This window comes from Anomaloglossus baeobatrachus, chromosome 9, assembly GCF_048569485.1.
Source record: "Anomaloglossus baeobatrachus isolate aAnoBae1 chromosome 9, aAnoBae1.hap1, whole genome shotgun sequence".
Lineage (NCBI taxonomy): Eukaryota > Metazoa > Chordata > Amphibia > Anura > Aromobatidae > Anomaloglossus > Anomaloglossus baeobatrachus.
In genome coordinates, this window is record NC_134361.1 from 116721424 (window position 1) to 116793512 (window position 72089).

At 43.4% G+C, this 72089-nt stretch overlaps 1 protein-coding gene across 2 annotated transcripts; it reads left to right on the forward strand.

Annotated features, from left to right (window-relative positions):
* Positions 1-44758: 44758 nt before the first annotated feature.
* Positions 44759-50853, forward strand: LOC142250558 (cis-aconitate decarboxylase-like). 2 transcript variants are annotated; one of them, XR_012725211.1, is made up of 7 exons: positions 44759-44843; positions 47094-47148; positions 47364-47551; positions 47839-47943; positions 48434-48639; positions 48746-50146; positions 50204-50853. XR_012725211.1 is itself a non-coding variant. In XM_075322737.1 (6 exons), the coding sequence occupies exons 1-6, from the start codon at positions 44823-44825 to the stop codon at positions 49665-49667; spliced, it is 1497 nt and encodes a 498-aa protein (XP_075178852.1). In that variant the 5' UTR covers positions 44759-44822; the 3' UTR covers positions 49668-50853. The 2 variants fall into 2 exon arrangements, 1 of the variants encoding a protein (XP_075178852.1); XM_075322737.1 differs by having other exon boundaries at positions 48746-50853.
* The last annotated feature ends 21236 nt before the right edge of the window (positions 50854-72089 follow it).

The following is a 72089-nucleotide window of genomic DNA, read 5'->3' on the forward strand; positions in this document are numbered from 1 at the left end:
TATAATACAGGTGTATATAGGGGTGTAGTATAATACTACACCCCTATATACACCTGTATTATACTACCCTCCTATATACACCTGTATTATACTACACCACTACACCCCTATATACACCTGTATTATACTACACCCCTATATACACCTGTATTATACTACACCCCTACACCCCTATATACACCTGTATTATACTACACCCCTATATACACCTGTATAATACAGGTGTATATAGGGGTGTAGTGCTGTAGTATATTACAGGTGTAGTATATAGGGGTGTAGTGCTGTAGTATAATACAGGTGTAGTATATAGGAGTGTAGTATAATACAGGTGTAGTATATAGTGGTGTAGTATAATACAGGAGTAGTATATAGTGGTGTAGTATAATACAGGTGTATATAGGGGTGTAGTGCTGTAGTATAATACAGGTGTCGTATATAGTGGTGTAGTATAATACAGGTGTATATAGGGGTGTAGTGCTGTAGTATAATACAGGTGTAGTATATAGTGGTGTAGTATAATACAGGTGTATATAGGAGTGTAGTATAATACAGGTGTATATAGTGGTGTAGTATAATACAAGTGTAGTATATAGGGGTGTAGTGATGTAGGTTATCACAGGTGTAGTATATAGTGATGTAGTGGTGCAGTTTATTACAGGTGTAGTATATAGTGATGTAGTATATTACAGGTGTATATAGGGGTGTAGTGATGTAGTATATAGTGGTATAATATATAGAGGTGTAGTTTATTACAGGTGTAGTGTATAGGGATGTATATTACAGGAGTAGTATGTGGTGGGTGTAGTGATGTAGTATATGTGGATTGTGTGTGTATGTATGCATACATTGTGTGTATGTGTATGTGTATATATATTATATACACACACAGCATATATGCGTGTGTGTGTGTGTGTGTATATATATATATATATATATATACATATATATATATATATATACATATATATATGTAGAACTGAGTTAATTATATTAGTCCGGCCCTCTAAAACCATCCCAACTTCTCATGCGGCCCCATGGGAAAATTAATTGCCCACCCCTGCTCTAGATTGTGAGCCCCAATGGGGACAGTGTTGTCAATGTATGTAAAGCGCTGTGGAATTAATAGCGCTATATAAATGAATAAAATTATTATTATTATTATAGTCCAATAATGAGCCCCTTTGTGTATCTGTAACAGGAGCTAATTTGTTCTTCAGAAGTAGCAGTCGGCCCCCTTACCTCCTCGGCCCCCTTACATCAATGGTAATTTGCCCATGGTGAGATACCTAGAATTCTCTAAGAATGAAGAAAGGCATGTCACATTCTAGATTTTAGTTGTCAGAAGTTTTCTTAATAAACACAATAGAATATGAAGGGGCAGAGAAATACGACCATACACAACACAATTAATAAATATTCTCTTCTCTGCCATATTTACGTACAGTAACAGTGACTGATAATCAAATAATTAAACGTGATAAAACCTGTGGCCCGTTGTTGGTCTCATTCACACGTCAGTTTTTCATGTACGTGTGCTATCTGTGTTTTGGACTTTGGGACTGTTCATTCAGACGCCATCCATGAGATGTCTTTTTTTCACTGACTGATTGAAGCTGGAGAAACTTTTTATGAGAGAAAAAAACTAAAGGCACGCTGATGGCATTCTGAAGAAACTCGGTCCGTCTTTCTTGTATGTAAAACCTGATGTCTGAATGAGGCCTTAGGCTCGTAGTATTGGCCTAAAGAACAGTGAAACATCTTTATTAGTGAAGCCTTTCTTAGTGAGTGCACTTTGAACAGCTGCTCTTCCTAATTCTCTCAATGTTTAGTGAAAAACTAAGAGAAGCAGGAAAAAAGTCTAGTTGTCACATGATCTTAAGTATGAAAATCACATATGAGTGAAATGGTCATGTGATAACTGCTGCAACCAGCAAGCAGAGTTGAATCCTGACATTGAGTATATTACATGCCATTATGATTGGGCATGCTACAGTGCTTCACTTTATAACAACTAAAGGAGTTGTCTAGGTTTATGATGAAAGTCGACAGCCTTCTGAATTCTCACAGCGCATGCACTGCACACTTTTAGGATTCTCCCTTGCCAATGGCAAAAAGTGGATGGTCATGTGAGTGCAAGTATACAATTTATATACATATGGCCGCTTTCTGACTAGAACTTTCTGCCGTCACTCAATTCATTTTCATTGAGTCAGGCCACACATGTCTTGTCCGCACGTGACTGCATGTATGCAATTGCATGCTTGCGGTTGTGTGACCTCCCACACTCACTGCTTGCACTAGAGAATCCTGACCGTACAGCGCACGTGCTGTGAAAATTCAGAAGTCTATAGACTGTCTGCAGACTCATCATAATCTTGGACAGTCCCTTTAATGCCTCGAACAAAAATAAAAACCTAGCAACCCTTACCTCTTCAAAAGGCCCAACACTTTATTAACATGGCTATGTATCACTTAATATTACAACTTATGGATTGTTATATGTGTACAAGATCAGAACTAATAACAGCACAAAAATACATCACCAGAACCACCAACAGTAAAGAAATTCATCATCAGAACCATCAGCATTACAGAAATACATCATCAGAACCAAAAGCAGTACATAAATGTATCATCAGAACCACCAGCAGTACAGAAATTCATCACCAGAACCACCAGCAGAACAGTAACACAACCCTCATCACTAGAAGTACAAAAATTCATCATCAGAATCACTAGTAATAAAAAAGATACATAATTAGAACTCACATGTTGCATCACTTTGCTTTACACTGCACATTTCTCTTCAATATAGTCTGTGGCTCTAAATAAGCTGAGAGGAGCTCAGAAAAAGACAGATAAAATGTCACATGGCATTTGGATCAAAAAGTGCTCAGTGTCATGGTGGTATCTGTTGCTTTTCACACCACAGACTCTGACACTCCTCACTGTGGTTGTTCTGTGGCTTCTGAGTTGCACAGACCCAGGCATTGACCAGCTGTATGCTCATTAGTGATGGGCCTGACAGAAGTTAATCTCTCCTAGCCTGCTGTTTACTTCTAGGATCACATGTTATGAGAAACCTCTCACAGCTTCTCCATGTCTTTTTAAGATGGTGGAAACTTACTTTCTGTACCAATAATAGCTTTATGCAATACCAGTCCATGTGCTATTGTGATCCAGCTGCTGGTGAGCTACTGAGTGCTGTTTAGTGTATTGTGGGAATTCTCTTGTCGACTGTTTACTCCCTGCCTGCTCTTTATTTCCTCCTAATCACATATTGTCTAATACCTCTGTCTATGATTGCTGTGAGCTACAGTTTTGGTTTCCCCATTTGTCTATTTGTATGGCATTAACGTCTTCTGTCTTGGCCCTCCTTTGGGGTAGGGGAGAGGAGCTATTAGAGCAGGCCTGGCCAGGAGTAGGGCTAGGTTGGCAGTCCAGACCTCTTCACCATCAGATGTACCTCTGGGATAAGGTACAGCTAGGACCCCCCTAGCCTGAGTGCCAGTCTAGGAGCCCCAGTCCCTAGTTATCCCCTTATACGTACTTCATGATGTAAAAATAGTTACAAACTTTCCTGTTAACTGTGAGAACGAGCTCACTGACTGATTGTAGGGTATAGTACAGGAGTCCAATGTAGTCCAGTAATGCGCCACTTTATGTATCTGTAACAGGAGTTAATTTCTTCTTTAGAAGTAGAAGTAAGCCCCCTTACCTTGCCGGCCTTGCTGAACCAATGGTATTTTGCCCATGGTGATATACCTAGATTTAGCTTACAATGTAGAAAGGCATGTGACATTCTAAATATCAGTTGTCAGAAGTTTTCTTTCTGTGACAATACACAGGTGTGATGATACCGGATGTTACATAATGCAGAGCACAGAATTACATCACTGCTATATTGTTACACTTGCATATAAAAATGTTAGCCTATAGAAGAACGAAGTACCGAAACATCTGAAAGCTACAAAGGCACCAAAATACTGAAAGAAAAAATATATGCTAGCTGCCTGATACCGCAATGCAAATCTATACAGTTTTTTCAAAATATAGGTTTTATTAGAAAACTGATTATCACCAATTTATCACCAACAAAAGCAACATATACACATAATAAACACAATAAAATATGGAGGGGCAGAGAAATAAGACCATAGGGAACACAATTAATAAATATTCTCTTCTCTGCCATATTTACAAAAACAATTTACAGTAACATTGACTGATCATCAAATAATCAAACGTGATAAAACCTGTGGCTCGTTAAGAGCTCATTCACATGTCAGGTTTTTCATGTGCGAGTGCTATCTGAGTTTTTGACAGTCTTTGACACTGTACACGTCAGATTTTTTTCTCGGACAGAGTGGTCGATAAGAAATCATATCTGATATACAGTACAGACCAAAGGTTTGACACATCTTCTCATTCAAAGAGTTTTCTTTATTTTCATGACTCTGAAAATTGTAGATTCACATTGAAGGCATCAAAACTATGAATTAACACATGTGGAATGAAATACCGTATTTTTCGGATTATAAGACACACTTTTCCTCCCAAAAATATGGGAGGAAAATGAGGGGTGCATCTTAAAATCCGAATATAGCTTTACCTGGGGGGCCTGCCTGGTGCGTTTGGGCGGCCGAGTGCCTGTAGCTGCGTGCGGGTGGCAGGCGAGTGCCTGTGTGCGGGCGGCAGCCGGGTGCCTGTGTGCGAGCGGCAGCCGGTTACTTGTACCTGCGTGCGGACGGCAGCCGGGTGCCTGTACCTATGTGCGGGCGGCAGCCGGGTGCCTGTGGCTGCGTGTGGGCAGCCAGGTGCCTGTCGGTGCCGCCTGCCTCCCTGTTACGGTGGGTGGCTGTGCGGCAGGTTTCCCAGTGCGTCCACGGTCCCAGTTTCAAATGATGGCGCCGGGAGATAGCACGTGCGCAGATCGAGCCCTTGGATGAGAGCTCCATCTGCGCATGCGCCGCTCCGGGCGCCACCATTTTAACCGGGACCGCGGTCACACTGGGACACTCACCGCACCGATCTGCTGCACCACTCACTCGCCGCCGCTGCCGCTGCCACAACTAACCCGCCGCGCCTGCTGCTGCCACTACTGACCCGCCACGCCTGCCGCCATGGACGACGCCATGCCTGCCGCCACTCACCCACCGCGCCTGCCACCACGGACGCCTCTGTGCCTGCCGCCACTGACCCGCTGCACCTGCAGCCACTGACTCGCCGCTCCTGCCTCCACGGATGTCGCCGAACCTGCCACCACTGACCCGCCGCACCTGCTGCCACTGACCCACCGCACCTGCCGCCACGGATGCCGCCGCACCTGAAGGTCAGGTAAGAAATGAAGTTCAGTCAGTCGGAAAAATTGGGAAAACTTTGAAAGTGTCCCCAAGTACAGTGGCAAAAACCATCAAACGCTACAAAGAAACTGGCTCACATGAGGACCGCCCCAGTAAAGGAAGACCAAGAGTCACCTCTGCTGCGGAGGATAAGTTTATCCGCGTCACCAGCCTCAGAAATCGCAGGTTAATAGCAGCTCAGATTAGAGACCAAGTCAATGCCACACAGAGTTCTAGCAGCATACACATCTCTAGAACAACTGTTAAGAAGAGACTTTGTGCAGCAGGCCTTCATTGTAAAATAGCTGCTAGGAAACCACTGCTAAGGACAGGCAACAAGTAGAGGAGACTTGTTGGGCTAAAGAACACAAGGAATGGACATTAGAGCAGTGGAAATCTGTGCTTTGGTCTGATGAGTCCAAATTTGAGATCTTTGGATCAAACCACCGTGTCTTTGTGCAACGCAGAAAAGGTGAACGGATGGACTCTACATGCCTGGTTCCCACCGTGAAGCATGGAGGAGGAGGTGTGATGATGTGCAGGTGCTTTGCTGATGACACTGTTGGGGATTTATTCAAAATTGAAGGCATATTGAACCAGCATGGCTACCACAACATCTTGCAGTGGCATGCTATTCCATCTGGTTTGCGTTTAGTTGGACCATCATTTATTTTTCAACAGGACAATGACCCCAAACACACTTCCAGGCTGTGTGAGGGCTATTTGACTAAGAAGGTGAGTGATGGGGCGCTACACCAGATGACCTGGTCTCCACAGTCACCAGACCTGAACCCAATCGAGATGGTTTGGGGTGAGCTGGACCGTAGAGTGAAGGCAAAAGGGCCAACAAGTGCTAAGCATCTCTGGGAACTCCTTTAAGACTCTTGGAAGACCATTTCCGGTGACTACCTCTTGAAGCTAATCAACAGAATGCAAAGAGTGTGCAAAGCAGTAATCAAAGCAAAAGGTGGATACTATGAAGAACCTAGAATATGAGACATATTTTCAGTTGTTTCACACTTTTTTGTTAAGTATTTCATTCCACATGTTTTAATTCATAGTTTTGATGCCCTCAATGTGAATCTAAAATTTTCAGAGTCATGAAAATAAAGAAAACTGTTTGAATGAGAAGGTGTGTCCAAACTTTTGGTCTGTACTGTATATCCAAGGGTCGGATCATAATCAACAATGCAAGTCTATGGGTCAGTGAAACAATCTGACAACATTCAGATGCCATCCGTGTGCTGTCTGTTTTCACTGACTGATAGAAAGAAGATGGAAAAACGTTTCACTGAGTGAAAAAAAACTAAGAAACTCTGTTGGTATTCTGAAGAAATTCAGTTTGTTTTTCTTATATGTCAAAAACCTGATGTGTGAATGAGGCCTTAAGCTCGTAGCGTTGTTCGCCTAAAGAACAGTGGAAAGTCTTCATTATTGAAGCTTTTATTAATCTATGCAGGTTGACCAGAATTTGTTTGCTATTAACCAGATCTTCAGTGTTTAACATTTTAGTCCTTAAACATATATTGTTGAATCCATTTTTTAATTCAAGTATTCATAAACCTAATGTCTATAATAGTTGAATTAAAATGTAAAATTCATCTAAAAACATTGAGTTCTTGTTTTTTTGCAGGAACCGTTTCTGACCTTAGATGGTCCGGGCTCCCAGCCCTCTGAGTTGCCGCATGTCTCCGTTTCATCTCTTCTGTGTTGGTGGCTTTGTGGCTCTACAGGTCTTCTGCTTCATTTATGGTGTTCATGATCATTCAGCTTACTCTTTTCAGAAGAAGACTTTGAGGTCACATCAGTTTGTGTAAGGCCTCTGCCACACTCACGTGCCTCCGGACGTGTGTGCATTTTTTTTCTATGGACCGGAAACACGTGTCCGTTTCGTACTTACGTGTGTCCGTTTTTCAAAACCGTTGACATATCCGTGTTGCTCCGGCAGCACGGGTGTCACACGGCCCGCACCCGTACCACACGGATGTAGTGTGGATGCGGGCCCGTGTGACACGCGCCGGAGAAAGACACGTGTCAGTGTAAAAATAGTAAAAACACATACTCACCTCCACCATACCTGCAGTCTCTGCCGCGGCTGTCCCCTGCATTTGTCCCCCAGTGAATTTGAACAACGCTTCTCCTTCACGGGGGCCAGACGCTGTCATTCAGCACCACAGGCAGCACCGGATGATGCAGGTAGGCAGGACTTTATGTTCTCCGTGTGCTATAACGTATAAAACACGGAGAACACGAATGTGCCACAAAAACGGCACACGGGGAGCAAACCAAACCTTTAACACGTACGTGACAAAAACGTAACGTTTTGTCACATAAGTGTCGCAGAGGCCTAACAGAGATTTCCCTGTCTTCTGTGTTTTGGACCCACATTTGCTTTTAGTTTCCTAATACTAATGAAAAATATTTTGCTCTTGTCCTAATCAATCCAAATGTTAATAATCTGCCTCTAGTTACTAAAGCAACAAATTCTTTATCCTCTGAAATCTGCTGGACAAAGATTATGCAACCCCTGGTCTGGTCTCAGAATGTGTGACATCTCCAGGTTACCAATAGTTGCTATAGTCCTAGTCCGGTGTTCTGTTATTTACTTGATAACATAAACCATATTAATAATGTGTGGTCTGGGGACTGCAAAGCTGATTTTAGATTAGTTGTTTGAACCAGTAATAAATGAGACCAGAACATACAAATGTATTCATAAAATCCTCCTGGTCCTTTGGTAATCCAGCATGTTTCTAGACAGGAACCAAATATATCTGCTAATGGCAAGGTCTTTGGCAACATTAGGCTGAGTGGTTCGGACTATAGTGTAAACATACTTGCCAGCTTTTGGAGGAGCTTTTCTGAGAAATCTACCATATTTCACAATCATGCACCTTTTTAAGGTCGCACCCCTAACATGACATATTGATAAGGTATGGGACGGTGACTCAACAAGTGACGTAAGGTGGAGTCAGCCAACTAGATGAGTGCGGTATCTGCAGAATTTTACGTCTCAACTTTTATGTCAAATATAAAAGCTGAAGATTTATTAGTTGTTACGTGAGGTATATAAATAGTGGGATACGTTTCACTGAAATACATCTTCCTTGTTCCTTAAGGAAATTTTATTTTATGAGTAACTACTGAACCTTCATTATTTCTTATCAGTCAGTGTAACTGACACCAACGTCATGTTTATTTTTATTTATATTACTGCTGTTATATTTTCATCCCGTCCTACCCTAGCTGTGCCCATTTTGGCAGAACTGGGGAAAACTGTTGTGAAAACAAACAAAAGTCGCAACATTTTTGCACAATCTCAACTTGCACAAAACTTTTGTAACTTATCAAAGTTCCAGAATTCTGGTGAAAACACTCTGATGAGTCGGGGCCTCTGGGTATACCTTATGGATGCGCCAATATAACAGATGCCTGACAATATTTGTTCGAGAACAATATTGTATTAGAAAAACTTCACTAAGTATTGCAATGCATTAGAGTTTAAAAATAAAAAATAAATATTTCTAGGGCTGAAAAGAAGAAAAAATAGACAGTTTTACAATGTAAAAAATGTTTAAATGAGTAAAACATTATCTACAGTTTTCATTAAGTAACAGTAATAAAACAAAAAATATATATACTGTATATATTTGATAGCCATGAAATTCTGCTATAAAATATACAAGTAGTCCAGGAAATGTCATCCTCATACATTCACATAAATAAAAAATAAAAAAGTTATGGGGTTTGGAACGCGGTGAATCAAAATCACTTTGCAGTTAGGGATTTGGTGCAGCTTTAACTCTTTTCTGCAAAAGGACATAAAAAGTGGAGCAGCAGAGGAATTGGTATTATATGGAGCAGCCTCAGGAGCTCGAAAATTGTCAAATAATCAAACAGTGGCAATTAATTCTCAGATACTGCCCATGGGAAATGTCATTCGTTTGTCAATGAAAGTTAGTACACTGGATGAGTCTGGTCACCATTGTCTGTTTAGGTAATTGTGCAGTTTCAATACTTTGCTTTCTGTGCAGTAATGTCAAATAAAGAAAATCAATTGAATTACATTCCTGAGCAAAAGGGTAACAATGTTTTGAACTTTTTACTTTCAATTTCCACATCTCACCATCCACTACAGCTCTGAGCGTGAGACTACCTTCATTTTATAGACAATCATCTTGGCTATTTCAGACATAAATTTGACTTGCAACTATTTAGTATATGATCGATTATGCACATTCTTGTCATGTCACTGCATTGTTACTGATTTCCTCCTATAAATCTAAGTTTAATTATTATTTTGTTAGTGTTAGTTTCAACACTGCCTGAATTTTCTGGGCATGCTCTCGATTAGATTCGTGCATGTCTAGACCAAAATCTGATCCCAGGTTTCTTCTACACGTTCCCTGTATTGATGCATACTATTCGACTTACTTGGGTATGTATACAACTTTTTCTTCAACTCTACCCACAAGTCTTCAATTGGATTGAGGTCTGGGGACTTTAGGGGCCAATTCAGAACCTTAGCCTCATTGTTATTGAAGCATTTCTTCACCAATCTCGACTTATACTTCAAACTGTTGTCCTGCGGGAACACTATGTTGTCCTTTTCATACCCATAGTTCTTGAATGTACAAAGTAACTCATTCTGTAAGATACTCACTTATAGCTCAACATTGAGACCACCATTGATCCTGGTCAAGTATTCAACGCATCTGGCTGTGAAACAACCCCATATCATTAGGCTTCCTCTACTGAACTTCACAGTTCCTTCAATTTCTCAATCCGTTAGCCCCTTTCAACCTTGTTTTTCCAGATCCATTTGCACCAATCAGAGCCTAGTCTGTTGATTTTCATCTCATTGCTCCTAATCAACTTTTTACAAGCTTTTACTGTCCCCTTTTCATACTTCTTTGCAAACTCAAGAAAACACTTCTTATGATGATATATGCAGACCAGGTTTCTTCACTTTGTTCGGGCCTCAATTCCAGACTTGTATAACGTGCATCATACTGTGTTTGCGTTGATGTCTGTGATCTCACTATTATGAAGCATTCAAGCCGCCTCCACTGTCGTGTTTATTGCACCAGAACTGTTAGAATGTGTGATGAGCTGACTTGTTGACTCTGATATTTTGCCTAGAAATTCACCTCCTGACTTGTGAATGGATGGACATCCAGTTACTGCTATCAATTAACTGGATGATGCGATTTCTCTTTGGTTGGGAGATCTTTTTCATGGCTGATCCTCAATTCAGACTAGTGACATGTCACTTGGGATTCAACCTAATAACACACTGAGCTATTAGGGAATGTGACAACAGGTTGTAAATTGTGGTTGTGATGGTGGAATATGGGGGTTGTGTATAATTGTGTGTAGCTTCGTATTTTAGGCGTGGTGCTCTGTCCATTCTGTGTACATTATCCTGTTAAGTTAGATTAATCACCCCCTGCTGGGATATTGTCCCTAAGTCTGGGGGAGGGGTGCTGGGATCCACCCAAACTCTCTGTTTACCTGGGAGATTATTTATTCTGGCTGAGAAAGACAAGAGAAAAGGAGTAAAGCTGGGTTTACACACTGCAACATCGCAAAGGACATCGCTGTAACGTCACCGGTTTGGTGACGCAATAGCGACCTCCCTAAGTCTCTGCTAAGTCTCTGGTGAGCGTTCAAACAGGCAAACCTGGCCAACAACGCAACAGCGATCCGGACCTGCAGAGCGACCTAGCTGGTTGTTGGGGACGTTGATAAGCAGCCTTTTGAAAGGGAAGTTGCTAACAAAGTCGCTGCAAAGTCTTCACACACTGAAACTTCATGCTGCACAGCGGGAAACAAAGGACCTAGGAATGGTCCTGAACGATTTGTAACGATTACAACTTCACAGTAGGGGCCGGGTCGCTGATAGGTTTCACACACTGCAACATCGCAAACAACATCGCTATTGCGTCAAAAACCGGTGACGTTACAGCGATGTCGTTTGAGATGTTGCAGTGTGTAAACCCAGCTTAAGATTGATCCTCTGAGAGGGAAGCTGACACCCCAGTGAGACTGTGAGAAACCCCAATTCCCCTGAAAAAGGACTGCTGGAAGAGTGTGACTAACCTCCTGGGACATTTATGCCATTACTGGACTACTTTACCCTCTATATGGTGGATTATTTGCTGGACCATCTAATTTTGCTTGGAATAAATGTTCTTTAGATTTTTCACTCATCTCTCGCTCTGTTGATTGTGTGATATCGGAGAAGGACCCTTTGACAGTAGTATACAAGAAGAATTTTTTATCAAACACCAGGAGCAAAACAGTAACAATGCAGTAACATAACAAGATATGCATATCTAATCATATGCTAAATAGTTGCAAGCCAAATTTATGTATGAGATAGCCAAGATGATTGTCTATAAAATGAAGGTAGTCACATGCTCAAAGATGTAGTGGATGGTGAGTTATGGAGCCTTAAAGTCAAAAGTATATATACTTGTATCTATGTGTGCAGAATTATTAAGCAACTATTAAGTGGCCTTTACACGCTGCGACATCGCTAGTGATGTCGTGCGCGATAGCACCCGCCCCCGTCGTTCGTGCGACAGTTGGTGCTCTCTGCCGTAGCAAACAATATCGCTACAGCAGCGTCACACACACATACCTTGACAGCGACGTCGCTCTCACCGCCGAACAATCCCTCCTTCAAGGGTGAGGGGCGTTCAGCATCATAGCGACGTCACTGCGGCGTCACTAAGCGGCCGGCCAATGGAAGCGGAGGGGCGGAGATGAGCGGGACGTAACATCCCTCCCACCTTCTTCCTTCCGCATTGCTGGTGGACACAGGTAAGGAGATGTTCGTCGTTCCTGCGGTGTCACACGTAGCGATGTGTGCTACCGCAGGAACGATGAACAACATCGTACCTGCAGCAGCAGCGATATTAAGGAAAGGAGCGACGTGTCAACAATCACCGTTTTTGAACGATTTTGCGATTGTTGATCGTCGCTCCTTGGTGTCACACTGCGATGTCGCTACCGGCATCGGATGTGCGTCACTAACGACGTGACCCCGACGATATATCGGTAACGATGTCGCAGCGTGTAAAGCACCCTTTAGTCTGCATAATTATTATATAACTAAATGAAAAATGGAAATTTTCCCATCTTGTTTATTTTCATTAGCTAAAGTGAGAATAAAAACCAAACAACTCAAAATATACAAAAAATAAATTGATGATATTTCAAAAATAGAATATCAGTGAGCAATATAGCCCTCCTTCTTTTCTTTTCAATAACAGTCATAAGTCTTTCATCCATGGAGTCTGTCAGTTTCTTAATCTGTTGACTATAAACTTTGTGTGCCGCACTAACCACGGCCTTCTAGACATTGATCAGAAAGGTGATGATTTTGGTTTTGGACTTGATTTTGAGTCAATCTTCAACCTGAAAAGGTCCAACTACACATACCAGCTCATAGCAGTACCCCACTACCATCTTGCAGATGTCTGAATCTAAGTGGAGGTTTGTGGTCATTACTGATCCAGCCACAGGCCCATCCATCTAATCCATAAAATGTCACTCTCATCATATTCAACCATAAAACTTTTGTTAAACCTGTCTTTGTGACGCCCCTGGACTATCAAGGTCGTCACAGGGTACTGCACGCTCTCTCTCTTCAGTGCAGGATTCAACTCCCCATGGTTCTGGGTCTCCATCCTGCAGTACTGCCTCCACCAGCATTCACAAATCCTAGATACACCTTGCACCACACCTGTCAGGCACAGCAGTGGGCTGCTTAAGCAGGAATAGGGCCTCCTACCTAGGGGTCAGGAAGGGAGGTGGGAGGTGTTAAGTTAGTTGAGTGGTGACCCTCGAGCTGTGAGGAGCTCTGAGGAAGCTGGGAGTTGTAGCTCCCAGGGGAGAAGCAGACTAGCTCGCAGACGGTGGTGTGGACCTAGAGGAGTCGGACCCCCAGTTGCAGGGGATTGAGGCTAGGTGCCTGGGAACTGTCTTGGAGGATGGTCAGCAGCCTGGGCCTAATCACCGGTCCGAGACCGAAGGCACGACGGGGTACACGGACCCTAGGTCGAGGGAGAAGCTTCAGGCGACCAGGCAATTAACCTGCGGAGGACAGGACCTTTAAGGACTGTTCCCACGAAGCTCAGAGATAGGGGACACCAGCGCAACAAGGGGGATAGGGCTTTCCAAACAAGCGGCCCACTGAAATCCCAAGCAAGAGCCCCTGGGCAGGCTCCTTCACTTAGCCATAGTGGGCAGCTGGGCCCGGAAAGCTCCAAGCTGACGGGCCACAAAGGACACTCTAAATTACTGTGCCAGGAGACAGGTCACGGACCACCAGGCAGTGCTGCAGGGGACGGTACTCGGACGAGCTCTCCTCAAGAGACAGTGGCAGTCAGAGACTTGGTTCACCATGTTGTCAGCGTCTGCTTTATTGCTGAGTGAGTACCTGATTAACCCCTGCAATGAGCGAGCCTGCGCTCCCCCTGCATCCCATAGCACCATCCAGAGTCCCGGGGCCTTTCCCCTACCCGTGGAGGGTAATGTCATCTTGCTGCCCCACTACATCACCCCGGGTGCTCCCAATGGCAGTGGCGGTACTCCCAATTACCGTATACCATGGGTGGCGTCACAAACTATATCTCCCCTGTAAATACCTCCTTCTTCATTTTGAGTGTGGCCCCTAGCCCCCGGGTCCGGAGACCCTCGAGCCACGAGTAATCACCACCCCCGGATCCGAGCAGTTCAACCGCTGCAGGGGCGGTACATCTTCATATACTTTTTGGTCCAGTCCTTGACATTTTAGCTTCTGTGTCTTGTTCAGTGGTGGTCAGGTTTCAGTCTTCCTCACCTCGGCCGTGTCTCTGAGAACTGAACACCTTGGACCTCCAGGAAATCTGACAGCAACACTCAGACTAATAAAAGGGTGTTGTGGGAATACCATACTTTATGACATTTACAGACCTGCATAAGACCTGTGAAAGGAGCTGTCATATTGTAATGCCAAATACTAACATCGATTCAATTAAATACAATGTTCTTTGCTAAATTTTTTATTAACGTACTTCTAAATTAGTGCTCCCTTATGTTGTGCATGGATGTTGGGGCTCAAATTTCCTGATATAAAGGAAAAGAAATTATGTGGAAGTTCGGCTTTTCCTGAGGTTTTGACGTATGCCTGGGAGATTTGACACCTTTTTCACGGGTGAAGAAATTCTCCGATTTTTCTTCTACCTCTCCCCTTTGTGGAGCATGCTGGTACGTGTCCTATTACCATGCCTAACAACTATCACTAATTAGCAGCTAATCACATTAGTTATTTGTACAGTATTGATATGACATTGGACAGTAACTCAACAAGTAAAGTAAGGTGGAATCAGCCAACTACATGAGCATCGGCAGAATGTTCTATCAAATAAAGAAGCTGAAGGTTTATTAGTTTTTATGTGAAGTATATAAATAGTGGGATACATTTTACTGAAATACATCTTCCTTGTTCCTTAAGGAAATTTTATTATCTGAATATCTACTGAACCCTCATTATTTCTTATCAGTCAGTGTAACTGACACCATAATGTTTATTTTTATCTATGAATATTACTGCTGTTATATTTCATGATAATATCCTTTTGTACAAATCCTGCAGATACGTCACACTCCACCATAAAACAACAGATGTTAATTTTAAATAGAACATTTATTGCTACAGTTATAAGAGGCAATCAGATCTTTGTTATTCTTTCTTTTTTTAGCTCCAGGGTTGGGTAATAGCATCAGCTGGGATACTTTCCTCCAGCCATAACCGCCTATCTCAGTGTGATGGATGCGTCTTAACCTACTTCTTATCTTCACAAAAGGTCATTAACACAAATTTCTGTTTTGTATAGAGCAATGATTTACGTGCAGCGCGTGGCATTATATAAAGGAATCACAATTTTGATGAACAGCTGGCTGAAGAAAGAAATGCTAAGGTGCTCACATGTGTGGTGCCCCTGAGGCTCTAGTCGCCACAGGGAACTGCACTCCAACCAGGGTGTAGTGATGATCATGGATCCGGGGGAGGTCGGTGCCGGTTTCATCATACACAACCACATACATACACGGGTTGCCCTTTTTCCCACTGGGACTGGGCTAGGGTCGAGTACCAAAGGGGTTGCCAACAGTGTGGCGTTTACAGGACGCCATCACAACAGGGGCCCCAATCCACTAGCTTAGGACCTGGGTGGAGGGTGGAGCAACCACCAAGAGGAGTGAGGAGCCACATACAGCAGTAAGAGAGTTCTTCAACAGGAGAGATAGTGAGCAGACGTGTTTCCCGGTAGCTCCTGTGGGACATAGGTGTTTTAACTGTCGCTGAGGGGATACCGTGTCTGCTCTCCCGGGGCCAGCTCAGTTCAGGGTGCAACACCCTAAGGTGGTGCAATTCCAAGTTGCATCATCAGACTCTGTCGGACGGAGGGGTTTTATGCCTCTCTGACCACTAGAACTTTCCAGAGCCCAGTGGCACCTAGGATTCCGGGGCCTAGATCACGGTCAGACTCAAGGGGATCCACGCTACTGACATAGGGAACAGTACTCTACCTAGTACGGAAGGGACTCTAAATAGCTTCAAGCCAAAGGGACCTGCACTACAAAGTGTAGCAAGGAAGGGCTCACAGACTACCGCACCGGTTCTGATCTTCTGTGGATCCGGGATCAACCAGAGCCCACGACGGCAGAGACCACCACCTGGATGCAGCCTTAAAGCAGTGAGTAAAAGAACCTGAACCCGCAAAGACTGTGTTGGCTTGTCCTTGCCGGTGTCGCCACCCAGCGATTTGGCGCTGACGATCTCAACCTCTCCCTCCGTCATCCCACCCTGGGCCCGCTCCGCCTGTTGGGAGTGACACCATCCCGGCTGCCATAACACCCACCCCGGTGAGGAATTCTGCAGCGGCGGCTACTCCCTGGCTGCATATCACAGGTGGCGTCACGACAAACTTTCCCCAATCACCCCACTTTCCCTACCTTTTGTTGCATGCCTCAGGGCAACGGAACCAGGCAAAGGGCAAAGCCACCCGTGACATCGCCTGACTCGACCCTCAGCGGCCCGGTAACGAGTAGGTTAACTACCTGCCCCATGGGGCGCTGCACATGCCTGTGATATTGGCAGTTTTATTCCTTAGATTGGGCACTTATTTATAACACTTAGGATCAGAATCATCAAGACCAGCATTGCTTACACTGGTCTGGATGAGGGCATGTTGGACTCATAGATATGTGATTCATTAAGAGGCATTCATTACCTCACCAGTAATCTCACTCCAATTAGGGACTGGAGGGACATTTCTGGTGTAAGGTACATCACAGTTTATCCTGATTTAAATGATCTATGGCATCATGCCCCCTTTCCACTCCTATCCTATGTCAGTTCCACCTATTTTGGTCGAGCTGCAAAAAAACTGTTCTGAAAACGCAACAAGTCGCAACATTTTTGCATAATCTCAAGTTGTACAAAAGTTTTGCAACTTCTGAAAGTGCTTTATGACGCCAGATTACTGGCAAAAACAGTCTGATGAGTCGGGGCCTTTGGGTATACCTTATGTATGCGCTAATATAACAGATGCCTGCCGACATTTCTTAGAGATTAATGATGTATTAGAATAAGTATTGCAAGTCATTAGAGTTAAACTATAAAAATCATAAATAAATATATCTAGGGACGAAAATATAAAACATTCTTAGCTTTAGTCAATGTAAAAACATTTTAAATGAATAAAATATTACATAGAGTATTTTTTTTCTCAATCAGTTTTCATTAACAAACGGTAAAAAAAAAAGAAAAAATATATATATTTGATACCCATGAAATGCTGCCATAAAATATACAAGTAGTCCAGGAAAAATCATCCTAATACATTCACATGAATGAAAAATAAAAAATGAAAAATTTATGGTGTTTGGAATACGGTGAATCAAAAGCAGTTTGCGGTTATAGATTTGGTGCAGCTTTAACTCTTTTCTGCAAATGGACATAAAAAGTGGAGCAGCAGAGGGATTTGTATTACTGTATATGGAGCAGGCTCAGGAGCTCGAAAATTGTCCTGGGTTACAGAGAATGTGACATCAGAAAATGACCTAATAATTAATAGTCAAGTTTATAAAAAATAGAATAGGCGGTAGCTGATGCCGTGAGACCCATGTTTGATAACCGGGTAAGAATCATTGGGTAAACCTACTTTAGTTATCAGCGTATAAACTAGGAAGATACAATGTTTATGGCAGCTCATATCCTGGTACCAGATGCCAGGAAAGTAGTGAATTCTCAAACACTGAACGGCTTTTTGGTCATTGAACTGGAATGAATGTGTTCTATTTGAGAGCTGCATCCTCCATAATCATGAAGCATATAGTTATGCAATAAAAGCAAATATATAGAGTATTGTTGAATAAAATGCAATGTATTGATATTGATATTCATATATGTAGTGTTGTATACCAATGAACCGTATATTATTATCACTGTGCAGGTTTTGTACATCAATATCTCCCAACTATCACAATTCTGAGCCCTCTGGTAGGTTTTAGTAAGAATATGATATCGATAACTATTGTTCTTAGCTCAACTCTCTGTATCAGGTTAAGTGCATGGCTGTGGAAATCAACAAATCTCAAACAGTGGCAATTACGGTACTTCTAAGATGCTAGTGTGGCGCCCTGGACAAGCCAGGACATCACAGGTACTGCAACAACACACCCCACACCCCGGCTAGGCACATCTAGGTCAAACAAAAATCCTTGTTGCCTCCCTCCAGGGGCTGATGTCCACACCAGGGGGTGGAGCCAGGAGGTTGGCCCCACCCACCGAGGAGTTCACAGTCCTGGAGGAGGGAAAAGGAAGTCAGATCAGTTAGGGAAGTGGAGGAGTTCAGTTTGTAGTTTGAGGAGTGAAGTGGCAGTAGAGGAGACTGACCGTGTCCGGGTGCATGGCCCGGGCACATACAGCAAGGTTGGCAGACGGTGGTGACCGACTGCAGGAGGGGCTGATTGACGCGAACCGTAAGGAGGACCGGGGGCGGGTGGTGGCCCGCCGGTACCGGATCGGGGAGCGAAGAGAAGCCAGCACCATTCGGCAGGGCTTACGGACCCCGACCAGGCTAGGAGTCGCCGTAAAACCGGTCAAATCCGTTAGCGAAGGGAACCTCCGGGGTTTCCCAGCAGTCAAGACCCGATTGAAGGCAACAGCTCAAACCGTGAAGGGAAATACAGTCACCGCCAAGGCTACAGTTCCCAGGGCCAGAGCCTGTGGGCAAAAGGGGCTCCCTCAGCATCCATCCAAGCAGGGGAGCGGGTTACCGGTGGGAAGCCACCAGAACCGAGAACATAACACAGGTGCAGGGAAAGGCAGTTACCACCAACCTACCGGGAGAAGAACAACCGCAGCCATCTGTGGGACCCGTCCATCCAGCCGTTTGTTTTACCGGAGACTTTGCATTTATCATTGGCTGAGTGAGTACCACTGTGCCATGCGGCACCGTACTGCCCCCGCGACCCTGCACCTCACCAGGCCCCGTAACCCGCCTGCCATTCCTCCCTCACCGGGCCCCGGGACAACCAATCCCCCTACCCACGGAGGGAAAGAACAACATCCAAGCTGCTCCCTGTCATCGCTCCCGGGATCCCCGTCCAGAGCAGCGGTGGTGTCACAACCTCACCACAACCGCGGGTGGCGTCACGGACAATAAATCCCCAAAACCATTCCCCTTTTCACTCACGGGTGAGGAGCGCCGCTCGAGTCCCCGGGATCCGGCCCACTGCTCGAGCCACCGACCGAGCAGCAAGCAAAGCAGCAGCAGCGCCGGACCCGAGCGCGGTGAGCGCAGCGTCGCCTCCCCGCCCGCGACACTAGTCATGGGGCATGCCCTTAGTTTAGCAATGAAAGTTAGTATAGTGGAGGAGTTTGTTCGCCGTTGTCGTGTTATGTAATTGTGCAGTTTCAATTCTTTCCTTTCTGTGGAGAAAACTCAAATAAAGAAAATGGAGTAATTTCAAATAAAAAAATCAATTGAATTATATGAAATAAAATGAGTATGATGAATGATAGATGAGCTGTTGTGATGGGAGGAGATAAACTGAATTATACTCAACATACTGCTCCATTTTTCAAGTCCAAAAGAAACAATGTCGTCAATTTAGAAAAAAATATTTTTCCCCATTAGTCTGAAAGTGCTGAAATGAGTACATGTTGCCTCTCACACAAATAAACAAAGGGCACAAGAATACACCCATTGCGGTTCCCAATACAAGCCAATAGAAGTTATGATTAATCTCGACATTTTTGTGCAATATTATAAATTTCAGCAGGTCAACAATGTAAGAATCCCATATGTGGTCAGTCCCTTATTGTAAGTTCAAAAAGATCAGAACTGCAGCTACGCCAATGGCATGCACATTGTTCAAGTACAAAGACTTAACATTTCAGGTGACAAGCTAAACCCCCTATAAAAATATTAGATTGTCTAATTGTTGCATGAGAATCATGGAGGTAAGATAGTCATTTTAGTACCATAAATTGCAAAACGAACTCTAAAAATTCATATAACTTTTCATACAAACTTCCGAGTGTTGCCCCTATGGCTATGCCTGGTGATGGTGTAATTTTGCTCAATTAAAAACAAATAATAATATTTAATCAAAACATTAAAACATTAATACTTTACATTTTTTCAGTTATGGAAAAAAAATTTTTGGGACGACACCTTCCCTTTAAGGATTTGAGGGATCATCTAAAAAGTTGAAATCACTGGTGTATGCACTATGCAGCCAAACTGAATAATTGATCACATTTTTTCTTAAACTCTAAAGTTGGATCAGGTGTAATATTACATGCTGTTAAGTTGGCGTGAGACCTTCTGTATGTATCGGGTCCATGGCCACAGCACCGCATTTTCCTTATTATTATTTATATAATCTGGACTTTCGTTTGGAGACATACTTTCCACTAATGAGATTCTGTCTGCCTCAGAGGTAAGAAGGCAGCTTTTGAATGTCTTCAAAAACTTTATTCAAAAAAACATTTGGGTGGTTGGAAATAGTGAACAAGAAAGCATAATCATTCTTTCAAAGGCTCATAAGATACCAAAAGTCCTGTCTCCCATTTTCAAGGATTTCTAGAATCATTGAAGGTGGCTGATGAATCAGTTAAATTGTGCGATTCCTGTAAGAGAAATTTAATTCTTGTGTTACAGTGAATTTATCTATTGCACACACTGGAGTAAAGTTGAGTCCATTTTGGTAAGAGACGTTTCATTCCCTGTTAAGGAGGACATAAAGAGGATAAAAATTTATAATATACCTTCCATAGAGACCGTTGTGGAAGAAATTTTCCTGTGCTTGGGTCTTCACCTTTTTCACTTTTTTTTAAATCTTTTAAGGCGTGGAAGGCTTCTTCCTGTTTCTGGGACCAAGAGATGGCCCAATTCTTCAGCATCCCCGCTGTCCCCCGTAGAAGCTCATTCAAGGGACCCACCAACTTGGCGACGTCTTTCACAAAACGCTGGTAATATCCTGCTAGTCCTAGGAAGGCTTTTGGCTCTCGCAAGGTCCGGGGGGTTGGCCACTGCTGAATGGCCGCCACCTTTCCTTGGGATGGTAATACTCCATCCCGCAACACCGTATGGCCCAAATACTCAAGCTCCTACTTGAAGAGTTGGCAGTTCTTAAGTTTTACTTTCAGATTGTAAGCCCACAGATGGCCGAGTACCTGTCCTATTTGGTCGAGATGTTCTTGGAACAAGTTGGAATAAACGATAATGTCATACAAATAGATGAGGGTGGCTTCGAAATTCAGGTCCCCCAGACACTTCTCCAGCGGCCGTTTAAAAGTACCTGGGGCATTAGAGAGAATAAACGGCATTCGATTGAACTCATACAGTCCAATTGGCGGTCTTCTCCTTATCTTTGGCTGCCACCAGTACCTGCCAGTACTCGCTCACCAGGTCGAGTGTTGAGAAGTACTTAGCTCTTCCCAGGGTGAACAGGGACTCCTCCATTCGGGGCAAGGGGTAAGAGTCAAGGACTGTATAGGCATTGAGCTTTCTATACTCTATGCAGAATCTCACTGACCTGTCCTTCTTTTTGACGAGGACCACCAGAGCTACCCAGGGGCTCTGACTCACTTGTACCACCCCTGACTTCAGCATCTGTCCCAGCAATGTCTTCATCTCTTGATATAGTCTGGGAGGAATCTGTCGGTATTGTTAATGGATTGGGCGTGTGTCCCCCATTGGTATCTCTTGTGTGATGGCCTCTGTACAGCCAAAATCTTCGGCGTGGTGGGCGACTACAGTCTGATTCTTCCACAGCATCTCTTCTATTGCTTGTATATTCTCGGGGCCAAGGGACTTCTTATCCACTCCCATCTGATCTAGAATCACTCGCTCATTCCAGTCTGGGATCGGCTGCTCCTCAATGTCTTCTGAGACTTCCAGAGTCCAGCCAGCATCCTCCACTGGAGAAAAGGACAGTTCCCTTCAGTTTACCACCTCACCTCAATGGAGATATACATAAGCCAGTTCTGTTCCTCTTGACAGAGAGGTTTCTCGCAGCCCCATGTTCACAGCACATAGGGAAACTCACCCTCGATGAACTACTGCTAGAGTCAAGGCTACCATCACCTCCTGATCAGCTTTTCTGGTATTTATAGGCTCAACAAGCAATTCCATCCCTTTGAGGTTTCGGTGGGTACCAACCGGCAGATAGACCACACTCTCCTTCCCTGGTGACAACACCACAGGCTCTTTTGTGGAGCTTCGAATGACTCCTACTGCACGATGTGCTGGCACACTCTTTTGAGTTCCGCAGATCCGTATCAGATGTTTGAAGGCAACTTGGGTTGCCTTGTGCGGGGTTGTATTCTTCCAGTAACCAGGGCCTCTCTTAGTAAACAATATCTGGTCCAGTTCCCACAGGATATTCATGTCCAAGACTACAGGCACATCTTATCTGATGGGGTTCAGGACCAATATCCCTTTTGTCTCCACTTCTTGACCGCAGATACGTACCTTCATCTCTACAACCCCGCTAACTGGGATCGATTGATGATTAGCAGCAGACACACAAATCAGAGTCTCTCATTTGGGCTTGGTCAGGGCCTGGAAGTATTGATTGAAGAAAGCTTCCAGCATAGTCGTCACTTGTGAACCAGTGTCAATTAAACAATCTACGGGGACACCTTCAAATTCAGCACACAGGATGCGACTACCTGCAACCAGATGTTCATTCTCATAAGGGGCGGTCTCTCTTCGGGTTTCCCCACAAAGCACCACACTAATGTGGTGGTTGGCAGTTTAATGGCAGCTCTTGTTTGGCTGTGGATTCCTTCCAGCAGTTTCGGGCCAAATGCCCCCATCCTCCTGACCGCCAGCTGATAACATCTTCACTCCTCCATGGCCTATTTTGATTGCCGGGTACGGTCTCCGTGGGTGGTTGGTAGGATCTATACGGCTACGAGGGGCCTGGTTGATATGGTCCCATAGCTGGAGGTGGTGGGTAGGTCTGATAAGGGTACTGTGGAAGTAGGCAAGGTTCTTCAAAGGCAGAGCGGTTCTTCATGTTCAACTCCATCCAAGTCAATTCTGGCTGAAGGCAGATGCCTCTGCAGGCTTCTCCTTTTAAAGCCATTAACACAATTTCTGCTTCCAGCTCAGGGCCAACCCCATAAATCTTTAGTATACTATGTAGCCACAAAACTCAGTCTGACAAATGCATGTCCTTCCATCAAATTTGGGTAGGACATTAAATATGGTGCCCACCGGAAGTGTCCTTGCAGGGGTTACACTATTGCCTACAGCAGCTCCAACCAAATTAGCGCCAGCGTCCCCCACAACATTTCCCCCACGGCTAGCTGCAGCCTCCATCTTGATAACCTTGACCCTGCTCGCAGCGCCACATGAAGCGATGAATCGGGGGCACTCTACTCTGTAGAGCAAGTCACGGGATCAGACGGATTAACAGACAAACCAGGGAGAATGTTTATTTAGAAGGAATAACAAACACAAGCTGCCAAGCAGTGGGAGGGGGGGGGGGAAGAGTAAAGGCGAGAAAACATCCCACAGTACAACAGTATACTCTTTAGCTGAAATATCACTGGAGAGCAGTCATCACTAGGGGGCACGGAAAGCACTGAGGGGAGCACACACATAACTGGGGGGCATGGACAGCACTGTAAGAGCCAAGACATCACTGGGGGTTACAGACATCACCTGGGATCATGGACATCACTAGTTGGCATGAACAGCATTAGGGGGCTCAGATATCATGACGGGAGCACGGACAGCACTAAAGGGCACAACAGCATTAGGGGCATGGAGAGCACTAGGGGGGCACTGGGGAAAACAGATAACACTTGCAGAGCACAGACATCACTAGAGTAGCACAGACATCACTGGGGGTAAAACTGGGGGGCACGAACAGCACTCTCGGAGCAAAGACATCACTGGGGGGCACAGCACTGGAGTTGGTACACAGCACTGGGGATGGTACACAGCAAACGGGGGTAGCACACAGCACTGGAAACGGCACAGCACTGGGGGTGGCACACAGCACAGGGGGGACACAGTACTGGGGGTGAGGGCCCACAGCACTATGGGTGACACACATACTGCACTGGAGTAGGAGGAGGCACACAGCAACTATGGGTTGCACACAGCACAGGGGCACACAGCACCAGAGGGTGGGCAGGCACACAGCGTTGGAAGTCGTGAAGCTGCTGCTGCTCATCTTCTGTGGGACGAGAGAGCAGAGAGCTAAGCCTGCCCACAAATTAAATCCTGAGCCAGTGTGAGGACCCAATGGTACGCTCACACAGCGCTCAGTAGTGATTGCTTTGGCCGGAGTCACACATCGCATCACCTGGCAGGGCCGAGCACTCTCTCGATAGGAGCGTCTCAGCTGCATAGAAGTACATGAAGACGACCCACTCCTGTCAGTAGAGTGTGCGGCCATGCCGGGTGATGCGATGTGAGACTCGCACAAATCACTCACAAGTGTGACTTTGGAATGCGCGTCCTCGCAGCCCACATGGGGATTTAAAGTGCCGGCGGCCGGCAAGACACGATGGCCAGCCCGAGCACTGCGGCCTCTGGGATCTGTCCGGGGGCTGTAGAAAACCTCTTTGCGGGCCGCATATGGCCCGCAGGCTAGAGGTTTCCTATCCCTGGTCTAAACCATAAAACCTTTTAAAACTCTCTGCACCCAGAACACTTATCGTCTCATTTGCACATGAAATAAAATGTGAATTGCTTGTGACTTTTAGCAACATATAAACGAGATAAATGTGTCCAAGGATTTGCATTTCACAGACCTATATACAGTATATGCAGTTTCAGGGTTGATCTTACTAATACACTTCTTGAATATTTGAATAAATTTAAAATACTTTTAAGCAGTGGAATAATACAGATTAAAGTCATTCAGACATATCAATTTCTGTGGGATCAGTTGACCATCTGGGGCCACGACTGATTGAATTGAATTTGTTCTTTGACATTCTGCTGACACCCACCATTCCTGTTCCCCCCCATGGAGAACACAAGAACACTTGGCCAGGTCAATACTGTATGTGTATAGAGGATCAGACATAGCTGTCGGCCGGCCGAGCATCCAAATCCCAGTTATGTAAGTGTTAAGGCTGCTTTACACCAGACAATCTATCGTGCGATAGATCGTCGGGGTCACGGTTTTTGTGACGCACATCCGGCATCGCTGGCGATGCCGGCCTGTGTGACACCTCCTAGCGACGCAGTATCGCTCACAAATCATGAGTCGTGTACTGCTCGCTAGGTTCCATAATATCGGTCCTGAAATCGGGTGATGTTGTTCATCGTTCCCGTGGCATCACACGTCGCTCCGTGTGACACCACGGGAGCGATTAACATCGCGTACCTGCCTCCCGCGTCAGCCGCCGGCTCTATGTGGCAGGAAGGAGGTGGGCGGGATGTTTACATCCTGCTCATCTCCGCCCCTCCGCTTCTATTGGCCGGCGGCCGTGTGACATCGCTGTGACGCCGAACGTCCCTCCCACTCCAGGAAGTAGACGTTTGCCGCCCACAGCGAGGTCGCACGAGAGGTAAGTATGTGTGACGGGGGTTACCGACTTTGTGCGCCATGGGCAGCGATTTGCCCGTGACGCAAAAAGGACGGGGGCGGGTATGATCGATTGTGAAATCGCACAATCGGTCGTACCATGTAAAGCAGCCTTTAGGGCGCCTTACAGATCAGACATAAAGGAGCCTGAAGATACAACTACTTCACCGCTCTACTATAATGACTTATTACACAGACAACAAGAATCTGGTAGTCCTGGAGCACAGTGAGTTCTGGTGAATGCTTCCTCAACCCTCAGGACAGAGATCAGATATTAGTTGGTGATGACTGAGCGATTATTACAAGATGTATCTATGTTTACATTTCGAGGCACGTCCACAGCTATAATTAGAAGATGTGATGCTAGTGATCCGGACGAGCCCGGCCCTGTATCTGCTATTAATCATCGAGCAAAGTGTCAGAGCTAATCATCAGCATCAGGAAAATAAAGTCTCTTCTACCCATGAATGGGAACCCCCTACTCGAGATAGTAATGAGCCAACATGTATATATTTGTTGACAGCTGACATAAACTGAAATCCTTGGAATCTCAATAACTTAAAATTATTTTAATAAGTAACATTTATTCATATCCTTGCATTAAGGCCAAGTGCAATCAATTTGTATCATAGTGGCCTGAAATCTGAGATAACTTAGTCTAGAAAAACATCAGGAAAACAAATGAAAACTCTCAGAACTATCGTGCACCTCCAAAAATAACACCTACCCCAAAAATAATCCCTAGCAGGTATTTCGGAGAAATGTGATGCCCTGGCCTGTCAGGTCGTCACAGAGTATTGTGCAATCTGCCCTTCTGTGCAAAATCCAACTCCTCCTTGGTAACGGGTCTCTAACCATTGGTGTTGCCAAAACCAGCTAATCAAAATCCTAGGAACACTCTGCCCCACACCCACCAGACAAACCAGTGGACGACCTGAGTGGATTAGGGTCACCCACTTGGGGGATTGGTTAAGGGGAGGTCAGGAATGTCAGTGTTGGAGGTGAAAGTGAGAGGAGGTCAGGAGCTGGGCTCCTTGGAACTACTAGGTAGCAGACATTGGTCTGGGCCTGGTAAGAGCGGGACCCCCGGTTGCAGAGATCGTAAAAGGGGCACAGCAATGTCGTGGAGGACAGCCAGTGGCCTTGTACCATCACCGGGCTGGGACCAGGACACGACGGGGTACGTGGACCCTAGGTCAGGGAGTAGCTTCAGGCAACCTGACAATTCGCCCGACGGGAACGGAGCCTTCAAGATCCCCTCTCCACCCGCTCCAAAATCGGGGTACTAGCACAACGAGAGGGATAGGACTTTCCATAGATACGGTCCAAGAAATCCCAAGTGTGAATCCTGAGAGCAAGCTCCCTCAGTTAGCCATACTGGGGAGTGAGGCCCGAATAGTTTCAGGCTACAGGGACCAACCAGAAAGAAACAAGGTGCCAAGGGAAAGGTCACAGATCAACAGGCAACACCAACGGAAATGGGACCCAAACGTGCTCCCCCTTAGCGGCAGCGATCTCCAGGACTTTGGTTTACTAAAGTTGTCGGTGTCAGCGTTATTGGACTGAGTGAGTACGCAAGTGTCCCTTACCCCCCCAATGGCACCTCCCTGTCACCATCACCGAGTCCCGGGGCATTTCCCCCCTACCCATGGAGGGGTTAAACACCTGGCTGCACACTCCATCGCCACCAGGTACTCCCAGCCGCAGCGGTGGTACTCCACCTTACCACACACTACGGGTGGCGTCACAAACTATTCAATACACTATCCCCTTTTCGCGCCAAAACGCCATCTTCCCCGCGAACGTGCGCGGAGCAGAAGCCCCGCCCTTCGTCCTGCGTGTGAGGCCAAAACCGAAAGTTCCCAGAGGGTCACAGCATCAAGAAGAGTGCTAAGTCAAAACCGAGGGGGTGTGCCGGAATGTAGCTACAGCGGAAGAGAAGCAGGGACGCCAGGACTCAGCCATAACGTTCCTGGACAGCGCAGAGGCAAGATAGCGGAACGGAACTGGTCCCGGGAACGCGACCTTGATCGAGGAGGAGACAGAGCAGCTGTGCAGGACGATTCGGACGCAGTTCCTGTTTATCTTGGATCACTGGAGGGAAGAGATGAGGAGCCTGGCGATAGCGGTGCGAGCCCCTGAGATCGAAATCCCACGAGAAGAGAGGGTAAGCGGTTACCCAGTCCCTATTGATTGCCCAAATCCGGCCACTGCGGCTGAGGGATCCGGACCGCCCCCGCTCCCGGTGAGCACACCTCCGCCACCAACCCCGTCCTCAGCGGATGCCGAGCTGCCCACTTCTAACCCGGCAGCGGAACCTTCGGTGCTTTTGTGTGAAGTCCCAGCTGCGGAAACCCCAGTTCCATCCCTCGACCCGGTCACGACAGCGGTCACACCGACACCGGCCAGACCAGACCCGGCCGCATCACCGGGCCCGTCCTCAGAGGCGGAGCACCCGGACTTTGCAACCCCGGCTGCGGAGCAGTCGGTTCTTCTGTTACCTAAGGCAGAAGTGGAGCTTGGAGAGCTGCCAGTTCCACCACCGCGCGGCATCCCAACGGCTGTTGGGGCCGCAATAGTGCACCTAAAGGCAGAGCTAGCTAGGGAGCCGAGACGGGACGCTGATGCCCCCTACTGGGAACAACAACACCCAAGATTGAAACCAAAGATGACGACTCTAGATCAAAAGCAGCGGGAAGTAGTTGCCCGTGCACAGAGGAAGAAGGAAAACCTGAGGAAGGCCACTTTCCGAGTCAGGGGGCCATGGCGCAGGGGCCTTGTCGGGCGGTTCAATCCCGAAAAAGGATGGGGTTTCCTCTGGGAAGCGTATCTCTCCAAGGAGGTGTTCGTTGCATGACGAGATATCGAGCAGCATCTCCCGAGAGACCACCCAGGCCGAAATCTGGAGCCGGGAGAAGTAGTTGGATACAACCGGCATTGGAGTGAACGGGGCTGGTACGCCCTCGATGTGAAGCGGCTTGCTATGGTTGACGAGCAGGTTGTGTCCGTCGCCGCTGTCAATTATCAGCCTCCCAGTGAGCAGTACCAGTAATGTTTTAAATAGAAACTGTTAGAAAAACAATAAACGAAAGCACATATACCTAAGTTTATTATTTTCCACATCAATAAACGAAAGCACATATACCTAAGTTTATTATTTTCCACATAGACAATGTTAGAAAATAAGCATTTAATTAATAGAGCTTAAATGAATGAAGAAGTTACCTAATTTGCAAAGAGATTTTTTATAGTGTGTACACCCGGTACATGGACTTTGTTAATTTTATATAGTAAAAATAGACCACGGTCACAGAACTGGCTGTGACCAACACGATCTTGTGTTTTTGTAAATAGTTGCACCTCCTGTGCCCACCAGAGTCGTCTATCACAACGCCCGGAACCTTAACCTGGTCACGGATCCACCATAAGTTTGCAGGGGGTCAGGTGGTTTGGGTGGCGGGTAACGGGATCCGGGACATTGGGACTGGACTGTCGTGGAAAGAGGCTGCAACAGAGCAGGTTGAGCCTCCGCTACTACATACATAAACATTACATAAAGTGTTAAGTAACGTTTAAGTGACAAGCTTCCCTATTGTGGGATGAATCTGTGTACATAAAAATGTTCCTTTCTTTTCTACTTTTCCACAGTTAAAAAAAATAAATAAACCTCTGATGTCCTGTAGCTCGGGAACGAGCTGCGTTTAACCAAGGGGGAATGGTATGCCCTGGCCTATCAGGTCGTCACAGGGTATTGTGCAATCTGCCCTTCTGTGCAATATCCACTTCCTCCTTGGTTACGGGTCCCTAACCATTGGTGTTGCCAAAACAAGCTAATAAAAATCCTAGGAACACTCTGCACCACACCCACCAGACACACAAGTGGACGGCCTGAGTGGAATAGGGTCGCCCACTTGGGGGGTTGGTTAAGGGGAGGTCAGGAATGTCAGTCAGTTGGAGTCAGAGAAAAAGGGAGTGTAGTGTTGGAGGTGAAAATGAGAGGAGGTCAGGAGCTGGGCTCCTTGGAACTACTAGGTAGCAGGCATTGGTCTGGGCCTGGTAGGAGCTGGACCCCCGGTCGCAGGGGATCGTGAAAAGGGGCACGGCATTGTCGTGGAGGACAAGAAAGCCTGCGGAGACACCATCACATGTTTCTCAATGCTGGCAGGAAACTAGCCAGGTCTTTCACCGGGAAGGAACAACCACGGGAAGGGCAGTCTCCAGTCAAGGAGACCCCCTATGCCAAGCATGGTATCCATCCACATATAACTGAATAGGATAACTGAAGTGAGCACTAATATATATATTATGAGTGCAAGCCAAAAATTACATACTATATAAGGATAAGGCTGCACATCAAACTTAGATAATGGTATAATGCCTCAAGCATATGGAAAAATATTGGAATATACAATGAAAAATGCTACTTGCTAATTTGAACATGTGAATAATGAATTGCATACCTGCCATGAATTAGGAAAAAGGAGATATTTAGCAATCGCATTGATCAATGTAACTGAGCCCCAAGACCTCGTCAAGGTATATCTCTATATTGGGGTCCCTAGCTCTGTGACCCTAACTGTGTGTCATCTCATTGCAATTAAAAACTGCTGTGGGTGGAGAGGGGTACCCCTCTCCACCCACAGCAGTTTTTAATTGCAATGAGATGACACACAGTTAGGGTCACAGAGCTAGGGACCCCAATATAGAGATATACCTTGACGAGGTCTTGGGGCTCAGTTACATTGATCAATGCGATTGCTAAATATCTCCTTTTTCCTAATTCATGGCAGGTATGCAATTCATTATTCACATGTTCAAATTAGCAAGTAGCATTTTTCATTGTATATGGTGTCCATCCACAGACAGCTGTTTTGGGGTATTTGCCCCTCATCAGTGGGGAGTAGGAAACTGGCTAGTAGTTTATAGAATAAAAGAGCAATTTACATTTTACTCAAAAATATACCTATAAAGAGAAAAATCAGAAAAACTGAAAATTTTGCAGTGGTCTCTTAATTTTGGCTAGAGCTGTGTATATATATATATATATATGTATATATATATATATATATATATATATATATATACACACACACACACACACACACACAATATATAGTTGTATAAAAATAAATAATTGAAAAAAATGACATAGCGCTCCGTGGTATTTTTGATTCTCAGCGCAGATAAAGCAAACGGCTACAGGCAGCTGTCACCCTCACCCCCATCTGCCTGGCTTTACCTTGGCTGGCAATCAAAATACAGGGAAGCCCATTAATTTTTTTTTATTTAAAAAAATAATTAAAAAAAAATGCGTGGGCTCCCGCCATATTTTGATCGCCAATCAAGTAAAGCCAGGCAGCCCGCTCCCGCCCCTGGAAATGGCGCATTGTTTTTTAGCGCCATTTTCAGGCACTTTACCCGGCTTGTCCAGCGGCCCTGGTGCCGGGTGGTTCGCTGGGTAATAAAGGGGTTAATACCAGCTTTGTATTCTCAGATGGTACTAAGCCCAAAAATCATGGTGTCACACCAAATTAGACATGGCCACCATGAAATTCTAGTTAAAAATAAAAGAAAAACACAACACAGAGAAAAAATGTTTTATTAGAAATAAAGCAAAAAAACAATGTCACTTCTGTTTCATCAGTCTGTACAGACAGATTATACAGTGTGAGAAGCAGAGAGAGTAATGAGCAATGTCAACTCTGCTTCATCACTCTGTACAGACAGGCTATACAGTGTGAAAAGCAGAGAGAGCAATGAGCAATGTCAACTCTGCTTCATCACTCTGTACAGACAGGCTATACAGTGTGAAAAGCAGAGAGAGCAATGAGCAATGTCAACTCTGCTACGTCACTCTGTACAGCAGCAGCTATGCACAGTGAGATGCAGGCTGGCAGTGATGCCGGAGTTCCACTTACGTGTGACTCGTGCAGTCTCGCATGGGCATCTCCCCGAATGGACTGACACTCTCCGACAATGAGCGCCGACCACTCCTGTCAGGAGAGCGTGATGCCAATGCGACACTTGCACAGTGACAGTCAAACTTCAGTTACCAGGACCTTCGAGACGTCATAGTCATGTGACCAGTTTGTAGCCAATGAGGTAATACAGCATTCACACGTGACTGGGTCACATGGCTATGATGTCATTGAAGGTCCTTTAGTAGTCAGTGCTGGTTACCGGGGCGGCACAGCAATGATCGGATGGATGCGGAAGCAGAAGCGCCGGGAGGCAGAGTCTGCAGGACGCGATGACGGACCTGTAAGTATGATCATAATGTTTTCTAATAATGTGCTTTTTCTTCAGTCCCTGGACTCGATCTGGACCCGATCTGAAACACGAGCTTCTCGGGAAAGGTCGTGATCGGGCTCCTGTACACGATCACTATGTGATCAGTACGATCCCTGATCTTTACAGTTCGGGATCGCCCATCCCTAGTTATAACTCTAAAACACTTCAGTGGATCCCGGTGATTCTGACACTGTTTTTTCATGACATATTTTAGTTCAGGATAGTTATAAATTTAGGAAGATAATTTTTGCTTTTATTTGTGACAAAATCGGAACATTTTAAAAATTTTGCAATTTTCAAACTTTTAATTTCTATGCCCTTAAACCAGAGAGTTATGTCACACAGAATAGTCAATAAATAGCATTCCCCACATGTCTACTTTACATCAGCGCAGTTTTTGGAACAACATTTTTTGAGGTTAGGAAGTTAGAAGGGTTCAAAATTCATCAGCAATTTCCCATTTTTCAACAAAATTTACAAAACCATTTTTTTAGGGACCACATCACATTTGAAGTGACTTTGAGAGGCCTAGATGACAGAAAATACCCAAACGTGACACCATTCTAAAAACTGCACCCTTCAATCTACTCAAAACTACATCCAAGAAGCTTATTAACTCTTCAGGTGCTTCACAGGAACTAAAGGGATGTTGAATGAAAAAAAACAAAAATTATAATTTTACCTAAAAATGTTGCTCTAACCCCAATTTATTTTAGGTTCCAATTTAGCCCCAACAAAATGGAACCCAAAATTTGTTATCCAATTTTTTATGAGCACGCTGATACCCCACATGTGGTCAGAAAGCTGTGTTTGGATAAATGGGAGGACCCAGAACAGAAAGAGTAATATTTGAATTTTGGAACACAAATTTGGCTGATATAGATTGCGGGCACCATGTTGCATTTGCCAGACCCCTAAGGTACTTAAACAGCAGAAACCTCCCACAAGTGACAACATTTTGAAAACTAGACCCCTTAAGGAATTTATCTAGGGGTATAGTGAACATTTTACTTCATAGATTTTGATCACATTAGGCCATCATATTGAACATTTTCATTTTTTGTTCACAAAATTGGTGCTTTAGCACCATATTTCTCACCTTTTCAAGAGGTGGACCCCATAATTTGTTACCCACTTTTTATGAGCACGGTGATACCCTAACATGTAGTCAGAAACCTCAGTTTGGACAAATGGGAGGGCTCAGAACGTACGGAGCAATATTTAAGTTTTGGAATGCAAGTTTGTCTGAACAAGATTGCAGGTGCCATGTTGCATTTGTAGGGCCCCTAAGGTACCTAAACAGCAGAAACACATACAAGTGACCCCATTTTGGAAACTAGATCACTCAAGGAATTTATGTAGATGTTTAGTGAGAACTTTGAACCCCCGGGGGCTTCACAGAATTTTATAACGTTGAGCAGTGAAAATAAAAAATACATTTTTACGACAAAATTGTTACTTCAACCAGGTAGATGTTTTTTCAAAAGGGTATTAGGAAAAAATGCACCACAAATTTATTTTACAATTTGTCCTGAGTTAGTCGATACCTCGTATGTGGTGGAAATCAACTGTTTGTGTGCACGGCAGGGCTCGGAAGAGGCGTGCCATATGACTGCAAAATTGGCTGGAATCATTTGCGAAAGCCATCTTGTGTTTGGAGAGCTCCTGAGGTGCCTAAACAATGAAGTTCCCATACGTGTGATCCCATTCTGGAAATTAGACCCCTCAAGGATTTTATCCAACGGGTATAGTGAGCATTTTGAACCCCCAGGTACTTCACAGAATTTGTTAATCTTAGGTCGTTATATTGAAAATTTTCATTTTCTTTCACAAAAATGTTGCTTTAGCATCAAATTTCTCACTTTTTCAAAAGGAAACACCACAAAGTGGACCCCACAGTTTGTTATCCATTTTTTTATGAGCACAAGGATACCCCAAATGGGGCCAAAAACCCCTACTTGTACAAACGGTAGGACTCGAAACGGAAGGAGCACCATTTGAATTTGTCGCATTTTCAGGGCCCCTAGGGTACCTATATAGCAGAAACCTCCACTAATGACCCCATTTTGGAAACTAGACCCCTCAAGGATTTTATTCAGGGGTATAGTGAGCATTTTGAATCCAGATCCAGAATCTCAGTTGCCCATGCCACGATCTGTGTTTAGGCAGCTGCGGACTTTAGCTCTATTATCCCTGCGGAGATAGGTAATCCACAAATTGGATTACCAGTCAAGGTGAAACTGACAGCTGTGATCTGGCATTCTCAGGGTGGGAAGAGTCATGGTTATTTGGCCGTTCTTAGCCTAAAAATAGCAGGCCGTAGCCACCACAGAAGTGGTGCACCCATTAGATGAGCCAACTCTGGCACATCGCCCTGGCTCATCCCGTTGCCCTGGTGCGGTTTCAAACAGGGTAATATATGGGGTTGATACCAGCTGTAATTTCACCTGGCATCAAGCGCAGCAGTTAGTGATGTTATGGCATCTATCAGATACCTGACATTACTAACTGTCATTAATAAAACAAAATAAAGAGAAAAAATATTATTTGAGAAAATGCTCCTCAACAAATTCACCAATTTATTGAAAATAATTTACTGAAAAGGGAAAAAAAAGAATCTGGTCCGCCGTAATCCATTTTGGAAGTCCCACGATGATTCTGGACCTTCCAGAATATGGAGGGTATGCTCAGTAAACATATTCCCTATTTTCTGGAAGTGCAGACGCTCCATGTGAGGACTGTGGGTACAGTGACCTGAGAATACTGCATCCACTCTCCCCGGGTCCACAGCACATCAGTGGGAACTGCAGTAAGCTCAGTATCACTGCTTGCAGGGAACCAGCTGACAACCGCTCTCTGCGCATGCGGCTAGCATCTATTAAGGAGGAGGAAGGATCGCTGGGGATCCGCACTTGCAGGAGGTATCGGAGACATCGGTGGATGACGGTGGGTGATGGTGGGTGACCGTGAGTGACCTGGCTGGACCTGGAAATGAATTTTCTGTTGCACGTAACAAGTCATATGTGACAGAAATCAGAGGAGGAAGATGAATGCAGCGTGCGTGCCAGAGTGCAGCGGCCATTTTGGAAGATCGAGAAGGGAGGGGGTCACATGGGGACTTTAGCAACACTGGGGGACTGGGATAGGGGATTTATCTCCCATCTGACATGTTTGATCATGCCAGTTGGGAGATAAATCATTTTTACCAGCACCGCCATTTACTGTAACATCATCACGGTTACACGGTGTGTACCTGTGATCACGTGACCGGGAACCAGAAAAAAGAGCCCGAATCATAATCTCCATGGTCCCAGCTACCCCCGATAGCTGAAACACAGGTGATTTTCCGACGCTGGTGGCACTACAGGTTTTTTCCTTGCCGTCGTTTAGAAATGGCAGATCAGAACAAGTACCCTTTTCTGCCGAAGTTCATTTCTGTAAGGCTGTCGTAATGGGGTTAAATAAGTATATTTGTCGGCGCTAAAGGGGTCATGTCACGGGTTACCAACCATCCAGAAATTCCAGTACAGTACGTAAATATACAGTATTTCACTATTCTGCCCTGTCCATAAAATAAATAAGGCGTCTGTGATTTTTTTAAGCTATAGAAACTTACACAAATTATTATAACTGTAATTATCATCATTTTACAGTCTTACAATGATTGCACCTGATGTCTTCTTATCCGAACTATGGGCTATAAACATGAATCACATATAATCATTCTGGTTATTTTGGTTTTCCAATGTGCTCATTAAAAATATTCTCCGTCCTTGATTTTTTATAAACTATCTAGAAAACAAAAACAAAAATCAAGTTGGCAACCTGAAGTGCAAACCTTTCAACTATTAAAGAGTCTAAAGATGAGAAGGTTAAAAGCCGCGCTGCTGATCACAGAGAGATGATACCGGTATCTGCTCAAGTGATTTTTTTCAGCGCATTTCAGAGTAGATACTCCTTCATTAGGATATTCACAATTACATAAAGCATGTCACAGGGGTATATATAGTAAAAAGGTTTTAAAAAAAGGGGGGCGCAGACACTGGCCGCTCAACCTGCTGATCATCTGTACATCATACTGCTTGAAATAATTACAAATTCATGGTAATTTTGCTTGTATAAGATATAATATCTATGTTTGTGCTGTTCAGAGCGTGCACCCCATCTGAGGCGTCATATGCTGTAAATGAAATTAATAAACCTGTGTGTGATTTATAGAGAAGCAAGAGGAAAATACAGCGAAAACGAAGGATACGAACACACGAGAGATAAACCGAGTGTAAGGTTCTTGAGTGATGTATCCACTATAGTGTTGGGAGAAGTAGATCAAATTGTGAATTAATTGTGAGGATATGGTGTCAGATGAATAGTAAAGTGGTTGATAGTGTTAGTGTGAATACTAATAATTCATTAACAATGAATTTAAAAATAAAGTAAAAAATCCCATTAGAACAAAATGTGTTCACATTGTAATATGAGAAGACACTGGAGCTACAAGGGTTTTATTCTGGAAATTTTAGAATATTGTGTGTAATTTTTATCAGATTGTACAATGTGTTCCCAAAGTATGAACTAAGATTGTATTCACCCTAAGAACACGGCTGAGCACTAAAGTCTATAAATGGTGATATATATAGATGAGATATTTGTCTGGTCTGAGCAGATCAATGTATGGTGAAATGTGAATAAGGAGAGTCAGGGTTTCTATATTTTATACAATTAAAGGAAGGAATATCAATCACAATTATATTTAGATTAATGGAAAGAAGATTCAAAGAGGACATTTACCTTACAGCAAATGTCAAGAACATCAGCACAAAAAGCATATTGTCCCTGAGCCAGGACTGGAGTATTGGGCAAGAAATAGTTGACTTTGTGCTCCTTTAGGGAAAGGTTTGGTGGGAAAAGTTAATTAATTTTATGCATCTAAATAAATGAGAAAGGGTATAAAAACAACCGCACATTGCTTATATATTTCCACAACCAGCTGGACATTTTGCTGAGAGGATGATGATGCTCTTGGGTTCTTCAAACCTAAAGCTCTATATTTTATGGTAATTAATTCCTTTTAATCATCTATTGAAATATAAAGGACTCACTGGATTGTGGACGATCCACTGCAGACAAGAAATGTTATGATTACACAAAGAAATTCAAAGATGATAGTTTACAAAATGACAACATAACATGGAGATATTAAATGGTTAAAATCTGCCATGGAGAAACTAGACTCCAAATACACAAGCGTTCTTTTCATTATTCTTGGTCCATATTTAATGTAAAGGCGAGTAACTAACCACAAAAGGAAGGTTATGTTTGAGACAATCGGGTAATTGCTAAAAGTGCGGCTTCTTTAAAGGTTCTTGTTCATCATTTTCAGCATTATGTAGCAGATAATTCCTGGTGGTCGAGATCAGGAACATGTATAAGTGTAATCTCTCCCGACTCCCCATACACAGATACACTTGGCTCGTGCTTCTGTGGTCTCTATGAGAAAGCTGCTGGGAGACGTCTCTAGTAATGTCTTATCTACCTCCAAAAAAAGAATTGTCTGTTCCAATTCCGAAGGCCGGATCTTTCTTTCCCCAATGTCATCTGTTGGGGGAGAGTTGGGAGGCCCCATACACATTACATGTACTGCTGATCCTACTGAAATTTGTGGGTTTGGCCGACTTTTATTTCATATGTCTGGGGAACTTTCCATAGGAATTCTATTTTCTGGATGGTCATAATATTTTTCAGAAGACCACCATAACATAGTCCAGACTAACGTGTCAGTAGTGGCCTAATGTCCTCACAGGGTCAAGATGAAAGTTTTGATGACTACTGGTTTCCATTAGAAAACATCCTTATAACTTCCTAATAACATATGTGCTCTGCTATGTAAATCTTCTCAGAGGAGCGGATGGTGTATGCTGGTATATACCTGTATATAATGTGCCGGGCTCAGGATCCGGTTTAGGGAGTTGCAGCTCTATTTGTACAAATTTCTGCAACAAATCTGCCTTGTGTAAATATACACTTATACACGTCAAGAGTAAGTGACACATATGAAAGATACATTGCTATTACAATACTTTGTTCTACAATAGGTCATGTCCATTACATGCTCAGGTCACTGAAACTGACATCAAGAGTCTCTAATAAACAGTAATGTGACTAAACAAAGAAGAGACAGGAAAAACAAGATAAGCGCCTGAAACTCCATTGTCCAGCTAAACCCTGACACTCCTAGGAGCAGATAATAAAATAACATTTCCTTGTAGAATGATGGAAGTTTATGGTCAGAATATCACATTGAAAATGAGTAAGAATAGGAGTCTAGCTCAGATCGTTAAGATAAGAATGTATTGCTAGATTTTACAAGATATTTTCTATTTTAGGCATTTTATAGATTTCCCAAGAAAGGAGAAATAACGTCATCCAGCTCATCAAGAGCGGTCTCTCAATCAAGAAAAATTGCCAAAGTGCATCATGTGAGGCCATGAAAGTGGAAAGAATACGAAATGAAGTCTGTCCATCCATTCAAAAGCCAACAGGTGGACGTCCAAGCAAAATATCGGAGACAACAAGTCGGCTCATCACATCACATCACAAGGTCAATCACTTCTGGTGCTACAAACACGTTAGTAGAGGTGGCTTGTATGCTTCATAATGGAGAGATCACAGACATCCATGCAAGAACTATGCAACACACATTTCACAAGTGTGGAATGATTACCAGAAAAAAGGCAAAGAAGCCTCGAATTCAATATCAACATGAGAAGCATTGGTTCTAGTTTGCCAAAAAAAGGATGAAAAGTGGACAGCAGAAGATTAGAAATGGGTGACTTGGAATGATGAGACAAAAGTCAATAGACCAGGCTGTGATGGGTGCAAACTGGTCTGGAAGAAACAAGGCAAAAAGAGGCTAACGGATAGAAAAAAAACTATTGAAGGAACTGTCAAGTTCAGTAGAGGAAGCCTAATGTTATGGGGTTTTTTCACAGCCAAAAGCTTTGGATACGTGACCAAGATCGATGCTGCTCTAAATGCTGAGTTATATGTGAGTATCCTACAAGAGGAGATACTTCATACACTCAAGTACTATGAGTATGAAAAGGACAACAGTGTTCCAGCAGGACAATGACCCGAAGCATACGTTGATATTAGCGAAGAAATGGATCAATGACAATGAAGTAAAGGTGCTGGATTGGCCCCAACAGTCCCCAGACCTCAACCCAATCGAACACTTGTGGGTAAATTTGAAGAAAAAGAGCAGCCCAAAGAATTCAGGCGGTGATGAAAGCTAAAGGTGGATTTATAAAATAATAAGAATGGAAATTTAGATTTTTAGGAGCAAAACAGTAACAACTAACCATATGCTAAATAGTTGAAAGTCAAATTTATGTCACAGACATCTTGGTTTTGGAGATTACTTACAGCTTTAGGACTGGAGCCTCTCATCTCCATTTGGCTCTCTACATTTAAATGTTGCTTTGTTTCTCTTAGTACTGAAATGGTTAATGTCAGTTTGTAGCTAGCAGCTTTTCCAGCAGGTCACAGGTTCCTGCTCGGTGACAGTTGTGGAGGCTCTATAGGGCCTGGCTAAGGCTATGTGCGCACAGTGCGTTTTTCGCGGCGTTTTTGCGCGTTTTTCGGGTGCGTTTTTGGCCTCAAAACTGCAGGACTTTGCTTCCCCAGCAAAGTCTATGAGTTTTAATTTTTGCTGTCCGCACACATCTGTTTTTTTTCAGCTGCGTTTTTGTGGTGCCACAAAAACGCAGCATGTCAATTATTCCCGCGTTTTTCACTGCGCTTTTCATCCATTGAGTTCAATGGGATGTTGAAAGACGCAATGAGAAACGCAAATAGCTGCGTTTTGGTGCGTTTTGAAGACCAAAAACGCAGCTATAAACGCAGGAGGTGGGTAGTAAAGTGACGTGTACAGGAAGAGGATTCCTTCTGTCAGTATATACAGAAGCGTGAATCCTCCCGGTACCGTCACCGCCGCGTTCACCTCCCGTCCTGTGCATGTATGCTGCCGTGCGGCGCCATGTCTGGGCGGGAGGTGGAAGCGGCTGCGAAAACAAAAGTTAACAGTAGAAAAAAAAAAAAAAAGTTATACTCACCTGTCTGCAGACTCCCGGTGCCATGCCCGCTCCCATCTCCTCTCACGGTATCACCACCAGCGCTCCGGCTGTGTGCAGACGGCAGGGAAATCTCCGATGGATGCAGGACCTGGCGATGGATCACCTGATGCAGTCACCTGACGCATCAGGTGATCGTAAGTATCGCGGTGACGCGGGCGCCCGGCCGGTATCAGCGGATGCGTCAGGAGACTTCATCCCTGATTACCGGCAGCTGCTGCAGCGATCGGACAGGATCAGACTCTCATCCCATCGCTGCAGGAGCTGCCGGTAATCAGCACATAAGTGAGTATTATTATTTTTTATTTTTTTTTGCACCGATGCATCTGCTGATTGTATAATCGGCTTTTATACAATCAGCTGATGTGTGATGTGATTCAGGCACTTGATCCTGACACATCATCTGATCGCTTTGCCTTCCAGCAAACCGATCAGATGATATTGGATCCGGATTGGACGGCGCGGGACCCTGACCCAGGATTACTGCGGAGGGGGGTTCTTTATTTCAATAAAGATGGAGTCACTAATTGTGTTGTGTTTTATTTCTAATAAAAATATTTTTCTGTGTTGTGTTTTTTTTTTATCTTTACTAGAAATTCATGGTGGCCATGTCTAATATTGGCGTGACACCATGAATTTCGGGCTTAGGGCTAGCTGATAATATACAGCTAGCCCTAACTCCATTATTACCCAGCTAGCCACCCGGCTTCAGAGCAGCTGGAAGAGTTGGATACAGCGCCAGAAGATGGCGCTTCTATGAAAGCGCCATTTTCTGGGGTGGCTGCGGGACTGCAATTCACAGCGGGGGTGCCCAGAAAGCATGGGCACCCTGCACTGTGGATTCCAATCCCCAGCTGCCTAGTTGTACCCGGCTGGACTCAAAAATTGGGCGAAGCTCACGTCATTTTTTTTTTTAATTATTTCATGAAATTCATGAAATAATTTAAAAAAAAAAGGGCTTCCCTATATTTTTGGTTCCCAGCCGGGTACAAATAGGCAGCTGGGGGTTGGGGGCAGCCCGTACCTGCCTGCTGTACCCGGCTAGCATACAAAAATATGGCGAAGCCCACGTCATTTTTTTTGTTTGGGGGGGCAAAGAAATCCTGCATACAGTCCTGGAAGGAGTATGCTGAGCCTTGTAGTTCGACAGCTGCTGTCTGCTCTCCTGCATACACTATTGGATGGAGGATGCTGAGCCTTGTAGGTCTGCTCCCCCTGACTCTCCCCCAAGCATACAGTCCTGGATGGAGCATGCTGAGCCTTGTAGTTCTGCAGCTGCTGTCTGCTCTCCTGCATACACTATTGGATGGAGTATGCTGAGCCTTGTAGTTCTGCAGCTGTCTGCTCTTCTGCATACACTAGTGGAGAATGAAGAACACATTGATGAAGGAAATGACATCAGACCTTTTTTTTTTTGTTCACTGATAAAAAACGCATAAAGACGCAGTGAGCAAAAACGCAGCAAAATGCAGCAAAAAAATCGTTTTTTTGCCACGGTTGCGTTTTTGTGCGGTTTTAGCGGCCAAAAACGCACAAAAACGCAGCGTCAAAAAAACGCAGTGTGCGCACATAGCCTAAGAGTGGAGGGAGTGCTGCAGGTGAGGATAGGAGGTGCCCATCTATCCCTCTCACTACAGCTAGGGCCCACCATTGTTATTTTTCCCCTTTCTTGTAGTATTGTTTGCTGTATTTTTGTCGTGTGTCAGACATCTGTTGGTCCAAACGCGTCCACCATATGTAAGTGTGACAATTTATGTAAGAGATAGCCAAAATGATTGCCTACAAAGATGATTGTATATAAATTAAAGTCAGTCTTAAGGTCACTTTACACACAGTGATATCGCTAGCGATGTCACTGGTGAAAGCACCCCCCCGTCGGTTGTGCGTCATGGGCAAATCACTGCCCGTGGCGCACAACATCGTTAGTCCCCGTCACACATACCTGCCTAGCGACGTCGCTGTGGCCGGCGAACAGCCTTATTTCTAAGGGGAAGGTTCATTTGGCGTCACAGCGGCGTCACTAAGCGGCCTCCCAATAGAAGCGGAGGGGCGGAGAGATCCCGCCCACCTCCTTCCTTCCTCATTGCCGGTGGCCATAGGTACGATGTTGTTCCTCGTTCCTGCGGTGTCACACATAGTGAAGTGTGCTGCCGCAAGAACAATGAACAACCTGCGTCCTGCAACAGCAACGATTATGAGATTAGAACGACGTGTCAACGATCAATGATATGGTGAGTAATTTTGATCGTTAGCGGTCATTCGTGCGTTTCACACGCAACAACGTCGCTAACGAGGCCGGATGTGCGTCACAAATTCCGTGACCCCAACGACATCTCGTTAGTGATGTTGCGTGTAAAGCCCCCTTTATGGTCAAGGTTGTAGTGCATGGTGAGATATGGAGCCTGAAAAACAAAAGTTCAAAACATTATTACCCTTTTTCTCATTACTATAACCATAAAGATCCAACATATAGAGGATTAAAAATACAAAACCAAAGAAAACCTCTAAAAACAGACTTTATTTTACTATATTAATATCAAATTTGATTTGGTTAAAACTAAACCTTTTGCTCATTAGTATATATATCCCCAACCAAACTGTGATATGTCAAACTAAAATGGGACAATGGAAAACACCTGAAAAGGATAAAGGTAATAGGAACCATCAGCATTGGGTCCAAACAGAAAGGGAGCATTGCTCAGCAGACAGGGAAATTGCTTATGGACTAAAAGGTCACTGATTCAAATCCAAAACGGTGGATTGCAACTGAAGGAAACCAACGTGTGAAAGTACCCTATGGGAGAAAAAAAACGCTGCAAAAATGCTGCAAGAATTGACGAGCTGCAGATCTCAAAATTGCAACTTCTTAAATTGAGTCACATTTCTGAAATCCCGGAGCTTTTGCTGGTGCTGTAAAAAGCAGCTTTTAATTTACATATAAAAACACAATGGAAAATCTGCATGTGAACATGGCCTTAGACCTCTTTCAGAGTCAGTGATTTTCTCACACAAAACAATCAGTCCGAGTTTCATCAGTGATTGTAATCAGGTTCATCAGGTTTTCATTAGAGTTTTGTTAGTTGTTTTCAATAATGAGAAAAAAGAGAAATGTTTCTCCAGCTTCTCCGATCAGTCAGGGAAACACAGGCAGCACACGGATGGCATCCAATATTTTCATGGACCCATAGACTTTAATTTTATTCTTTATTCATGAAGGGATAAAATATTGATCACATTATTGCATGATGCCGTCAGTGTTTTATCCCCTTATGTAAATAGCCATGTGTTAGGCTATGTGCCCACGTTGCGTCGAGGTAGTTGCAGTTCTAAACGCATCCTCTGGCAGAAATGGTATTTGCCAAAGTTGATTTTGACCACAAAAACGTTATAAATACGCTTGCGTTTTTACTGCGTTTTGGCCGCGTTTTTACCGCGATTTACTTGCTTTTTCATTGCTTAAAGTCAGATGCGTTTTGATGACAAATACACTGCTAAATAAAGTTTTAACATTCAAACATTATGAAAAAATAGCAAAAAATAACATATCAAGATTATAATCAACCAAAATAGCTGATTTTATTAAAAAGATAAATGTTTGTTAATATTTATGTATAAAATAACATTAAATGAATGTTTTTCTTAATTTTAATTGTCAGAGTGTGTGTGTGTGTGTGTGTGTGTGTGTGTGTGTGTGTGTGTGTGTGTGTATAAAGGGACATATCATGCCTTTAATATTTTAATATAATGTCAAAAACGCATGCAATTAAATTGTCAAAAATGCTTGTCTGTTGCATCCAAAAAGCATGTAAAACGCTAGGATTTTGATGTAGAATGTGTTTTTGATCTTCTCATTGATTCTAATGTTATCAAAACGCAGCTCAAATGGCAAAAACATTTGACATGTTGCTTCTTTAAACGCTGAGTTTTTGCGTAAAAATATACAAATTAAAAGCAGCGTTTTGAACAGCAAAGTGCGCACAAGAAATCCCTATTTCTCATAGACTTTGCTTGGAAATCCAAAACGCATGCATTTTGGCATTAAAATGCTGCAGTTGAAAACGCTGTGGAAACGCATGTAAAAACGCAACATGGGCACATAGCCTAAGGCTAGGGCGCCACTTTGCTTTTTACCTGCTTTTTACCTACTTTTTTGATGCTTTTTCAACTGCAGCGTTTAATGCCAAAATGGATGTGTTCTGCTTTTCAAGCAAAGTCTATGGGAATTTGGGTTTCTTGAACCCACTTTGCAGTTCAAAAATGCGCCTTTTTGTGGCAGAGATTTGGGCAAAAACTCAGCTTTGCAGTTCAAAACTCAAATGGCAAAAACAATTGACATGTCAAAAAAAAAGCATCATTATTACAGTAAATTGTATGTCTCCTGATCCTCGCCAGCTCATTATTATTTCATCAGACAATGATAATTTTCACTAATTGATCTTTACAAGTCAAAGGTCCCTAAGATAACACAGAGACGTCTTAGGTAAAATCCAGAATAACCCGATGAGTAAGTTACTAGGAAGGTTTTATGAGGTCGCTGGAAAATCCTTATTGCATTATAATTAGCCACGTTCCCTGAGGCATCACATACAACTTCATTAAGATCATGGTCACATCAGACCAAGACTCTGGAGCAGGAACAGAAACCTGAAAAGCAGAAACCTACAAGATAATGATTCTAGTGCCGCTCCCGGAGGAAAAGCTTCTGGTGACATCGGCCACTTTACATCGCGCAGAAAATGCCACAATTATTCTCTGTGTTTCCTGGGCGGATTCTTCACTTAGCTCCTCCTGTTTCCTTTGACATAGCAATGATGTAAGAATACAGATATATATATATATATATGGCCAAAATAAATATCTCTGGACAGAACTAAAGACACAAGACAGCAAAACAGCCATCAAAAATCCCAGCTGAGACGTCTCAAGTGTCGTCACGATGCTTACTGCACTTGTCAATGTAAGTGACATATATACGAGGATTCAATTAACTTTCCTAAAACTGACTTTTATTTTCCCCATTTCTGTGCATAAGCAAAGACGTATACATAGATAGATATACTGATTATTCACATTTACATTCCTCAGAAATCCGTCTGTGGATATAATACGGATATATTCAAGACTTGCAAAAACAGCATGTTATATTATTAATAATTATTATTATTATTAATTTGTATTATTATTATTATTATTATTATTATTATTATTATTATATGACACATTCAGCAAGTTATCACATTTCCCGACATTTACTCTTACATATTTATTTGCTATATTTCTTTCTTGTGCATTTATTTTGGAAATTCTTGTTATATTTTAAACAATTTAAAGAAATTATTCACAGTTTATTTTGTTAAAACAAATTGATATAATTGTTACAAACACTTTTCAAACGTTTTATAAATATTTCCATCTCCTGCATTTTACAAGTGATGTGAGGATGGAGCGGCCTCTACTGGTTGGATCAAGCATTACACTCACAGGCAGTTTTCTCAGTTTAGGACAAAAGTCTTTTGGTTTTCATATAGAATCACTGATATTTTACAGAATAAATTGCATTATATTGCTTTTACATTAAAACATTAGAATATATTATAGACATTACACTATAACCTGATTATATAAGTTGTGTCCTCTCTATTCTATATGCAGTTCCCCCTATAATTGGTTTATAAGACATTGATTTGATAGGTAATTCAGTGTAGCCCCTTACTAAGCCTTATTTCCCTGCAGTGAAAGGATCCGTCAGCTTTCCTGACCTGTGTTAGTAAATATGTCTATTCCTCATGAAATGTTTCTTCCTTAGATCTCTGATTTGTGATATTTATCTGTGATTCCTCCTGTGAATTTATGAGTAATCTGAACACTAGTGGCCGATTCTGAAAGCAGATTTTCCTAAAATTATAGAGTAAAACTGATGTTAAATTTTGTGTCACTTGAAGTTGCTCAAAAATGAAGCAACTTTTGCCATTTTTACATTGGTAGAGTCCGGGCCCATCCTCGTTCTGAAAAGTGAGTGGAGATTGGTATGGACGGGGCGCAAAGAAGCCCAATAAATTCATTATAATTTATACTACAGATGCAGATCAGCTTACAATAGAATATACGACGCATACATTTCTGCTGGTGGCACATAGTGGCTGAGAGATATCCCAAACTCATTAAAGAGGCGCACACTTCCTTAAGAATCTGTCAGATCTTACTCCAGAGCTCCCTTCATTAAGACAAGTGTAGAAACGCCAGTTTTAAAATGGAACCTGTTATTAGATGTATTCTGCCCAAACCACAAGCAGCATGAATCAGAGCCCGTCTGTGCGACTACAGCCCGGTGTATCTGGAAATGCTGCAAAGTTTCAGGAAGAACATAGTATGAAAAGCCGAGGAGAGACCTGAGGAGTCGATAATGGCCCGACTTCTTCTCTCCTGCTCCATAAATACATATATGGGAATGACCTGTCAATCAGCAGGAGCGGGGCGGGTAGAAGCCGGCGGGGGGCACCAGACTGGAGCATTTCATAGAGAGACATACCTGGCTACAGTCACACAGTTTGACTCTGATTCATGTGGACTGAAGTTCTGGCAGCATTAATCTAATGACAGGTTCCCTTTATGGAATTGGGGATTATTGTTACAATTTTCCCTTTTGATGCTTCACTCTACACAACTAAATACTGATCATTCAGTGCTGCCATTGTCACACATGACATAGACGCGTCCTGCTGGGGTAACACTCAATTCTCAATGGATTCATACATTTACAAAAATAATAATGGAAGAATAAGGGACAAATAGCAAAGAAATATTAGAGGAATAACGAGAAATAGTGGAGGAATAGTGGAGGAATAATGGAGGAATAGAGGAGGAATAATGGAGGGATAATGGAGGAATAATGGAGTAATAGCAGAAGAATAATGGAGGAATAGTGGAGGAATAACGGAAGAATAGTGGAGGAATAGCAGAGGAATAGCGGAGGAATAATGGAGGAATAGAGGAGGAATAATGGAGAAATAATGGAGGAATAATGGAGGAATAATGGAGGAATAGCGGAGAAATAACACAACACTTACCTGTATGTGAACTGGGCACATGTGCACTAACATTAGAGAATCACAGTTGTCAGTGTCTCATACGAGAAGATTTATCCCGCGTATTCTATAGTAATGTGATCGGCAACACATGTTCTAGTTACAATGTTTCTTTCTTCCAGAAAACGGAGAAATTTCATAAACTATCGAGACATCTTCACAAGTCTGCAGTGAAAGGTAAATATTTATCTTCACCCCCAACGTTCTCTCTTTCCCCTGAAAATGTGACCTTCATGTGACCTTGTACCATGAGGCCAGAATGATAGTAATGCAGAGATTGACTTTATAAGACGTTGTATCAAACAGATAAAACAAACAAATGTAAGAACAAAGTAAAATCCCCTGAACAATAGAGGGTCAGGACACTTTACTAATGATACGTTTCCTTCTAGTGATTACTGGAAACCAGTTGGAAGACACAGTAACCAGCAGTTTTGCTTCATTTATCGATGGGATCCGCCCGGAGCATCTGTCTGATGTCGTCCGTCACAGAAGTAAACGCATGATCCTGGACAACATTGGTGTGGGACTGGTTGGCAGCACAACACATGTCTTTAAGATTGTGGTGAAATACTGCCAGGTAAATACCCACAATTTTCCATTCTTTACATGGATTATTCTTGTAGTATATTTTTGTGAGTCTGAATTATACTGAATAGAGCCCAGATATGGGTGTACAGGGTGTGATACTGATAATGGGGGAAGTATTGAAGAACATTGGTGTATTCGGTATATTAATGCCACGTTCTGGGATACACATGTGATCGGGGCTCTGATATTTTGTGTCAGAGGTTCCATTAATACTTGTAAGTTATCATAAAATTATTATTTTGGTTATATTATTGTGTATGTTATTGATTATTTTAGGACCTGCACTTCTCATCCTATGGAAATTCTGCCTTTTGTTCAGTCTACGGCCAAAAAGGTTTAAAGCTTTCACCAACCCTGGCAGCGTATGCTAATTGTGTCGCTGTAAGTATATAGTATAAAGAGCCATAGTAACAGGAAATATAAGATTGTATTCAGCACTAACCGGTCATCATTTGTCAGTAAATGGGTTCTCCTGTCTTGTGATAAAACTTTGCAGTTACTCTACATGACTGCAGTCTCCTGAATTCTTACTCCACACACACCGCACACTGTCAGGATTCTCCGGTGAGAGCGGGTGGTCATGTGGCCGTAAGTATGCAGCTACATGCCGAATAGACGTGCTCAGCCTCACTCAGTTCACTTGTATTGAGCACGTCTAGTCTGAATGTGGCCAGAAGGATGAAAATCACAAACTTGCGGGCACATGACGACCCCAGCAATGTAGAATCCTGATAGTGTGCGGTGTGTGCTGTAAGAGTTCAGATGTCTGCAATCATCTAGAGTGACTGCATAATTTTATCACCAGATTGAACAACCCCTTTAATCATAACACAAAAGAAGGCTTATATAGATAATCTGCCTATTCACACAGGTGCACTCCATGGACTTTGACGATACATGGCACCCTGCCACCCACCCATCAGGCGCTGTGCTTCCTGCCATTCTGGCACTGTCTCAGATGCTTTCACATGACAGAAGAGTCAGTGGGGAAGATCTCCTGACAGCGTTCAATGTAGGGATTGAAATTCAAGGAAGACTGATGGGTTTCTCTAGTGAAGCAAAGAATATTCCTAAAAAGTGAGTAATTCGCTCTATTGAGCGCATAGTGACTATTGCTGAAGAAAATTATGTTACATTGTATAATTTATTACAATTAGTTCATGAAATGTTTTCTTTTTTACAGATTTCACCCACCCTCTGTCGTCGGCACCATGGGAAGTGCAGCAGCTTCAGCCAAACTTCTTGCATTAGACAAAGACCAATGTACCCATGCCCTGGCGATCGCAGCCTCTCTCGCGGGTGCTCCAATGGCAAATGCTGCCACTCTAGCCAAGCCATTACACATCGGCAATGCAACTAGATTAGGGCTAGAGGCTGCCATTCTGGCTGCTAATGGTATGGAGGCCAACTCTCTCATACTTGATGATGTGCCCGGATGCTCTGGTTTTAGTGCTTTTTATGGTGACTATCAGCCTAAAGCTCTTGCTTCACCTGGAAATCAGTATGAATTTCTTCTTGAGACGCAAGACATTGCTTTCAAGTCCTTTCCAGCACACTTAGGAATGCACTGGATCGCTGACGCTTCTGTCTCAGTGAGAAACAGGTTTGAAGAGCAATATGGTTCATTTGACCCATCTGCCATTCAGACTATTGTTCTTAGAATTCCAGTCTCCAAATACATCAACAGACCCTTCCCTGACTCCGAGCATCAGGCTCGTCACTCCTTCCAGTTCAATGCCTGTACGGCTCTACTGGATGGGGAAGTCAACATTAAGTCTTTCCATGAAGAGAAAATGTTTCGTAAGGAAATCCATAATCTCCTGAGCAAAGTGGTAGTGGAGCACCCACAAGACAATGAGGCCAACTTTGATAAGATGTATGGAGAAGTGGCCTTGCTGCTGAAAAATGGAGATGTGATTATTGGAAAATGTGACACTTTTTATGGGCACTGGAGGAAACCTTTGAGCCGAGAATCTCTACTGAAGAAATTCATGTCCAATGCTGGTGACATCCTACAGAAAGACCAAATTCAGGGGGTAATCCAGATGGTAGAGAATCTAGAGAGTATCTCCGATAGCTCACAGTTACCCCTCCTGCTCCAGTAACTTCAGAAAATGGTTCATATTTTATAACAGAAAAGAAAAGACTGAATTCAGATGTTTACAAAGATTCCTGTAATCTGCCCAATGCAGCGATGACCAATGATGGTCAATGTGGGTTCAATAAGTCTTAGTTTGGATGTGAATATTTATGTATATTTATATCGTGTAAGTGAAGTGTCTGTGTATTCATCGGAGACAGGATAGCCGTCAGATTGGGATTACAAGACAACATCTGTCATAGAAAGATATGTGATTTATGTGTGCGCCGTGTGCACAAACCCTAAAGGGGGCTTTACACGCTACGACATCGCTAATGCGAAGTCGTTGGGGTCACAGAATTGGTGACGCACATCCGGCCGCATTAGCGATGCCGTTGCATGTGACACCTATGAGCGATTTTGCATCGTCGCAAAACCGTGCAAAATTGCTCATCGGTGACATGGGGGTCCATTCTCAAATATCATTACTGCAGCAGTAACGAAGTTGTTCCTCGTTCCTGCGGCAGCACACATCGCTCCGTGTGACACCGCAGGAACGAGGAACCTCACCTTACCTGCCTCCCGGCCACAATGCGGAAGGAAGGAGGTGGGCGGGATGTTACGTCCCGCTCATCTCCGCCCCTCTACTTCTATTGGCCGGCGGTTCAGTGATGCAGCTGTGACGTCACTGTGACACTGAACGAACCGCCCCCTTAGAAAGGAGGCGGTTCGCCAGTCACAGCGACGTCGCCTGGCAGGTAAGTACCTGTGAGGGGTCTGGGCGATGTTGTGCGGCACTGGCAGCGATTTGCCCGTGTCGCACAACAGATGGGGTGGGTACCCACGCTAGCGATATCGGTACCGATATCGCAGCGTGTAAAGCGGCCTTAAGCCTATGGAGCCGGCTGATCACCGCTGAGATCTCTCATCATATGGATCCAGAACAGTGTTGTGGCTTCTGTAATCAGAAAATATCACAATTTGGATTATTTGTACAGTAACTAATCATGTATGGATTATCTGATTAACGGAATTAGATAAATGATTCAGCAACTTATGTCCAGTCTGGAAAGTTGGTGAATTCTGCTTCTGTGACCCGATCACAAGTTTCTCCTTTCTTTGTATATAAAACTTGATGAAAGTATCTACGATGATGTTTTTTATTTTGTATATTATTTGTGAGTTATTTAATAAATTTTCATCAAACAGTATTTAATATCCAGCTTGCATTCTTTATCACAGGCCTTTAGAAAAGATATTTTTGATATCATAAAAGTTTAATGAGATGTTGTGATGCACATTTACAAGAGAAAATGCATTAAGGGTAAGAACTCACTTTGCTTTTTACCTGCTTTTTTGCTGCTTTTTCAACTGCAGCGTTTAATGCCAAATGGTTGTGTTCTGCTTTTCAAGCAAAGTCTATGGGAATTTGGTTTTCTTGAACGCACTTTGCAGTTCATACTGCAGCCTTTTTGTTGCAGAACTTTGGTCAAAAACTCAGCTTTGCAGTGCAAAACCCAAATGGCAAAAACAACTGACATGTCACTTCTTCCGTGCACTTTGCTGGCAGCCCCTGCTCTGTCTATGGCAGGAGCTGCAGGCAGGGCCGTATTTGCCATTAGGCACTTGAGGGCACGTGCCTAGGGCGGCGCCTTCCAGGGGGGCGGCGCCCAAACCAAAATTTAAAAAAAAAAAAAAAAAAATTTTTTTTTTTTAAATCTTCCTCCCTCCCTCCTCCAAACTCTTTATTAAATCCGGCGCCTTTTTGGAGGAGGGAGGGAGCGCACAGTCATTTATAGTCGCGTCTATAACACGCGACTATAAATGACACTGTGAGCGTGCCGGCACTTACTTCCGGGGTCAGAGGAGCTGTAATCAGCTCCCCGCCCCGACGTGCTGCCGTGCGCTCACTGTGCAGAGGTCACAGGAGCGTGAGGCCGCGCAGAGGAGGACGGGAGCCGCCGCCGCCGGAGATGGAGCCGCCGCCGGAGATGGAGCCGCCGCCGGAGATGGAGCCGCCGCCGGAGATGGAGCCGCCGCCGAGCAAGATGTCAGATGCCGCCGCCGCCACCGCCACCGCCACCGTGGAGAACGGGAGATGCAGCCTGGAGCAGGTAAGCGCTTTACAGCCGAAGACAGCGCCGAACAAGCAACCCGGGGGGGGCGCAACATGGAGGATGGGGGGATGGAACATGATATGGGGGCGCAACATGGAGGATGGGGGGGATGGAACATGATATGGGGGCGCAACATGGAGGATGGGGGGATGGAACATGATATGGGGGCGCAACATGGAGGATGAGGGGATGGAACATGATATGGGGCGCAACATGGAGGATGGGATGCAGCATGATGTGGGGGCGCAACATGGAGGATGGGATGCAGCATGATGTGGGGGCGCAACATGGAGGATGTGGGGATGGAACATGATGTGAGGGCGCAACATGGAGGATGGGGGGGGATGCAGCATGATGTGGGGGTGCAACATGGAGGCTGGGGGGGGATGCCGCATGATATGGGGGCGCAACATGGAGGATGGGGGGATGGAACATGATATGGGGGTGCAACATGGAGGATGGGGGGATGGAACATGATATGGGGGCGCAACATGGAGTATGGGGGGATGGAACATGATATGGGGGCGCAACATGAAGGATGGGGGGATGGAACATATGGGGGCGCAACATGAAGGATGGGGGGATGGAACATATGGGGGCGCAACATGGAGGATGGGGGGATGGAACATGATATGGGGGCGCAACATGGAGGATGGGGGGGATGGAACATGATATGGGGGCGCAACATGGAGGATGGGGGGATGGAACATGATATGGGGGCGCAACATGGAGGATGGGGGGATAGAACATGATATGGGGGCGCAACATGGAGGGGGGGGGGGGATGCAGCATGATGTGGGGGTGCAACATGGAGGCTGGGGGGGGATGCCGCATGATATGGGGGCGCAACATGGAGGATGGGGGGGATGCAGCATGATGTGGGGGCGCAACATGGAGGATGGGGGGGATGCAGCATGATGTGGGGGCGCAACATGGAGGATGGGGGGATGCAGCATGATGTGGGGGTGCAACATGGAGGATGGGGGGGGATGCCGCATGATGTGGGGGTGCAACATGGAGGCTGGGGGGGGATGCCGCATGATATGGGGGCGCAACATGGGGGATGGAACATGATGTAGGGGCGCAGCGTGGAGGATGGGGGGGGATGCCGCATGATGTGGGGGCGCAACATGGAGGATGTGGGGGCGCAACATGGAGGATGGGGGGGATGAAGCATGATGTGGGGGCGCAACATGGAGGATGTTGGGGCGCAACATGGGGGATGAAGCATGATGTGGGGGCGCAACATGGAGGATGTGGGGGCGCAACATGGGGGATGAAGCATGATGTGGGGCGCAACATGGAGGATGGGGGGGATGAAGCATGATGTGGGGGCGCAGCATGGAGGATGGGGGGGATGAAGCATGATGTGGGGGCGCAACATGGAGGATGGGGGGGATGAAGCATGATGTGGGGGCGCAACATGGAGGATGTGGGGGCGCAACATGGGGATGGAGCATGATGTGGGGGTGCAGCATGGGGATGGAGCAGAATGGGAAAATGAGGGTGGACAGTATAGCAAATGGGAGTTACAGTATGGAGAATGAGAGGCATGGTATGGAGAATGGGGTAGCATGGGGGGGGCATGGTATGGAGAATGGGGTAGCATTGGGGGGGGGGCATGGTATGGAGAATGGGGTAGCATGGGGGGGGCATGGTATGGAGAATGAGAGGCATGGTATGGAGAATGGGGTAGCACGGGGGGAGGCATGGTATGGAGAATGGGGGGTGCTCTGTATGGAAGGGGAACCATGGTGGGCTTGGTATGGAGGGGGCTTGATATGGAGACGGGGCAGCATGGGGAGCGCTCAGTTAGGAGCCTGGAAGGGCTGGGTATACATAATGCGAAGCATAAGGCTCATTATAGAGTGGGGACATCATGAGGGGGGCAGTGAAGTGGGGGCTGCATGGAGAGGTGGGGACAGTGGGGGTCATAGTTCATAAGTGAGGAAGGTCTGGAGGGTATAATTCAGTGGGGAGGACAGTGGGATTTTCATGTGAGGGGGCAGTGTAGTGGAAATGTTATAGGAGAGAATGTGGAGGCTGTATGCTGTAAGTGACGCGGTGTGAGGTCATTCTTTGTGCTGTGAGCTCAGTGATGGGCAGTTATTTATTCTTGGGCACAGCCTTGGGCTTACTTAGGGTGGTTACTCTTTAGTGAGAATTATGAGTCTGTCACCAGGTTTTTGCCACCTAATTTGAGAGCAGCATAATGTAGGGGCAGAGATCCTGATTCCAGTGTTGTCACTTACTGGGCTGCTTAATGTAGTTTTGATAACATCACTGTTTAATCAGCAGTAGTTATCATTACAGGACTACTTGGTGTGCTGCAGGTAGTCCAGCATATTCATGAGCTCTGTATAACTGCGAGATCTGCAGCAGAGAAAACAACAGCAAACAGCTCAGTAAGTGACACATCGCTGGAATCAGGGGCTCTGTCTCTACATTATGCTGCTCTCAGATGGGGGAGCAAAACCTGGTGACAGATTCCCTATACGGGCACCATTGCAGTATGTGCTGCAGCAGACCAGACAAGAGGGGAGTCTTGGGAGACGCAAGACAATGTGTTGCTAAGAGCGATGACATTTTACTTTTACTCCCAAAATGGCAATTAATCTGCAGACACATTTATATAGGGGACGTCGCTCTGGCATGTACAGTTTTACCTTAATATTATATATATGCAAACTGTTCTGTCCCCCCTGGTGCAGCCGATGTCTTGGTGCAGATGTGCAGCGTCCTATTTGCATATTAAAGACAGTCCCTCATCCTTAGGTGAGAGTCAGTGCTGTCTAAAATCACTTAGCATTTCTGCACGTGTCCTGACACTGGAGGAGCAGAGTAGCACTCCAAGTGTCCGCGTGGGAGCGCCTGCAATGTGACTGCAGTGTCCGCGTGGGTGCGCCTGCAATGTGACTGCAGTGTCCACGTGGGTGCGCCTGCAATGTGACTGCAGTGTCCGCGTGGGAGCGCCTGCAATGTGACTGCAGTGTCCGCGTGGGTGCGCCTGCAATGTGACTGCAGTGTCCGCGTGGGTGCGCCTGCAATGTGACTGCAGTGTCCGCGTGGGTGCGCCTGCAATGTGACTGCAGTGTCCGCGTGGGTGCGCCTGCAATGTGACTGCAGTGTCCGCGTGGGTGCGCCTGCAATGTGACTGCAGTGTCCGCGTGGGTGCGCCTGCAATGTGACTCCAGTGTCCGCGTGGGTGTGCATGCAATGTGATGCAGGTACGTTCTGACACCTGGTTGCTGCCTGTATTTGACTGCCGATTCAATGAGGAAGGTTGTTGAAGTGAGCAGACAGCACATCACAGCGCCGTGTGCCCCTCCTCACTGTGCTCCTCCTGTGTTGGATGCACACATGCACTGACGCTTGGAGTGTGCCGCTGTGCTCCTCCTGTGTTGGATGCACACATGCACTGACGCTTGGAGTGTGCCGCTGTGCTCCTCCTGTGTTGGATGCACACATGCACTGACGCTTGGAGTGTGCCGCTGTGCTCCTCCTGTGTTGTGTGCACACCCGCACTGACGCCTGGAGTGTGCCGCAGTGTTGGGTGCGGTGCAGTCAGGAGATCTGGTGTTACGGTGCTCACTCTCACCAATGGATCACTATTAATCAAGACAAAGGCCTGGCTAATATTTTCCTATATTCGGTGGTATCGTGCACCCAGGCTTAGGCCGCGCAGAAATGTCCTCATTTTCATATCAAATGTGGCTTTTTCAGTAAATATTAAAGGGAACCTGTTACACCCTTTTTCAATTCTAAACTGCCCCCAATGTCTTGTTAGTGACGCAATGTAAGTGATGCACATTTTCTGACTAACAAGACAATGGAGCAGTTTAATATTAAAGGTCGTGACTAGTTCCTTTTAAGCTGAACTCTATGGGTGGGATTATTTCTCCACAGATCATGTCCCCCATATAAATATTTCTGCAGTCTAGGTGTCATTTTGGGGTGATAGATTCCCTTTAAATCAGCTTAAAAATCATCTCACCTGACGAATGAAAGTTTTTTGTCGTGCATCGGGTGATGGACACTGTTTAGATAAATCAGGTTCCCATCTTTGGCTGCAGTGTGAATGCTGCTTTTAAAGGGGTTTTCTCACATTGGGATCTTACCCCCTATCCTTGGGATGGGGAATAACTTTCCAATCGCTGGGGGTCCGACTACCGTGGCCCCGAGTGTTTCCCAGAACCAGAACATGCAGACAGAATGGATTCCGGGAGTAAAATTTCATAGTCCTGTCTCCTGAGCTGTGCACTTAAAAGGTCTTTTGAGCAATTGGTGGGGGTCTCAAGTCCCACCCCATGATGCCCCTTCTCCCTACTGAGCCCACCTCTGCCCTACTAATCTCCTCAGAATTAATGGACCTAAACCTATAAGATCTCGTCCAAAAGTTAAGTCTACTGCCTGGGACTAATCAGTATTGTGGTTCTTATATGGTCCACAGTCTAATGATGGCTGGTAACAACTACCAGCATCTCCTTACCATTGTTAAGGACATACTGAGAGTTGTACGTTAATGCAATACATAGATGTATATGGGTCTAACCTGACACTGCACTTGATTGCTGTGTGAAGTTGGCATTGTATTCATGTACTGATGGTGGTTTTGGCGATGTATTGTCTTCAGGGTGGGTTTGGTGATGTTATTGTGTTTAGGGTGGTTTTGGTGATATTACTGTATTGACAGTAGTTCTGTTGATGTATTACTGTACTAACTGTGGTTTTGGTTACGTATTATAGTATGTAGTGTGGTTTTAGTTATGTATTACTGTACTGATGGTGGTTCTGGTGATAGTCATGTGGCTGTTGTAATCTTTACCTTATCAGTCTTGATCCTAAAACATAGGGTCAGCGTGCTGGACTAAAAATACAGCTATCTGCATGTCTGTCAGCCGAATAAGTAATAGACTAAAGCCCCCATACACTATAGTCTGATTTTTAGGCCGGCAGCTATCTTGCTCGGCTCTCCCATATACAGGAGCACTCATTCTGCCAAGTGTTTCTGTGTTCTTTATTAGAGCCGCTGCTGGACATCTCCGACAGCAGCTTATTATTTAGAGGATAATAGGATCTACACTCCGTAATTGGACATGCTGGATCCTTATTCCCCTGACAATAAGAATTGAGAGCCCCTGTTCACATTGGGCTATCAGGAGAACCTGTCGATATTGGCGGGTTTAGACAACTTTAGGTTAATGTGTATGGAGGTCTTAACTACTATCTGAAGGCTCTGGGCTCTATCAGGGAATGTGCACACGTCTTGTAGTGGTCTGTGAACCCCCGGAATTATTCAGACAGAAAACACTTTAGGACAGTCATCATTTTATCCTGAAGCAAATATTTTTTTTTTTTTGCTGTGGCTTCTTGGTTGTTTTTTCCAACATCTTTTAGCTACTGGATTTTACTTATTTTTTTAAATGAAGTAGTAAGCGGCATCCAAGCAGAAGCCGCTATATAATGGCCGGTCACAACTAGTAAGCGGCATCCAAGCAGAAGCCGCTATATAATGGCCGGTCACAACTAGTAAGCGGCATCCAAGCAGCAGGCGCCATATAATGACCGGTCACAACTAGTAAGCGGCGTCCAAGCAGCAGGCGCCATATAATGGACCGGTCACTGTCAGCCGCTTCATGTCTGAGGAAACCTGACGCGCTTAAAAAAACTCCAAAGACTGAACATATGAACAGCAAGTCGTTTTACATTGCAGTGTATGAGTTCATTTCTTTAATATTTAGAGTTTGGGTTTTTTGGGCGGGTTATAGGGCGGATCTGTCTGGAAAAAAAAAAAAAGCTGTGTGCATATAACCGTAATCTGACTGATCAGAAGGGGGCGCCACCACTGACAGTGCCTAGGGCAGCAAAAACCCCAAATACGGCCCTGGCTGCAGGCAGAGCGCATGGAATCGGCTTTTTTTTTTTCACTACGGACATTTTCTGCAGCGATTTGAAGCGCACGTGTGCTCTTCAGATCGCTGCAGAAATTTCTGCAGGGCTAGTACGCAACGTACGCACTTAGCCTAAATCACCACACAGGGGGCAAATTTACAACATAACCGGTAATAGAACAATTGGAAAAGAAGCAGGACGGAAGGTGCACGTAAATGCTTGCCATGCCATGATGCACCGAGCGCCTGTACTTGGTTTAAACAGTCATTCTGTGCAGACAGAGTCCCTTTAAAGAAGGGGTGGGCAATTCTACCCAATACCATATATATATACACTTCATCACTATTTACTACACCTGTAATAAACGACATCACTATATACTGCACCTGTAATATATTACATCACTATATACACCTGTAATAAACTGCGTCACTATATACTGCACCTGTAATACATTACATCACTATATACTGCACCTGTAATACATTACAGCACTATATACTGCACCTGTAATACATTACATCACTATATACTGCACCTGTAATACATTACAGCACTATATACTGCCCCTGTAATATATTACATCACTTTATACTGCACCTGTAATACATTACATCACTATATACTGCCCCTGTAATACATTACATCACTATATACTGCACCTGTAATACATTACATCACTATATACTGCACCTGTAATACATTATATCACTATATACTGCACCTGTAATATATTACAGCACTATATACTGCCCCTGTAATACATTACAGCACTATATACTGCACCTGTAATACATTACATCACTATATACTGCACCTGTAATATATTACAGCACTATATACTGCCCCTGTAATACATTACATCACTATATACTGCACCTGTAATATATTACATCACTATATACTGCACCTGTAATATATTACATCACTATATACTGCACCTGTAATACATTACATCACTATATACTGCCCCTGTAATACATTACAGCACTATATACTGCACCTGTAATATATTACATCACTATATACTGCACCTATAATATATTACATCACTATATACTGCACCTATAATACATTACATCACTATATACTGCACCTGTAATACATTACATCACTATATACTGCACCTGTAATACATTACATCACTATATACTGCACCTGTAATACATTACAGCACTATATACTGCACCTGTAATATATTACATCACTATATACTGCACCTGTAATATATTACATCACTATATACTGCACCTGTAATATATTACATCACTATATACTGCACCTGTAATATATTACATCACTATATACTGCACCTGTAATATATTACATCACTATATACTGCACCTGTAATATATTACAGCACTATATACTGCACCTGTAATATATTACATCACTATATACTGCACCTGTAATACATTACATCACTATATACTGCACCTGTAATATATTACATCACTATATACCGCACCTGTAATATATTACATCACTATATACTGCACCTGTAATATATTACATCACTATATACTGCACCTGTAATACATTACATCACTATATACTGCACCTGTAATACATTACATCACTATATACTGCACCTGTAATACATTACATCACTATATACTGCCCCTGTAATACATTACATCACTATATACTGCACCTGTAATACATTACATCACTATATACTGCACCTGTAATACATTACAGCACAATATACTGCACCTGTAATACATTACATCACTATATACTGCACCTGTAATACATTACAGCACTATATACTGCACCTGTAATACATTACATCACTATATACTGCACCTGTAATACATTACATCACTATATACTGCACCTGTAATACATTACATCACTATATACTGCACCTGTAATACATTACATCACTATATACTGCACCTGTAATACATTACAGCACTATATACTGCACCTGTAATATATTACATCACTATATACTGCACCTGTAATATATTACATCACTATATACTGCACCTGTAATACATTACATCACTATATACTGCACCTGTAATACATTACATCACTATATACTGCACCTGTAATACATTACATCACTATATACTGCCCCTGTAATACATTACAGCACTATATACTGCACCTGTAATACATTACATCACTATATACTGCACCTGTAATATATTACAGCACTATATACTGCCCCTGTAATACATTACATCACTATATACTGCACCTGTAATATATTACATCACTATATACTGCACCTGTAATATATTACATCACTATATACTGCACCTGTAATACATTACATCACTATATACTGCCCCTGTAATACATTACAGCACTATATACTGCACCTGTAATATATTACATCACTATATACTGCACCTATAATATATTACATCACTATATACTGCACCTATAATACATTACATCACTATATACTGCACCTGTAATACATTACATCACTATATACTGCACCTGTAATACATTACATCACTATATACTGCACCTGTAATACATTACAGCACTATATACTGCACCTGTAATATATTACATCACTATATACTGCACCTGTAATATATTACATCACTATATACTGCACCTGTAATATATTACATCACTATATACTGCACCTGTAATATATTACATCACTATATACTGCACCTGTAATATATTACATCACTATATACTGCACCTGTAATATATTACAGCACTATATACTGCACCTGTAATATATTACATCACTATATACTGCACCTGTAATACATTACATCACTATATACTGCACCTGTAATATATTACATCACTATATACCGCACCTGTAATATATTACATCACTATATACTGCACCTGTAATATATTACATCACTATATACTGCACCTGTAATACATTACATCACTATATACTGCACCTGTAATACATTACATCACTATATACTGCACCTGTAATACATTACATCACTATATACTGCCCCTGTAATACATTACATCACTATATACTGCACCTGTAATACATTACATCACTATATACTGCACCTGTAATACATTACAGCACAATATACTGCACCTGTAATACATTACATCACTATATACTGCACCTGTAATACATTACAGCACTATATACTGCACCTGTAATACATTACATCACTATATACTGCACCTGTAATACATTACATCACTATATACTGCACCTGTAATACATTACATCACTATATACTGCACCTGTAATACATTACATCACTATATACTGCACCTGTAATACATTACAGCACTATATACTGCACCTGTAATATATTACATCACTATATACTGCACCTGTAATATATTACATCACTATATACTGCACCTGTAATACATTACATCACTATATACTGCACCTGTAATACATTACATCACTATATACTGCACCTGTAATACATTACATCACTATATACTGCACCTGTAATACATTACAGCACTATATACTGCACCTGTAATACATTACATCACTATATACTGCACCTGTAATACATTACAGCACTATATACTGCACCTGTAATACATTACAGCACGATATACTGCACCTGTAATACATTACATCACTATATACTGCACCTGTAATACATTACATCACTATATACTGCACCTGTAATACATTACATCACTATATACTGCACCTGTAATATATTACATCACTATATACTGCACCTGTAATATATTACATCACTATATACTGCACCTGTAATATATTACATCACTATATACTGCACCTGTAATACATTACATCACTATATACTGCACCTGTAATACATTACATCACTATATACTGCACCTGTAATATATTACATCACTATATACTGCACCTGTAATATATTACATCACTATATACTGCACCTGTAATATATTACATCACTATATACTGCACCTGTAATATATTACCTCACTATATACTGCACCTGTAATACATTACATCACTATATACTGCCCCTGTAATACATTACATCACTATATACTGCCCCTGTAATACATTACATCACTATATACTGCACCTGTAATACATTACAGCACTATATACTGCACCTGTAATACATTACATCACTATATACTGCCCCTGTAATACATTACATCACTATATACTGCACCTGTAATACATTACATCACTATATACTGCCCCTGTAATACATTACATCACTATATACTGCACCTGTAATACATTACAGCACTATATACTGCACCTGTAATACATTACATCACTATATACTGCCCCTGTAATACATTACATCACTATATACTGCCCCTGTAATACATTACATCACTATATACTGCCCCTGTAATACATTACAGCACTATATACTGCCCCTGTAATACATTACAGCACTATATACTGCACCTGCAATACATTACATCACTATATACTGCACCTGTAATACATTACCTCACTATATACTGCACCTGTAATACATTACATCACTATATACTGCCCCTGTAATACATTACATCACTATATACTGCACCTGTAATACATTATATCACTATAGACTGCCCCTGTAATATATTACATCACTATATACTGCACCTGTAATACATTACCTCACTATATACTGCACCTGTAATACATTACATCACTATATACTGCCCCTGTAATACATTACATCACTATATACTGCCCCTGTAATACATTACATCACTATATACTGCACCTGTAATACATTACAGCACTATATACTGCACCTGTAATACATTACATCACTATATACTGCCCCTGTAATACATTACATCACTATATACTGCACCTGTAATACATTACATCACTATATACTGCCCCTGTAATACATTACATCACTATATACTGCACCTGTAATACATTACAGCACTATATACTGCACCTGTAATACATTACATCACTATATACTGCACCTGTAATACATTACATCACTATATACTGCCCCTGTAATACATTACAGCACTATATACTGCCCCTGTAATACATTACAGCACTATATACTGCACCTGTAATACATTACATCACTATATACTGCACCTGTAATACATTACCTCACTATATACTGCACCTGTAATACATTACATCACTATATACTGCCCCTGTAATATATTACATCACTATATACTGCACCTGTAATACATTACCTCACTATATACTGCACCTGTAATACATTACAACACTATATACTGCACCTGTAATACATTACCTCACTATATACTGCCCCTGTAATACATTACAGCACTATATACTGCACCTGTAATACATTACATCACTATATACTGCACCTGTAATACATTACATCACTATATACTGCCCCTGTAATACATTACATCACTATATACTGCACCTGTAATACATTACATCACTATATACTGCCCCTGTAATACATTACATCACTATATACTGCACCTGTAATACACTACAGCACTATATACTGCACCTGTAATACATTACATCACTATATACTGCCCCTGTAATACATTACATCACTATATACTGCCCCTGTAATACATTACATCACTATATACTGCCCCTGTAATACATTACATCACTATATACTGCCCCTGTAATACATTACAGCACTATATACTGCCCCTGTAATACATTACATCACTATATACTGCACCTGTAATACATTACAGCACTATATACTGCACCTGTAATATATTACATCACTATATACTGCACCTGTAATACATTACAGCACTATATACTGCACCTGTAATACATTACATCACTATATACTGCACCTGTAATACATTACCTCACTATATACTGCCCCTGTAATACATTACATCACTATATACTGCCCCTGTAATATATTACATCACTATATACTGCACCTGTAATACATTACATCACTATATACTGCACCTGTAATACATTACAGCACTATATACTGCCCCTGTAATACATTACAGCACTATATACTGCACCTGTAATACATTACATCACTATATACTGCACCTGTAATACATTACATCACTATATACTGCCCCTGTAATACATTACATCACTATATACTGCCCCTGTAATACATTACAGCACTATATACTGCCCCTGTAATACATTACAACACTATATACTGCCCCTGTAATACATTACCTCACTATATACTGCACCTGTAATACATTACATCACTATATACTGCACCTGTAATACATTACCTCACTATATACTGCACCTGTAATACATTACATCACTATATACTGCACCTGTAATACATTACATCACTATATACTGCACCTGTAATACATTACATCACTATATACTGCCCCTGTAATACATTACATCACTATATACTGCCCCTGTAATACATTACATCACTATATACTGCCCCTGTAATATATTACATCACTATATACTGCACCTGTAATACATTACATCACTATATACTGCACCTGTAATATATTACATCACTATATACTGCACCTGTAATACATTACATCACTATATACTGCACCTGTAATATATTAAATCACTATATACTGCACCTGTAATACATTACCTCACTATATACTGCACCTGTAATACATTACATCACTATATACTGCACCTGTAATATATTACATCACTATATACTGCACCTGTAATACATTACAGCACTATATACTGCACCTGTAATACATTACATCACTATATACTGCACCTGTAATACATTACATCACTATATACTGCACCTGTAATACATTACATCACTATATACTGCACCTGTAATACATTACATCACTATATACTGCACCTGTAATACATTACATCACTATATACTGCACCTGTAACACATTACAGCACTATATACTGCCCCTGTAATATATTACATCACTATATACTGCACCTGTAATACATTACATCACTATATACTGCACCTGTAATATATTACAGCACTATATACTGCACCTGTAATACATTACAGCACTAAATACTGCACCTGTAATACATTACAGCACTATATACTGCACCTGTAATACATTACAGCACTATATACTGCACCTGTAATATATTACATCACTATATACTGCCCCTGTAATATATTACATCACTTTATACTGCACCTGTAATACATTACAGCACTATATACTGCCCCTGTAATACATTACAGCACTATATACTGCACCTGTAATATATTACCTCACTGTATACTGCACCTGTAATACATTACATCACTATATACTGCCCCTGTAATACATTACAGCACTATATACTGCACCTGTAATACATTACATCACTATATACTGCACCTGTAATACATTACATCACTATATACTGCCCCTGTAATATATTACATCACTATATACTGCACCTGTAATACATTACATCACTATATACTGCACCTGTAATACATTACAGCACTATATACTGCCCCTGTAATACATTACCTCACTATATACTGCACCTGTAATACATTACATCACTATATACTGCACCTGTAATACATTACATCACTATATACTGCACCTGTAATACATTACATCACTATATACTGCCCCTGTAATACATTACATCACTATATACTGCACCTGTAATACATTACAGCACTATATACTGCCCCTGTAATATATTACATCACTATATACTGCACCTGTAATACATTACATCACTATATACTGCACCTGTAATATATTACATCACTATATACTGCACCTGTAATACATTACATCACTATATACTGCACCTGTAATATATTACATCACTATATACTGCACCTGTAATACATTACCTCACTATATACTGCACCTGTAATACATTACATCACTATATACTGCACCTGTAATATATTACATCACTATATACTGCACCTGTAATACATTACAGCACTATATACTGCACCTGTAATACATTACATCACTATATACTGCACCTGTAATACATTACATCACTATATACTGCACCTGTAATACATTACATCACTATATACTGCACCTGTAATACATTACATCACTATATACTGCACCTGTAATACATTACATCACTATATACTGCACCTGTAATACATTACAGCACTATATACTGCACCTGTAATACATTACAGCACTATATACTGCACCTGTAATACATTACAGCACTATATACTGCACCTGTAATACATTACAGCACTATATACTGCACCTGTAATACATTACAGCACTATATACTGCCCCTGTAATATATTACATCACTTTATACTGCACCTGTAATACATTACAGCACTATATACTGCACCTGTAATACATTACAGCACTATATACTGCACCTGTAATATATTACATCACTATATACTGCCCCTGTAATATATTACATCACTTTATACTGCACCTGTAATACATTACAGCACTATATACTGCCCCTGTAATACATTACAGCACTATATACTGCACCTGTAATATATTACCTCACTGTATACTGCACCTGTAATACATTACATCACTATATACTGCCCCTGTAATACATTACAGCACTATATACTGCACCTGTAATACATTACATCACTATATACTGCACCTGTAATACATTACATCACTATATACTGCCCCTGTAATATATTACATCACTATATACTGCACCTGTAATACATTACATCACTATATACTGCACCTGTAATACATTACATCACTATATACTGCACCTGTAATATATTACATCACTATATACTGCACCTGTAATACATTACATCACTATATACTGCACCTGTAATACATTACAGCACTATATACTGCACCTGTAATATATTACATCACTACATACTGCACCTGTAATATATTACATCACTATATACTGCACCTGTAATATATTACCTCACTATATACTGCACCTGTAATACATTACATCACTATATACTGCCCTGTAATATATTACATCACTATATACTGCACCTGTAATACATTACATCACTATATACTGCACCTGTAATACATTACATCACTATATACTGCACCTGTAATACATTACAGCACTATATACTGCACCTGTAATATATTACATCACTATATACTGCACCTGTAATATATTACATCACTATATACTGCACCTGTAATATATTACCTCACTATATACTGCACCTGTAATACATTACATCACTATATACTGCACCTGTAATATATTACATCACTATATACTGCACCTGTAATATATTACCTCACTATATACTGCACCTGTAATACATTACATCACTATATACTGCACCTGTAATATATTACATCACTATATACTGCATCTGTAATATATTACATCACTATATACTGCACCTGTAATACATTACATCACTATATACTGCACCTGTAATATATTACATCACTATATACTGCACCTGTAATATATTACCTCACTATATACTGCACCTGTAATACATTACATCACTATATACTGCACCTGTAATATATTACATCACTATATACTGCACCTGTAATATATTACATCACTATATACTGCACCTGTAATATATTACCTCACTATATACTGCACCTGTAATACATTACATCACTATATACTGCACCTGTAATATATTACATCACTATATACTGCACCTGTAATATATTACCTCACTATATACTGCACCTGTAATACATTACATCACTATATACTGCACCTGTAATATATTACATCACTATATACTGCATCTGTAATACATTACAGCACTATATACTGCACCTGTAATACATTACATCACTATATACTGCACCTGTAATATATTACATCACTATATACTGCACCTGTAATATATTACATCACTATATACTGCACCTGTAATACATTACATCACTATATACTGCACCTGTAATACATTACAGCACTATATACTGCACCTGTAATACATTACATCACTATATACTGCACCTGTAATACATTACAGCACTATATACTGCACCTGTAATACATTATGTCATGATGTATTTTACCTTCTCACTGTATTTGCTGTAATACTATGTCAGGATGTGATGTCACTTTCCTTTGGTTGTACTTACTGAACACTTTGAAATGTCTTGGGATGTAAGTAACCATACCTTCCCCCCATCTCCTGTGTCTCTGGGCCCATAATGCAATTATCTCTTGTCCACACAGCCAGGGGAACTTCTCATTGTTTCGTAAGCAGTGGATAACGCCAACTACACAAACCTGTAGACATCTCGGAGCCAACCTTCTAGAATCTTCTAGTGGGCCCAACCATTGCATAGACCCCTACCCTTGAGGGGTGGGCCCACGAGCTCAAACAATTCACTCCTGTTTCTAAATGCAGTTGGGAGTTGAGTTTTTGAAGAGGAAGGGAGCGAGATCTGAATCTGCGGACAGACCTCGCCGTCCAGTGGATTGTGTGGGATTTCTGGGACTCTGAAAAGGACTATTACGTTGTGATCTGGCACTTTGATTATCGGGAGGTGCCCCCGAATCTGTTTTATTTGACTTGTCGTGTGCTGTTCCTGTATTCCTGTTAGTAAACCTGTTGGATCATCCTCGGCCTGTTGTCTCTCTTTGCTCTGATGTACACCCCGTCACAAACTGGTGGCAGCGGCGGGATCAGAGCAGAAGAAATGGAGGACAACAGCCAATCGACGTCTGAAACCAGAACCTCAGGATACAGGAACTGGACTGTGGCGAGTCTACAAACAAAGGCCCGTGAATTAGGTGTCGGCTACAAAGGACTCTCTAAGGAGCAACTAATTGAGGCATTGAACACGCTTGCCTGCAAGATGGCACCGAGGAACAATTTCCACAGCAAGGGGAGCAAAGACGGGAGCCGGAGGTGAATACCCAAAAAAGTCAATGGGTTGTGTGGTACAAGGAAAAGATGGCACTGCTTGGAGATGAGGCCACTATAGAAGATAAGAGGGAGGCCATGCGTGGAGCTGAAGAGAAGGAGCGCAGGATGGAGGAGATGGCATTGCTGGATAAGCAGCTCGCCGTGGAAGCCGCGAGAGGTTCCAGACAGACTGTAACCCCAGCACCCATCATGAGGGAACTTCCCAGAGTGTCCCGCAAAGACTTCAAGCAGTTTAATGAGGCTGCTGGTGACATTGAGGGCTTCTTCCAGGACTTTGAGCATCAGTGTCGATTAATGGAAGTCCAGAAAGGGAGCGCGTCCGGCATCTGGTTGGGCTCTTAGAGGGTGGAGCTGCTGCAGCCTATAGAGCTATGGACCCTCGGTGGAACTGTGAGTATGCGGATATTAAACAGGACTATTCTAGAACATTATGCTGTAACGCCAGACACTTACAGGACTCAGTTCCGTACTCTAGCATGTGATGAGGAAGTGTCCTTCAAGATGTATGCCCACAAACTCAAACATCTGTGGCATCGTTGGTTGGAGGCAGAGGAGGCCTTAACCTTGGAGACCGTCCTCCAGGTCCTCCTAAAAGAGCAGTTTTACTTCAAGTGCCCCGCTGAGATCCGGGAATGGGTGCGTGAAAGGAGACCAGCCACTGTGGAGGAAGCTGCAGCTCTAGCTGATGAGGCTCTCACCATCAAGCCTCAGTGGAAAAAACTACTACCCAGTGAGAAAAAAAACACCAACCCCCCAACGCTGGTGGCCCCTGGTCCTTCTGGCCCCAATGTTCACCATCACCCTAGACCGTCAACTCATGGGACCTTCGTGTGACTGTGCCTCGCATTACTCATGCTCCACCTTTGGGAATACGACGCGGAGGAAGAATCCCAGAGCGCAGATGTTATGGATGTGGGCAGCCTGGGCACATGCAATTCCAATGTCCAGGTGTTCGTAGACAGAACAGCTACAGACCGCCTTTGCCTGTTCATTACCTATAGACACCTTCACCAGGAGAAGAGCTGGATTCTGTGCCTGATGACTTGCCAAGTGACTCAGATATCCTGGCTCCCCTACCGGAGTCTATGGGGTGCGAGCTCCAGCCACCTGTTCTTCTGATCTTCAGGACAAACATCTACAGGAGGTCGTGCTGGATGGCCAAAAAGTTGTTGGCTTCCGTGACACTGGGGCTTTCCTCACCATAGCCGATCCCCGAGTAATTCAACCACAAGCAATTCAAAAGGGACCAGGAATTGCCATTGAACTGGCAGGAGGTACCCAGAGATATATTCCAAGAGCGAGTGTGACCCTGGATTATGGCTTTGGGGCAAAACAATGTGTGGTCGGTGTGATGAGCGGCCTCCCTGCAGACGTTCTTCTAGGAAATGATGTGGGGAATCTTCATTGCCACTTTGTCGGTGCGGTAACCAGAAGTCAAGCCAAGAGAGCAGCCCATGTGGACGTGTACAACCCATCCATGGAACTGAGGCCACCAGAACTGCCATTACAGCCGGTGAGTGATTCTTCTTGTGGGGATAATAGGAATGTTACTTGGGATAAAGTTCAGTTTAGACAAGAAGTAGAGACTGACCCCACCCTTGCTAGTTTTAGAACTCGGGCTGAAATAGGGCAGCTAGGGGAAAACGGAGAAAGAATTATCAGAGAAAATGGACTTCTGTATCGGGTTGCCAATGCCGACTCCCTAGATAAGCCCTGGACTTATAGCAAACAGCTGATTGTTCCTCAGAAGTACAGAATTCCCCTATTACACCTGGCTCATGACATTCCTACGGCTGGCCATCAAGGCAAAACCCGCACCGAGAGACGATTGACTCAAACTTTTTATTGGCCGGGGATTTCCCAAGCAGTGCGCATTTCTGCCGAACTTGTGACATATGTCAGCGTAGAGGGCGACCCGGAGATCACCCAAAGGCACCCCCTGCAACCGCTCCCTATAATAGAAGAACCCTTTCAAAGAGTAGCTGTTGATATCATGGACCTCTGGCTAAACCAAGTAAATCTGGAAAGCAGTACATTCTCACTGTTGTGGACTACGCCACCCGATATCCAGAAGCCGTGGCCTTGTCAAGTATCTCTGCAGCCAAGGTGGCCGAGGCCTTGGTTATTATTTTTACCAGAGTAGGATTCCCCAGTGAGATCTTGTCGGACCAAGGCTCCCAGTTTATGTCAGAGTTGGTCCAGTGTCTGTGGCGCACCTGTGGAGTACGAGCGATCCGAACGACCCCGTATCATCCCCAAACAAATGGACTTTGTGAACGATTCAACGGCACTCTGAAGAATATGCTGAGGGCCTTCACGGACCGAGATTCAGACTGGGAGAAGTACTAAACCCCATCTCTTGTTTGCCTATCGGGAAGTTCCCCAGGAGTCCACTGGGTTCTCCCCCTTTGAACTACTCTATGGAAGAAAGGTCCGAGGACCCTTAACCCTGCTCAAGGAATACTGGGAGGGGCAAGTTGAAGATACAGGAACCCCTGTTGTCCCTTATGTCCTAAAGCTGCGAGAAACCTTGGCCCAACTTGCTAGTTTTGCACAGAGTCATTTGCGTATGGCTCAAACCAGACAGAAGACATGGTATGACCGTAACGCACGCTATCGGGAGTTTGTAGAAGGACAACAAGTCTTAATGATTGTTCCCCATCGGCAGAATAAACTGCAGACCACATGGGAGGGTCCCTTCCGGGTTCTCAGAAAACTGAATGATACCAATTACCTTCTTGCTTTAGATGATCAGGGGCTAGGGCAAAAGACTGTCCATGTGAATATGATTAAGGAGTACCATGACCGGAACATTCCAATGATAGCAAGCTGTCGGTTGGCTTCAGAAGATGGTCAAGAGGATGAGGACTCTCTACCTGATCTCGTGGAAGCAGCGAGAGCCCCATCCACTGTGGAACAGGTTCCCCTGGGAGATTACCTGGACTCCTTACAGAAAATCCAGATGCTGGAAGTGCTTCAACAGAGACGGGCTGCTTTCTCATCCCAACCAGGTCGAACCACCGTCACCCAACATCATGTGGACACTCAGGGCATCCGTCCCATACAACTGGCTCCTTACCGGGTACCTGAATCAGTTCGAAACACCATGCAGCACGAACTGGAGGAGATGTTACAGCTTGGGGTAATCCAGGCCTCCCATAGCCCTTGGGCCTCCCCTGTGGTGTTAGTACCCAAGAAGGATGGGAGTACTCGATTTTGTGTGGACTATCGGCGACTAAACGACCATACCGTCAGCGATCCTTACCCAATGCCTCGTATTGACGAACTTCTAGACCGACTGGCTGGGTCCCGATATGTCACTACCTTGGATCTCAGTAAGGGATACTGGCAGATCCCTCTAACGGATGAAGGGAGAGAACGGTCCGCTTTTATAACCCCCTTTGGTCTGTATGAATTTCTAAGCATGCCTTCTGGAATGAAAAATGCCCCGGCCACCTTCCAGAGAATGGTGGATCAGATCCTCCGGGGATGTGATGACTTTGCTTGTGCCTACTTGGATGATATCGCCGTCTTCAGCCACACATGGGAGGAACATCTGAATCAAGTAGCCATTATTTTGGACCTGATTCTTGCAGCCGGCCTAACTATTCGACCCGATAAATGCCAATTGGGGATGGGGGAAGTCCAGTACCTAGGACATAGAGTGGGAGGAGGGAAGCTCCGACCTGAGCCTGCCAAAATCCAGGCTATTAGAGACTGGCCTGTACCCCAAACTAAGAA

Bases quoted from the DNA above. Each gene is read 5' to 3' on its own strand.
- LOC142250558 (XM_075322737.1), top strand. From the start codon at position 44,823: ATGCTTACTGCACTTGTCAAT. The intron at 47,149-47,363 runs GTAAATATTTAT...GTTTCCTTCTAG, and splicing joins TCACAAGTCTGCAGTGAAAG to TGATTACTGGAAACCAGTTG. The intron at 48,640-48,745 runs GTGAGTAATTCG...TCTTTTTTACAG, and splicing joins GCAAAGAATATTCCTAAAAA to ATTTCACCCACCCTCTGTCG.